Source organism: Crocuta crocuta, unplaced genomic scaffold, assembly GCF_008692635.1.
Source record: "Crocuta crocuta isolate KB4526 unplaced genomic scaffold, BGI_CrCroc_1.0 scaffold466, whole genome shotgun sequence".
Taxonomy (NCBI): domain Eukaryota; kingdom Metazoa; phylum Chordata; class Mammalia; order Carnivora; family Hyaenidae; genus Crocuta; species Crocuta crocuta.
Genome location: NW_027529672.1, coordinates 180,737 through 252,825, shown reverse-complemented (window position 1 = coordinate 252,825; position 72,089 = coordinate 180,737). Strand labels below are relative to the sequence as shown.

The following is a 72,089-nucleotide window of genomic DNA, read 5'->3' as shown; positions in this document are numbered from 1 at the left end:
CCTGAGTTGGATAAAATCATAGACTTCATCTGGTCCATCAGTGAGGCCTATGCCATGCAACCCCACCCATGGGAGAACTCCCCTCCAAAAAAAGATACCATGGCTGGGTATAGCTCTATTTGGAATCTCAATCAGGAAAGGAATATAGTTGCATCACCTGGGGAAGATGGATAATATGATCCTTTTCCATCTTAAAAGTAAAGGTGATCTTCAAAAAAAGAAAAAGTAGAGTATTCATGGTTAATAAGAAACTGAGGCCCAACACAGGTGAGAAGATTGTACAAAGGCTCGAAATCATTCAAATTTGTTCAAGCCTTTAAGTGCAAATACATCCATCAGGACGGAAGAAGAACTTGTGGGTTTATTCTGAGAACAACTATCAGTGTTCACTGGAAAACAGGTTGAGATAGCATTGCCACTTTCAAATAAGTCATAACCTAGAAACTCTGGGTTGATGAATCTGAATGTATACCTTCCTAAAATTTTTACCTGGATTAATAAACAGATGGCTCACCCAAATGGAGGGGGGAATAAAGCATTCACTGTCAGGAGTCAACGTGAATTCACTTAAGAATTCACACCAAACAAAAATGGTTTGTGCGGGGCTGTCAGACAGGTAGATCAGGAAAAAATACTGAAATGGTACTGTCATATCACCAAGGCTACTTCCCTGAACAAGGACATGGCATGTGCCTTCATGATAATAGCTGTACCTGTGATGAGGTGAACCCCAAAGCCACAACCCCGGTACCTGGTCAGTCCCCACCTTGAAAGATTAGTGCTAAATATGAGAAGGCTCAAGCACCTGAGCCCATCCTAGTCATACTGTGTCATCTATAGACACTTGTGTGTCTATCTACCTATCTATCTGAGGCAACTTACTTTAGAAGGTATGTGAAATAGGTTATGAAAAACAGATTCAGAAAATCAAAGCCATGGTAAGGAAGAAGAAATGAATATGCCAACCAGAAAGATTTCTAAGAGTGAAGATTAACTTTGACCCTGAGCTTCTCAGCAGCCAAGGCAAGAAGGGAAGTATGATTGCTTTCATTTGTGCCCACAGAAAGATGATCCATTTTCATCTTGGTACTAAATTTTGAAAAGAATCTAGCAGTTGAAACCTCACAAATATCACAACAATGTCTTCAGTGAGGGTACCAAGCAGTCACTAAGGCAACTCAGTTTGGGACAGTTTGCAGAAAGTTTAATAAAAGACTACTTACAAAGGTATGGGGGAGAGGGGTGCATGGAAGCCATGAAGAGTAGTGAACACTCCAGAGTCTGGTGGCAGTGGGGCTTGACCCCCCTGGGCTGGAAGAGACTACAAAAGAATGCAGCCAGCCCAAAGCAACCCTGCAGAAATGGAGCTCACTCTCCCCCTGGCCTCCAGTCTCCCATCAGGGCTCTCGCTGAGCCCAACCAGAAGCCAGAAGGAGGCCCTCTGAGGCAGTCTGCACAAGCAACCTCCTGGGGGTACAGCAGCTGGGACAAATGGTTTCACAGAAAGTGCAAACAAGATTTGATAGCATTGCTTTTCAAATGAAAAAAGTGAGAAATGGATGTTCAACATAATTCAGAAAGGCCATTCTACATGAGCATCACTTGCTGATGATGAAACATGATCCAGAAAGTAGAATTCAGAATTCCCAGACTATGGACAGACCATGTGTCCTTTGTATTATTTTCTAAAATTGATACTTCCTGTTCATGGGGGGTGGGGGGTGCTGGTCATTGAGGAGCGCCTGGTGTGAAGATGTGTTCAGCTGGTGTCTGAAGAGAGATGTCGTTCCGAAAAAAGAGACTGTCTGGATTCCTCTGTCATTCAAGAGATGGAGCAAGGGCCAATGTTTTCGAGGTAGAAACAGATCAATTGCAGCTCCATAAAGGAAGAATCTTCTAAGGTTCTTTTGGGTTGCCAGACTAAGGAATGGCCTTCTGAAAAATACAGATGGCCCCACAGCCCTCAAGTAGAGACAGGAAGTATGGAGTGAAGACAGTGGCCTGCGCTTGAGCGTTGACTTTTTCCCAAGCTCCTTACTACACACTTGACAGGCATATATTCTTTTAATTTTCTAAGGATGCACTGATCTCCCAATTTCAGAAGAGGACACCAAGGATGATGGCTGGTAAGTGACAGAGTCAAGACCCTGTTCTGCTAATCCAAGTGCAGAACTCACGTGTTCAACCAGGCTACCTGTTCCCTCCTGCCACAGAAGGCAGAAGTGATTCCCACTTTCCATGGAAGGTTAGACTAATCATCCCTCCTTAGTTCCTTCTGACTCCTGAACTGAATATAACTTTTTAAAGTGTATTTATTTATTTTGAGAAAGAGAAAGAGAGAAAGTGTGCACGAGCAGGGGAGGGGCAGAGAGAAAGGGAGAGAGAATCACAAGTAGGATTCTGTGCCGAGCTGTCAGCACAGAGCCTGACACAGAGCTCGATCTCATGAACCGTGAGATCATGACCGAGCTGAGATCAAGAGATGCTCAGCCAACTGAGCCACCCTGGTGTCCCTGAACTGAATATAACTGTGCTACAATTCAGGGATCGTCTTGAGGGCATGCTACAGGTGAGGTCCTGGTGGGAAGAACTGATGAGGGTACAGGTGACAGAGGAAGGGCATTGCAGGTAAGGGACCAGGGGGAGCACAGGCGGAGCCACAACAAGGACCAGAGAGAAGGACTGCAGTGGCAGAAAGACCAATTTTGAGCCAGAGCACAGGAGCAACTTTGGAACAGTTGGCTGGGGCCAGACTATAGAGAGCACTGAATGCCAAGTCAAGATTTTAGATTTTATTCGTTGATAAAAGGAAATCGATGTAAGTTTTAGGGCAGAAGAGCGCCAGATAAAAGCACCATTTTAGAAAGATTAGGCTGGCAGTGGGGTGGAGGACAGGTTACAACAAAGATACTTGGGAAGGAGGAAGGCCATTTAGGAAGTAATGGAACAGTTAACCAATAAGGTGTGAAGGCAAGATATGAAAGGAGTCAACAATAAGTACTCAGAATCACTTTGTGGTTGCATTTCAAGCTAGGGATTTGCCTCAGGGCTAAGGACAAGACTGCAGATCAGTGCTGATCTCTGTGGTGAAATAGGTGAGCGAGCTTGGCTATAGTTAGTACATGTACACCTTCTTGGAGCAGCTAGTCAACTAGATAATGTTGACCTGATCATCTTCTTTAGTAGATGCCCTTGAGATATCCTGATAATACCCGATGAGCCACACCTTCTAGTACCCAAGCCTTAGCCCCTCTCCCTTTAAGTCTGAGCTGAGCCTGCAAGCATGCTAACCTATGAAATGCAGAGGTGACATCATGCCAGTTCTGAGCCTAACCCTACAGAAGACTTGGAAGTGTCTGCTTTTGGCCTCTCAGGAGGCCTGTGTCACCATGTGACGAGTCTGGCTTGGCGATCCTGCTAGAGACACCAGGTGGAGAGGCCACAGGGAGGTGCTGGGGAGAGAGAAGCCCTGAGGCCCCCTGGAGGAGGAGGAAACCCAGATGCCAGAGAGTCCCAGACACAACTCTGGTTGAGCTGGCACAGCACCAAAGCCTGCCTCTTTGGCTGAGCCATCACCTATGAGTAAAGAAGCCATTATGGCCATTCCAGCCCCAGTGGAAATTGAGTAGAAGACAGATAGGCTGACTCTCCTATACTCCGTCCAAATTCTCAATCCACAGAATCATGAAGAGCAATTAAGTGATTGTCTTTTCAAGCTGCTAAGTTTTGGGGTAGCTTCCTGAATAGCAATAGGTTAACTGAAACAAAAATCTCCCAAGTTGTTTCTGTGAGAGCTACTTCTCTCAGCCCAAGAAGGGCCCCAGCAGCCTTGCTGGTAATACGCACCTCCACCTCTATCCATACATAACTGGCCGTGGGATGAAATCTAGAAGTGAAGTCAGGGTAGATCAGTCTTGGTCCCTGAGACCAGCAAGAATTGAGACAGGTCAACTCACAAGAGTTAAGGGATAGCCATCTTCCGCCATGAGGAGAGAGTGAGAGAAAAGTGGAAAAGGTGGTGGCCTCAGCCCATGACAATTTCCAATTCCTGCTTCTCCTCCCTCACAAGGCCCTGCAGTAATTCATCAGACAGAATCACTGGGTCGTGAAACGCAATCCTATTTTTATTTACCCTAGTGTGTAGTGAGCTGCTCTTACTAGCACCCAAGAAAACAAATCTTAAAACTAAGCCGTTCTCCTATCCACTCCTTCCTCACAAAAGAAGCCAGCTGTCCCCCTGAATTGCACCTGTTTGCACCAAATACAGTTAAATTGGGTTTCAAGGGTAGAGAAAGGGATTTATCCATAGCGCCTGGGGCAAAGGAGACCACCCCACCTAGACCACCCTGAGAAGTTCTCCAACCAGAACCAGAATAGGACCACCTCAGTCTGGAAATAGCTGCTTCTTAGTCATGTCAGAGAATTTAGCGGCTCTAAGAAAGCAGAGACTTGGCCCCGTACTTCAAAGATTCTCCAGAAACATGTAAGCAGACAGAGCAGAAGATTGTCATGACAGATGTGATCATAAAGTTCCCACCAAGTGGAACTTCAAGCAAATTGAACTTATCCAACCCATCACAGAGGTGGAAGGTTGAGACCCATTCTTCATGCCAGTCTCATCACTGGCAGGTTAATAGAAGCTACTCATTACTTTCAGCTTTCAGCTGGCAGCTTCATCTCGTGATTTGTTCTCAGGCAGTCAAGCTGTGACCACAGGATCTGGGCAATTTGGTTAAACTGACACCGTGTCTCGCTTGGACATTGCGAAGCATGTCCCGATGTGTGACAAACAGACAGGGAGAGATATATGCATGATAAAAGGTTTCCCGTGTCCAAGGGTGCCTTTCCACTCCGAATGCCTGATCCTTCTGAAGAAATGATGAAAGTTGATTTACTCATGAACTTTTTTTTGGTTTCCATTCAGCCCTTCTCCTCCAGGGATGGATGTTAGTAGCAAAGCAGAAGATATCAACATCTCTTTCTCCCTCTCCTATGCCTTGGTCATCCTGGAAGAGAGAGTTATGTGGCTGTTTCTGAGGCTGGAAACATACATTTGATTGGTTATTAAATGACCTGCACAGGTTAAGGCAGCCCTGAGTCTCTCAATAGAACACCTCCTTCCTACAACTACTGTGTGTATAGAACCCCACAATTCCCAACGCACTTTCACATATAATCACTTTTGATGATGGTGGTGGTGATGGTGACAGATAACACTTATAGAGACACTCTTCAAATGCTTCCATCCGTGAGGGCATTTCAGCCTTACAGCAGCCTTATTAGGTAGGGATATGATTATCCCAATGTATAGATGAAAAAACGGAGGCTCAGAGTAGTTACTTGCCCTCAAGGCCATATGACTAGGAAATGGCAGAGACAGCCTGCAGGTTTCCCCAACTCTAGAACCTCCTTCTTGAGCTGTTCTCTATTTATAGGTGGATACTTCAGTTGATGGCAGGGAGATCCCTGTCCTCTCTGATGATAGGCTGGGAACTTCTCAGACTTTCTCTGCAGCTCAAACCTGCACCACTCACCCCATGGCTGGCCTATATTGGGGGACTGGCAGGAGGAGGAAAAAGGGATTGGAGGCTATGGAGCAGCAAGAAGGAAGGAGGAGCCAGGGACAAAATCTATGTGCCTATCCTGCTCCTCACCCCAGAGCACACTCTGAGCTTGAAACCTCTTCTGTAAGAAGGTGGAAAAGCCAAGAAGAACAACATGAGGTTCTCTCTAATGTACAAATAACTCTAGCCCTGTGTCCCATCTGAGGTCACAAAGGATCCTCCCCTCTGCTTTCCCAGCCCCTATGCCTCAGTAATTGGTCTACACTTGTGGTTTTCCATCAGGGTGACTTTGATCCCAGAGAGGGCATTGGGCAACATTGGACATTTTTAGTTGTCACATCAGAGGAGTGGTGCTACTGGCATCTAGTGGGTAAAGACCAGGGATAATGTTAAACATTCTACAATGCACACAACAGCCCCCACAACGAAGAATTATCCGGTTCAAACTATCAACAGTGCCAAGATTGAAAAAGACTTCCCTACACCAATCTAGATCCCATTGGACCCTCCTCAACAGTTTTCAGGGTGTCTGAAGCTCAAATAAAAGCCCTTCAATAGACTGTCCCAGGGGCACAGATGTGGATTAAGGGAAACACTCCTCATGTCAGGCCCAGGACTAGAATGGGACTATGGATGGAACCATCTAAGACCAAGGGCTGAAAGAGGCAGCTCCAGCCCATTTCCACTGTGAAGAAAAAGAGCATCACTGATATCTTCATGGATAGCAGACACTGTGCTCTGTGTTTCTTGCATCTTTTTTAATCCTCATAAAGAGGATTATCTCTGAGGCAGATTATATTTTCAGTTCCATTTTCCAAATGATCAAACCAGGACCTAGAGATGTGAAGTAACTACATGAGGCCAAAGCACTTGTCCAAGATTATGCAGCTACGTAGGTGACTTCACAGGCATCTTGCCTGTTTCTCCCAGACGGGACAGCTGTCTAAATGTCTGGCTTCCAGTAGGAACAAATGGGAACACTTTAACTTTCCATTACTTAAAAAAAAAAAAAAAAAAAGCATCTCCTAGATCAACTATTGTCACACCTCCTGATGGCAAGGTCAGTCTCTTCTCCTCTCTTTCTCCTACATTCACATCCAGTCCATTCGCAAGTGCAGTCAACTCAGCTTTCAAGATAGAGCGGAGTCTCCCCACTTCCACCATCCTTGCCCCAGCCACCATCTTCTCCCCCAGGATGGCCTGCTTCCCCCCTTTGCCTGACTCATACCCAGTCTTTTTTCCACAAGGTGGTCAGAGCAAGTCTTCTAAAACTGTAGCCAAGTCTTGTCACACCTCTTCTCAAAGCCTTCCAATGGCCCCTCAAGGCCAACTGGGGAGCCTAGACATCCACCCTCACCAAGTTGTAACAAGGCATCCCAATACCCCCTGGACAGTATCAAGAAAGCCAGGTGGGAGTTGGAGCTTTCATCTTTCCCCACACCCAGAAGTAGTAAGGCACCCCCACCACTCCACCTCTGCGTCAGTGAAGAACACACGGGGATTCCAGACTTCACCCCAACCCAAGTGTGAAAAAGCACTCCTTTGACTCCTCACAGAGGTGGTATCAGAGGAAGCAACAAGGCCACCTCCATCCCAACACACACACACACACACACACACACACACACACACACACACACAGAGTCAGTGGAAGTCATGTAGGGAGCAGAAACAAGGCATGAATGCCCATCCCAGCATGTATGATATCAGCAGAGCCCTAGTGGAATAGGGAACTCCCATCCCTGCCCAGCAATAATGAGGTGCCCCCCCCCCATTTTGTCAGTGAAGACTAAGTGAAGAACCTGGCCTTTCACTTCCATCTAGCAGTAGCAAGGCAGGCCCCCTTTCATCCACTGGAGTGGTGTTAGAGGAAGCCTGCCAAAACAAGTTTTAAGTAATACATAGAGTCTATAACATAATACCCAAAATACCTAGGTTTTAATCAAAATCACTCATCATACCCACCACCAGGAAGATCTCAGACAATTGATGCCAACACCAAATGACGCAGATGTTAAAATTATCTGATAAAAACTTTAATGCAATCATAATCAAAATGCTCCAGTGAGCAATCAGAAACACACTGGAAATAAATGAAAAAAGAAGTCTCAGCAAAGAAATAGAAAATATCATCAAAGAAATAAAAGCCATAAACAAGAACCAAAAGGAAATTTTCTATGTTAAAAAATACAATAACCAAAACAAACACTCTGTGGGTGGGCTCAACAGCAGAACAGAGAAGACAGAGAAAGAGCCTGTGAACTTGAAGAGAGACTAACACAAATTATCCAAACTGATCAGAGAGAAAAAAAAGACTAAAATAACGAACAAAATCTCAGAGACCTGTGGAACTATAACAAAAGATCAAAAATGTGTATCACTGGAGTCCCAGGAGGAGAGGAAAAAGTGGCTGGAGCTTAAAAAGTATTTAAAATAATAATGGTTGAAAACTTCCCAAATTTGGCAAGATCTGTAAGCCTAGAGATTCAAAAAGCTGAGTAAACTCCAAACAGGATAAATTCAAAGAAACCTATTGCAAGCTACGTCAGCGTCAAACTTCGAAGAAACAAGACAAAAAGTCTTGAAAATAGCCAGAGAAAAACAACACAACACTTCTAGAGGAAAAAAACAATTCAAATTATCACATATTTCTCATCAGAAACCATGGTAGCCAGAAGGAATTGGCACCTTTTATAATACTGTAAGGAAAGAACTGTCACTCCAGAATTCTATATCCAGTGAAAAATTTCCTTCAGAAGTAAAGTGGAAATCAAGACATTCTCAGATGAGGAAAAACTAAGACAATTTGTCACAATTTAAAGTCCTACTTTAAAAGAAGGACTAAACGGGCGCCTGGGTGGCTCAGTCGGTTAAGCACCTAACTTTGGCTCAGGTCATTATTTCACAGTTGGTGAGTTCTGAGTCCCACATCAGACTCTGTGCTGACAACTCAGAACCTGGAGCCTGCTTCAGATCCTGTGTCTCCCTCTCTCTCTGCCCCTCACCCGCTTGCTCTCTGTCTCTGTCTCTCAAAATAAATTAAAGACATAAAAAAAAAATTTTAATAATAAATAAATAAATGTTAAAAAAAACAAGAATGGAAAAGGGAAAATGGAAAAGAAGATAAGCTCTCTACACTTGAACTAACAAATGTTGACACCGCTAGACTTCTAGACTTCAGAAAGTTCTACAGATATAATGTAACATATAGAACAACCACTTAAAATAAAAGCTATACAAAAAGGTACACTCAAAAGCACTATAGATAAACCAAAATGGAATTCTAAAATATGTTCAAGCAAACCACAAAGTGGCAGATTCAAACTTAGCGTAGCAATAATTACATCAATGTAAATGCTCTAAACACACAAATTAAGAGACAGAGACAGGCAGAGTGCATAGGGAAAAAAAATGACCCAACTATATGCTATCTATAAAAAGTTCATTTTGAATTTAGTACAATATATGAAAATAGAAGGATGGAAAAATATATACCATCCAGGCATTAATCCAAAAAAAAAAAAAAGCAGGAGTGGCTATATTCTGTTATTAATAACAGAAAAATTAGATTTTTCAAGGGAAAAAAATTGCCAGGGACAGAGAGGGAGATTGCATAATGATGAAAGGATCAATCCATCATGAAGACATAGCAATCTTAAAAACTGAACCAACACCATACGACCCTGCAGTTGTATTCCTGAGTATTTATCCCATAGAAATGAAAGCTTAGGGACAGCTGGGTGGCTCAGTTAGTTAAGGGTCTGACTCCTGGTTTTGGCTCAGGTCATGATCTCATGGCTTGTGAATTCGAGCCCTATATCTGTGCTATTAGCACAGAGCCTCCTTGGGAGTCTCTCTCTCCCTCTCTCTCTGCCCTTCCCCTGCTTGTGCACATGCTAGTGCGCTCTCTAAATAAATTAAATAAATAAATAAGTGAAAGCTGATGCCTCACAAAAACCTACACATGATTGCTAATAGCAGCTTTATTTGTAATGGCCAAAAACCGGAAACAATCAAAATGTCACTCAATAGATAAACTGTGACATATTCATACTATGGCATACTACTCAGCAAAACCAGAAAAGAACCATTGATATGCACAGTTGAAAGGGTACTATGCCGAGTGAGGAAAAAAACAATCACAGAAGTCACCAAGAGGATAATTCTGATTATAGAGAATTCATGAAACAAAACTGAAGACAGAGAAATCCGTTTAGTGATTACCAGGGTTAGGAATGGGGGAGGGGAGAGAGTGAGGACAGGGATAAATAGGTGGTACTATAAACGGGGGGATACTTGTGATGGAATAGTTTTGTAACTAGATTGTGGTGGTGGATATACAAGTCTACCCATGTGATAAGATAGCATGGAGCTGTATATATGCACTGGACTAATGGCAATTTCCCAGTTTTGATACTATATTGTACTTAATGTAAGATGTAATCATTGGGATAAACTGGGTGAAAGTATATGGGACCTTTCTGTATGACCTTTACAACTTCGATGAATTTATAATGATTTCAACATAACAAAGTTTACAAACAAGTGACCTCCTCTGTGAAGTGATCCCCACCTCTCCAAAAGCCTGCCCTCCAATCCATAGCCCTGTCTCCCTACCGCCAACCTCCTGTCAGTCTCTGAGAAGGGACTGGGTCTTCGTTTTTGCATCTTCTCAAACAGTCCCTTGCTCACAGACAACTTCAGTAGATGTTTGTTGAGAACCAAAGGAGGGTATGATTTGCAATCTTAGTTCCATTACAGAATGAACTGAGCCCAATGAGAGAAGAATCTCGCTGCATAAGGCAAGAAAAATAGGGTGAATCCCAAGTCAGCCAGATTAACTGGCTTCTTTCCAGCCTGGCTGGATCCACTTTAGCTGCTCCGAGACATATTATTTCACCCAATGCCTGCATCTCTAAAAAATCCAACTGTTGTGTCCCATCCATTATAAAAAACATGTATGTGAGAATCACCCACGGATGCTAAAACTACTGTTATGAGAGTTTGATGGGGAAACAGAATATTTACAAGGCTTAGATTATGTATTAATTACAAAGGAGAAAGGAATTACTTATCAGTTGCCGATATCAACGAAGCAATCCAAGTCAACATCACCTGTAGTAGAACAAATCAGCATTATACACCCCCTGAGAGGATGTTCTGAAAAGACAATATCTGTGGTTTATTGCCAAACACACATTACCTGAGTTTATAAGGAAACGTCAGACAAATCCAAATTGACGGACAGTCTACAAAATGAAACTGGCCTATGTTCTTCAAAAATGTCAAGGTCATAAAAGGTAAAGAAAGGTTAAAGAACCATTCCAGATTGAAGGAGATAAAAAGACAGGACAATGCATGCCACCTATGATCCTTGCTTGGATCACGGATCCAAGGTGGGTGTGGGCTGTGGATACTTGTAACAAGTATTACTGGGAGGGGCACCTGGGTGGCTCAGTTGGTTGAGCATCTGACTCTTGATTTCGGCTCAAGTCATGATCTCTCGGTTCATGGGCTCAAGCCCCATGTTGGCCTCTGTGCTCATATCAAGGAGCCTGCTTGGAAGTCTTTCTCTCTCTCACTCTCTTTCTACTCCTTCCCTGCTCTCTTTCTCTCAAAATAAACAAAACAAACTTTCTTTTTTAAAGAAGGCATTATTGGGAAACCGTAGTAACCTGAATATGGACTGTGGGTTAGCTAATGGCATGTATGTATCAATGTTGCATGTCCCAACATATAAATACAACTATGGCTGTACAAGAGAATGCCCTCGTTCTCAGCGTGCACACACTGAGAAAGCTGAGAAGTGAAGCAAATGTGGCAACGTGTCACTGGCAGGTGAAATTTCTTTTCTAGAAATTTTAAATTATTTCAAAATAAACATTTTGTAAAACACACACATGGACACCTGTAAGCTGAGAGGAAGGACAATTTTAGGACCGGCTTTGAGCTGGAGCATCCTGCATCTGATGAAAAAACCAAAGACAAAGAAGCCTTCCTCAGATTTCTTCACGGTATCCAAATGCATGGCCCTGCCTCCCTCTTTACACATCCCCCCCACCCACCCCAGCATCGGGAAGAGGCCCCTTCTGCTGGAGCCTCAGAGAGAAGAGCGGGGAAGGAGGAGGCCTGGGAAGGCCCGAGGCAGCAAGATAGGCACAGCCGTTGCCTTAGCCATGGCAATTTGATCAAAATGGTCTCAGGATGCTCTCTCTCACTTCTCTTCACAACTCCATGATAGCCCTATTTGGTTCAAGACAACTCATAGATTTTGCTCATTACTTTTCCTGTTGAACTCCGTGGTCTACGGCGGAGATTATTTGCAAATAAAGCCCATGGTTTCAAGAGGGTTTTATGAGGCAATCAGCCAGACAGGAATGCCGTCTCCTATGTCAAATCAGCCCCTGCCTATCATTTTTCATTATTTTTTTAATATCGCTCTTTTTTTCCCCCCTCTGATAAAGTTATTTCAATTCATCTCACTTTAGCATTGCCCAGACAAATCTCCCTAAATTAGCAGAGGCCTGCAGCACCCTTCATGGCGAAGGGAAGGGGAAAAAAAAAACACAAAAAAGACAGACAGACTGTCTGCGGCAAAACTATTTAATTTGAGCTGGTTGCCCCTCTGAGAAATGATGTCCACACCAGATAAGAGCCGGCCAGTTTAAATTGTTCTATCAGAACCAAGCTGCCTGTTTTCGAAGCTCATTCCAGACAATTGGAAACTGTTCTCTTCTCCTTTTTTTTTTTATAAGGCAATTGCCCAACTTGAAGTCTGTTTGTGATTGAACTACAGGCCACAATAATTTATACAGTAAAAGCCTCTATCTAGATCAAATTGTCTATCTGCTAGGTAACTATGCTGGGTAAATATTCCCTCTGTTTTATCTTTAATGCAGTATCTTTATGCATCCTGGCAAGCTACTACTCCCTGGGGGATATTTTACACACGGGTACACAGGCAACTTGCTACTTATTACATTTAATGTGGTTTGTCTTTTCAAAGATGAGAATATTAAGTGTTATATCCTCCTTCCATAGAACAGGTTTGCCCTATGAATGTGCATTTGTTGCCCTAATGGGTCTCTTCCTGTTCTAATTAATATGACAACATAGTATTGTCATCGACCAATATTTATGGAGCAGCCCTCTAAGGCTTAGGGTCTGTGCTGGGGGCTTTAATTAAAAGGTCCTATCTTATTCTAGGGATCAATGAAACTGAGATACTCACGCAGCTGTGCAAGGGCAGCTGTCCAAGGAGATGGGCTGCAGCATCCTTTGCTACAGCAAAACAATCGAACTGACTAAATAGATTATTATACAGCCATTAAAGAAGTAGACTGATGGATATAACTGAAATGATACACTGGGGTGGGGAGCGGTTGAAAGAAGTAAACTGAAAAACATTACCGACAAAATGATCTGATTTTCAGGGGAAAACAATCTCAGTATACGCAGCGTGTGTGCCTGTAGGTGTGCATGAAGCTTATGTTGACATTTTTAAAGTCTGTAGCAATATCCACCAAACTGTTCACAATAATAACCCTTGGGGCGTCTGGGTGGCTCAGTCGGTTAAGCATCCAACTTCAGCTCAGGTCATGACCTTGCAGTTTGTGAGTTCAAGCCCCGCATTGGGCTCTGTGCTGACAGCTTGGAGCGTGGAGCCTGCTTTGGATTCTATGTCTCCCTCTCTCTCTGCACCTTCTCCACTCACACTCTGTCTCTCTCTCTCTCTCTTTCTCTCAAAAATGATTAAAACATTTAAAAATTTTTTTTAAAAAATAACAATAATAACCCTTGAGGAGTGGGACTAGAGCAGGGGACAGGGAGACACTTGCACTTTATTTCGGACACTTCTATATCATTTGAACTTCCTACAAATAATATGTTAACTATTGTAAATAAGACAAATAAAAGGATTTTAAAAGACAGTGTTCATTCAGTAGTCATGGACTACATACCTCCTACATGCTAGGCACTGTGCTATCTTTACAACCACAGAAACAAACAGCACAGAAATGAAAAGAATTAGATAGAAAACTCAGTCTTCACAAAGAAAAACTCTTCAAGTTAGCTGTTTTGCTTTATTTTAAGATGACTCCTATCTGTTGGGATGAGCACTGGGTGTTGTACGGAAACCAATTTGACAATAAATTATATTAAAAAAAATAAGATGACTCCTATCAACATGAACTAACAGAACTCTACAAGCTGAGATATAATGGCGCTTCTCTAAAACAGAGCACACTGTGGGGCCCCTGAGCATTCAGGATGGGGCAACTATCAACACCTAATGATAAAAAACGATGCCACCGTGACACCTCCCTGCATCTAGGGGTCGCTGTTGTTTCCAATTCTTCAATGGACTCGGACAGCTCCCTGCCCAGGGACTCAGGGCTCCCTGAAAGGCTCAGAGAAGCAGAGGATCCTAACGATCGGCAAGTGGAAGAGAAATCTGGAGAAAAAATAGTAATGATGCAATTCTCTCAAAGGACTGAGGACTTCAAACTCTCGGTTATACACCAGATATAGAATCCAGGATACATTATATTCTGAAAACACTGTCCTGTGCAGACCGAAAAATTCATCACATTTCAGGAATCAGGAGCAACTGTGGGTGGGGGTGGGGGGGACAGGAGGCAAAAAACCTGATCACAACCTTGAGTACGCCGTGGACTGTCAGACACAGGTATCTAGTTGGATGGACACAAGCAGTCCCTGATGGGGACAGAGGAGATCCCCAAGTCATTGGAGGGCACCAGACCATCACCCTAAAGAGCAGTGGAAACACAAGGGCCTCTCAGGGTGTTTTTGTTTTTTGTTTTGTTTTGTTTGGAAAGGGGTAAGATAAAAACACAATGATTGAAATCCATACAGTAACAAGTGGCATAAAGTGAATATGGTAGAATCTCATTTACAAATTTAACCTAGGAGCCTAATCTAGAACCTGCCCCTCTGGGCAGATTCAGTTCTCCTGGGCATTCTGACACCAGGGACCAAGGGCTCTGGAGAATTGGCATTTTCTGTCATGGCTCCACTGATCAGCCAACCTGGAAAAGCAAAAGCAAGCAGCCACACAGTCTTCTCTATGACACTTTAAAGAACCACTGCATGTGGAATTAAGCAAGTTTTAGATTCGAAATGAGCATTTATTGAGCACATACTATGCGTTGAGCACTACGCATGATGCTTTCACATTTCTCACCTCCTTGAGCCCTCAAAACTCAGTAACACTTTAATGTGTATTAGAGGTGATGATCAGAGAGGGTGATGTTGAATTAAATTAGCATGAATCCTGCTGACAAGAAGAGCCCTTTAGAACCCCAGTTCCCATTTACTGCCTGAGATTTCAGGGATTTTTGTTTTTCTTTTGTTTTTGTTTTTGTTTTTTGAGAGACAGAGAGAGCATAAGCAGGAGAGGGGCAGAGAAAGCGAGTGAGAATCCTAAACAGGCTCCATGCTCAGTATGGAGCCCGACCAGGGCTTGATCCCACAACCTTGAGATCATGACCTGACCCAACATTGAGAGTCAGGCACTCAACTGACTGAGCCACCCAGATGCCCCTCAGGTTATCTTAAGCGTAGAACTCTGTGAATACTCAAACATCTGTACACACATTCCCTTTGAGTCCTTCCTTTGATCCACTCAGTGTTGTCCATGTGTAGTATGAGCCTTACTATACAGGATTACTTTCAAGGACGCTTCTCTTTTTGGGAAGGTGGGGTGGGTGGGGTGAGCAATGAACTAACATCTAGCCTCCTCCCAGGCTTGGGAAGCAGTATACTCCTTCCCCTACAAAAGATAAGGGAACCAGAGCCTCCCTCTCCCCAACCCCCTGGCTCAGCCAGTCAGACACCTACACCCAGAACTTTGAACCTAGAACGAATAGAGAAATACAAGAGAAAGTCAGAGTCAAGATGTAGTGGTAGCACTGGTGGTATGTGGTGGAAACAGCAGGGTCATGGCCAGATGTTACAACTAAAACATAGTTGCTCTACGCCCCAACTCATTAGATTAGCACAACGCTGATATGAAAACTTGATAGAGACAGTACAATGAAGGAAAAACACATCCCAATCCCTCCTATTCACATTGATGTAGAAGTCCTAAATTGCATATTAACATGCTAAATCCAGCAACACATAAAAAGAATGTTATAATGGAGTAGATTTTTTAACAGGAAATAAAGGTTGGCTTAACTTAAAATCAGTGAATGGATTTTACCACATTCACAAACTAAAAAAGAAAAACTGATTTTTTCCATAGATACAGAAGAAGCACTTGGTAAAATTTACTGTCCTTGGGGTGCCGGGCTGGCTCAGTCGGTGGAACATGTGTGACTCTTGATCTCAGGGTTGTGAATTCAAGGCCCTCACTGGGTGTAGAAATTACTTTTAAAAAATAAAACCTTAAAGAAAAATTATTGGGGCACCTGGGTGGCTCAATCAGGTAAGCATCTGACTCCTGATTTCAGCTCAGGTCATGATCCCAGGGTCTTGGGATTGAGCCCCGAGTTGGGCTCCACTCTGGGTATGGACTCTGCTTAGGATTCTCTCTTCCCCTCCCTCTGCCCCTGTCCTGCTTGTGATCTCTCTCTCTCTCTCTCTCTTACTCTCTCTCTCAAAAAAAAAGTTATTGTTCCTTCTAGATGAAAATTAAAAAAAAAAAAGTAAACAGAAATAGAGGGAGCTTCCTTCAGCTGATAAAGGATATGTACGTTCTCCAAACAGTATACTTAACGATGAAATGATGAAAGTGTTCTCTTTAAGATCACAAATAAGATATTCTTATCACTCTTCTAGTCAACATTTTAATAGAAGTCCTAGCCAGTGCAATAAGGCAAATAAATAAATCGGGTAAGGAGCAGAAAGGAAGATATATAACCATCACTATGTATTATTGATGGTATTATTATTTACATTAAAAAATCTTTTAAAAATCCTTAAAATAAATTATTATGATTTACAAGGGAATTTGGCAAGGTTCCTTGATTTTAAAAAATCAATATATAAAACATAATTGTATTTCTGTATAGAACACAGAAAATAAAAAAGTTTTAAAGATATAATTTTCAATAGGATCAAAAATAGCAAGTACTTATAAACATATCTAGCAAAAGATATTCAAGCCCCAGAGAAAGCTATGTAACTATGAAAGAAATTAAAGAAGACTTAAGTAAATGGAAATATATATCATGCTCATGTATTGGAAGACCCAATCTTGCAAAAGTATCAATTCTCCCCTAAAATAATTGATAAGATTCGAGGTAGTCTAAAATCTCGGGATGCCTCGGTGGCTCAGTCAGCTGAGTGTCCAACTTCGGCTGAGGTCATGATCCCAAGGTTCATGGTTTTGAGCTCCGTGTTTGGGTTCAGCGCTAAGAGATCAGAGCCTGGAGCCTGCTTCAGATTCTGTCTCTTTCTCTCTCTCTCTCTCTCTCTCTCTCTCTCTGCCCTTCCCAATTTGTGCTCACTTACTCCTTCTCTCTCTCTCACAAAAATAAATATTTTTTTTTAAAAAGCAGAATATCAGGGTGCCTGGGTGGCTCAGTAGGTTGAGCATCTGATTTCAGCTCAGGTTGTGATCTCACAGCTTGTGAGTTCAAGCCCCACATTGGGCTCTGTGCTGACAGCTCAGAGCCTAGAGCCTGCTTTGGATTCTGTAACCCCCTCTCTCTCTGCCCCTCCCCCAATCACACTGTGTGTGTGTGTGTGTGTGTGTGTGTGTGTGTGTGTGTCTCAAAAATAAATAAACATTTTTTAAAAAGCAGAATCTCAACACATTTTTTTTTGTAAATTGAAAGATGATTTAAAAATTTGCATATGATAGCAAAGGGTCAACATCAGCCAAGAAACTCTTGACAAGAACCAGTTGGGGCGGGGGGGAACCCCCCCTGCCAGATATTAAAAGCAGAAAATAAAACTTACTAGAAAATTGTCAATGCAGTACTGTTCTGGCTTAAGGAAAAAGAAATAGACCAAGGGAACAGAATATAAAATCAAGAAATAAATCCATACATATATGGACACTTGATTTATTGTACAATACCTGCAAAGCAATGGATAAGGACAATAGATGTAGGTGGGACAATTTAGTATCCATGAAAAAAATTTGTAATGGAACTTCTACTTCACACCACACTTAAAAATCAACTCTAGGCAGACTGTAGAGCTACATGCAAAAGGCAGAATACTTTGTGGGAAAAATTATAAAATAAGACAAAATATTAACCATAAAGGAAAATGTTGGTAACACTGACCACATTGAAAACATCTGTTTATCAGAACATGCTACTAAGAAAACAGGGAAGCCAAAGAACAGGAAAAAATGTGAAACACATAAAACCAAAAAAGGGCTCATATCCAGAATATGTAATGAAGTCTCAGAAATCAGTTTGATAAACTCAAACAATCCAGTGGGTTTTTTTTTAATTTATTTTTCTTTATTTTGAGAGATAGAGAGCAAGTGGGGGAAGGGCAGAGAGAGAGAGAGAGACAGAACCCCAAGCAGGCTCCACACTGCCAGTGCAGAGCCCCATGCAGGGCTCAAATTCACAAACTGTGAGATCATGACCTGGGCCGAAGACAAGGGTCAAGAACACTTAACAGACCGAGACACTCAGGGACCCTTCCAATGGTTTTTAAAGACATAGAATTTGAACAGACATTTTCCAAAGAGGAAATCCAAATGCTCACAAATACACAAAAAGGTAATTAACCACTTTTATAATCAAGAAATTCAAATTAAAGCCAAAATGAACAGTCCCTACATATCTACTACACAGGCCAAGACCCCTAGGAGCTTTTGTTTTACTGGGAAGGAGGGGGCCTGGGTTCCAGGCAGCAGGCCACCCTCACCCCTCGCCGTCAGCTCTGACAAGTCATTGTCTCCGCATGACTTACAAGAGTCATCATTTCAGAGATAAATTCATCCTTATTATGAATGATCCTCCCGGCCGTTTTAAGCTGATTTCCTGCTCAAGTCACAGTCTCAGGAATAGAAGTACCATGCATAAAATTTCTTTTTTTCCCCTAATTCTTGTTTGAAGCAATCCACCCCCAGCACCCTGGCTCCCTCACACCCCTTTCTCCCTACTAATCTCGGATGTTCTTCAGGCTACTGCGAAACTGCGTCTTTCAGACCTTGAGCATAAAGGTCACCTGCTACAAGTATGAAGCCATTTAGTGCTGTGGGCCCATGTACACAGCGTCTCAAAGCACATTTTCCAACAGAGCCTCCACCTGGGCGCCGAGGACCCTGACTTTTCTCTCGCACTTGCTCCAGGGACCCAGGTAGCCCTGTGGCTTCAGGGAAACAGGACCACGGCCTGGCCTCCCCTCCTCACACCAGTGGCTTCATTTTTCTTCTACTCTGGGCACTTGAGTTTCAGATAAAGTACCCATCTCCCACGGCCAGGAAGAGGTCAAATTAAAAATGGTGCTCTCTTTAGCAACTACAAAAAGTTCTCATTTTCTCATCGAGTAAAGTTCCCTAATGGCTGGTATATGAGCCCAATTTCTAACCGGTCCTGAATTGGACCATTTCCCTCTTAGTGACTCGGGCTCCCTGTGGGGCAGATCGCCTCAGCAGCCGCAGGTGTGGGGAGGAAGCAGCAGGAGTCTATCATTTCTCCTTTCTAGCCTTCTTGCCTTTGGTGTTTTAATTCATTCCAAGTCCTAAACCTTAGAAGAGAACCGAAGAATCTCCCGGGTCCTTTCACGGCCCCTATTTGAATCAGATGCAGCAGACCGTATTTACTTAAGGAAAACAAGCTCCTTTCCAGGCTGGCCTAGAGAAGACAAAGGGTAAAACTGGAGGGGGAGGGGTTCATGCTGTATAAACGACCTAAAAATATCACCGTCCAGGAAGCTTTTAAACCAGAGCCTCTGTACTTAGAGCTTTTAAAAGGCTCTGGAAATTTACGCCACTCACGCAACAGCCTTTGTACTGAGATGCATTCTGTCTCTGGGCCGAGTCCCCCAAATGAGGTTTCTGGGTCCCTCACTCTGACCAGTGCGTGCCATGCCGGGCTGTGCCTTTTCCTACCCAGTCTAAAGCCACGAACACATAACTCAAGAGTCTCTGTTCTCCAAGCAACAGCTCCAAGTCAACCAAGAAGCATCTGGAACGCATAAGAAGCCTTAATCATAGGATTTTAATTTAGGGCATTAAGGCAGCTGTATGTGACCTTGTACGACTGGCTCTTAAATCCAAGTCCGGTGATTCTTGGCTGCAGCCAATGCTGTCACCACTGGCCTGGCACCTCCTAACATCCCCTCACTGGGTCAACACCACCCTGCTTCACGCATTCCGTAATATCTGATGCCCACTCTGCACAGGCAGTGGGTGAAGCAGACGTCCTGGGGCCCTCAACGTTTAGAGCTGCTGCCACTCACATCCTGGGGGGCAGGCACTAGGCTCCCTTCAGTCAAGGAGAGCTGTATCCCGTCCCCGAATCCTGGAGAAATCTGAAGTGACAGACTCTGATGTCGGCGAACGGCACTGGGGTAGACTCACTTGTGTGTCATTTTTAACTAGGAACGGCAGGCATCACGTTTTGAAGACCTATGGGCAGCAAGCACTTGCAATGTGCTTCCTGAGAGTGATTTTCTCTCTTCCTCATGTGAAAAGTGAGAAACCCAAGACTCAGAGGAGTGAAGTCACTGTGCACGCCCTTCGGGAGTGGCAGTGGGTATTCTCTGAGGTCGTTCCACTCTGCCCATCAGGACCCCCTTGCGGCCACAGCACAAGTCTCAACCCCACAGGGGGACAGAGGCGTCATCTGAGTTTCCCCAGCACATTGCGGCTCAGCAGCCTCTGACCTGACTCTGACCTACTTAGCGCCTTCCTGTGGCTCCCTATCTCCCCCACTACATACCATCCAAGCCCCTCAGCCTGGCACCTCCTGGACCCTACACCTTGCTCCTGGAGCCTCACGGTCCAGGATAAGCAGCATAAGCCTCCACGGGCTGTGCTCTTGTTCACCTCCACGCCTGCGCTTGTGCCACCCCGTCCCCCAGACTCCTCTTCCCGGAAGCCCTCTCAGATCCCCCCCTTAGCCACTTACCTCCCACACCCCACCAAAGTCCTTATCCCCTATTGAGTAGCAGTCTGGCTGTGTGTGTCCCACCCAGCAGCCCTGGAGTATGGGGACTGCATCTGGTCACACCTATGACCCCAGCACCACCCTCAGGTGTTAGAGGCTGGGCCAGGCCTGCTTTGGGATTGCCCGGCTTCCCAGCCTGGAGACGTCACTGGCCCAAAAAAAGCCACAGACATCAGCTCTACTGAGGTCCCAAGTCTCTGCCCCTGCGCTGCACACGGACACCACACCCACAGAAGGCACAGGATGGTCGCCCCTCCTAGAGCCAGGAACAAAGGAACAACACGTGGGCATCACCCTCAGCAGAGATGGCCACTCGGAGCCCAGCTACCCGTACCAAGCTGGTTGCCATGGCGTGTTTTAATTAAGTGTAAGGATTTTCTGTCTTGATAACAGAAAACATATCTCCGTTTCGTCTCCAGTCCCGCTGGGAACAGAGCTAGGGCATGGAGCTCAGAGCTGGTTCTTAGGGGGGAGGTAGGGGAGGGGAGGTCCCCTGGGGAGGGAGCCCTGGGTACACGGGCTATCCCTCTGACACGCCCTGGGACCAGTCTCGCCTGTCAAGAGACGCCTCCTCCAAGCTGTCTCCACGATGGGCTAAAGGGGCTCAGTGCCGCACAAGCTGATCCACTCTCACGCTGGTCAGTAGCCTCTGCTTCCATCAGGGACTGAGACAAGCCCACAGTAGGGCACAGAAACAGAACATGAAAATCAGAAATCAGAAGCCACTTCTGTCAACAGCCAGCATGTGGCTGGGGGTGCAGGGTGCAAGCCTGCACACAGGTCAGTCCACTCCTTAGCTGTCTGGCCATAAGCCCCAAGGTGCTTTCAGCCTGAGGCTGACAAGCATTTATACTAAAGCACCTGCATAATGAACCTTCCCATCAGGGCAGAGTCACACCTTATTTGCATTTTCATCTGACCCAGCAGAGGGAGGTAAGCAGACTGGCTGGCCCATTTCACAGATGTGGGATCTCTGGTCCTAGAGGTTAGGGACCCTGGGAGTTGTATCAGGATTTCAATCTGGGTTTTTTGACTCAAAGACCCACATATTCCCTCTCCCCTAAGCTGCCGAGCCAACATTCCTTGGATGCCAGCCAGGCGTGTTCCAAGCACTCACCCAGACATATATGGACACCAACCATGCACTGGGCCTTCAGCAGTTAGGGGCGGAAATGGAGGAGGACACCAGCCCCAGGCTCATGGCCTAGGCCGGTGCTGTCCGACGCAATAAAATGCCAACCACATATGTAATTTAAAAATTTCTAGTAGCCACATTAACAAATGAAAAGAAACAGGTGAAATTAATTTTAATAAGAAATGTCTTTATGCACACTATCCAAAATATCATTTCAACATTTAAGGAAATCATTTACATTCTCTTTTTCATATTAAGTCTTCGAACCCTGGAGTGTGTTTTGCACTTACAGCACATCTTAATTCAGACGTCTCGTGCCCCAAGCCCGAGCTTCGCACCCTTCCAACCCCAACATTTCCCATGCTCCCATTTCTCCTAGCTCTTTCCCACACAGGGTCTACTTCTATGCTCACAGTAAGGCAGCTGGGGAGACACAGTTGCTCTCTGAAGCCAGGTGGAATTGCCAGTCACCAGGATGGTCTCCAGTCATCTTTACCTCTGGGCATTTGCATCCTTATGCGGTCCCCTCTATCTGGAAGAGGGCTGTCCCGTGAAACCAACAGTATAGGTTTTAAAATGTAGAGCGTGACCTCTGCCGCTGGTCCTGGAAGTCAGGGCTTTCCCTCTGCTCTCTCTTAGATAGCTCACCCTCAGAGAAGCTGGCCGCCATATTGTGAGGACACCCAGGTGGCCCCATGGAGACGTCCACGTAGTAAGGAGCTGAAGCCTCCTGCCAAATAGCCAGCACTATCTTGCCAAGCAGGCAAGCAAGTCACCTTGGAGGTAAATTCTCCAGTCCCAGTCCTGCCTTGAGACGACTGGACAACCCACCAACAGCTTGGCTGTGGCCTCCTTAGGGACCTTCATCCTGAACCATCCAACTAAACCACTCCTAGATCCCTGATCCACAGGCTGTTTGAAATCATGGTTTTATGTTTGAAGCCACTAAGTTCTGGGGTGATTTGTTATTTGGCAATAGATAATTAATATACTAGGACATCAAGGATACCTACACAAGCTGAGCTTCCTCAGAAATCCCGAGACTGAGCAAACCCAACTCAGTATTGGGAAACCCCAGCTGTGATCTAGGCCCCAAGGACCCCAGACAGGTGGCCTTCATGCACCATATGGACCTTCCCCAACTTCTCTGCCTCTAGCTGACACTCCTTCACACACTGGGCATCACATTGCTTTGGAACAGATTCATTCTCTCTCTCACCCTCAGGGAATCATGATTTGACCCATCTTAAGGCCCAGTGAAGGCCAGGAGGAGTGCCAGAGGCTGACGCTGAGCAGGCAGGACAGGTGCATCTCACCACTGAGGCCTCCATGTGATAAAAGAGTAACCTTCACCCTGGCAAACTTCTGCTCCCTACAATCCCTCTCCTGCTGATGACATCCCCCAGATTGCTACCAGTAAAGCCAAGGCTCCCTCTTAAACTCACTCAGCTGGTCCACCTCAGAACTGCATCACTCAGTTCTGCTGCAGCAGGTGTTAAGAAGTAGCTCCTCTAGAGCACGCCATGGAAACTCCAGGGAGATGGGGCACGTGCGTGTGACATGGGAGGGAGCCCGCCCTCACCCACCACACCCACCCTCCTATTTCCTCTACTTTAGAGGGAGCCCAAGTCTTTACTGGCACAGGCCCCACATTCGTTCCCCATTCCCATAGCATGACCCTAACCTTTGTCCCCCACTATGTATCTATCATAACCCCCTCACTTCCTGCTTTCAGCCCCAATGCCATGGTCCCTTGTACCTGACCCAGGGCCTTTGCTCAGGCTTCCCCTCCCCATTAGTCTCCTTTCTAGTCCTTCATTACTTCCTCAGGGAAGCTCCCCCTTTTCTAGACCCTCCTTCTATCGCGCATCTGTTATTTACCTTATAAACCATAGCAGAGCTCAGCTACACATCTCCTTTGCGCAGTTACTCTTCTTCCGCCTCCTCCCTAGCCCAAGAGCTTCAGGAAGCCTGGGACTGTATCTGGTTTTGCTCACCAACGCACCCAGACCAGTCCCTGGTACACAACAGTTGCTCAATAAACATTTCTTAAATAAATGAATGAATTATGGATTCTAGTCCCTACCATCTGAAAGCAAATATCCTCAACTCTTCTGCCAGCATGATTTCTAGATGTATCAGGCCCTCCATCTCAGCCTCAGTCTCCCTATCTTTGAAAGGAGCTATTAATCCCCTCCTGGCCTGCTGAACAGTGTGACTTTGAGACTTGTGTAAGCTAGTGGGGGTGCTGCAGTGTGGTGCTTAAAGACATGGACTTTCATCTCTGAAGGACAAGGGTTCGAATCCCTACTACTAGCTGTGGTGATTCTGCAGGTATTGCTTATAATACATGCAGCTCCTTTAATATTTGCACTCAAACATGTAAGGATTTCCAAGCTTTCCTTATTCATTGGTGCATCTCTTAATGTCTTCACGAGTTCTTTTGGCAACACAGCTTTGTGATACAGTAACTTTGTGCCCTATATAGCATTAACAATTACAACATGGCTTTTTTTTTCCTTTACAGAGTGCTTTCACATTTAACCCAGTGAAGATCATTACCCCCACTTCTCAGATGAAGAAACTGAGGCTCAGAGAGGTAAACTGACTTGCCCAAGGTCACTCAACTAGGAAATGTCACAATCACAATTCAAGTCACACTGCAAATTGAAGACAGTAATCCCCACCATAGAGTGGGTGGTAAAGGGGTCTGTCAAGGGCATGGCATAGTGCCTTACATACAGAAAGCACTCAATAAATGACAGACACCACCCCTGCCCAAGGAAGAGCCCAGGAAGGCAAGGTGGTAGCTCTATGCCCACCACCCCTCCCCCACAATGAGTCCAGGATGTTCAGAAGATATTGGTCATTGACACATCCTTTGTCTCTGTGTCTCTCCATTTACCTTCACTTATGGGCCCAGCCCCTGTACCTGCATGTCAATCCTCTGCCACAGAGAAGCATGCCACAGGCCCATTCACCAGCCACCTGTGGCTGTCCTGACCTACAGATAGACTTGGCAGCACTGTGAGGCTCCTGCCACCCTCAGCCCACCAAGGGAAGACAGCGGGCTCCACCAATGAAGATGAGTCCCCTCTCTGTGCCTTGGTCACTGCCTTGGGACTACCCAGTCTTTAGCAGATCCAGAGGGGCTCTCAGCACTGGGGAACTAGAACCCTCAGGTTCCCTCCAGGCCATTCACCTGTTGAGGCACCCTGCTGCAGAGAGAGGGCCTTGTGGGCTGGGACACTGTGTCTTCTGGAACCCCAGGCCACCATTTCTACTCAGGGGCCCCCAACTGGCATCCACCAGGGCCCCATTTGAAGGGCTGGAGGCGTTGGATGGCTTGGTGTCCTCATGAGTTTCATGGATGGCTAAAGTAATTCACTGCAAATCCGAACTGCCTGGTCCTGACACAGCACTTGGTATATTCATCCTGCCAGTCGGGGACCCCCATCCTGCACCGTGCCCACACCTCTGCCCAGAGAATAGCTCATTTCTTTTCACAGCGGCTCATATGGAGACAAACTTATATTCCATTCTTTGGTCAGAATTAACCAAGAAGGGCATCAGAAGGCCACCACCTTCACCTATGTTATGCCCTCCATTTCCCTAATGCTCTGGTCACTGGAACGCAAGCACTCAGCTTCAGCCAGATTTCCCCACTAGTTACTAAAGAGCAGGACCATGGTCAGCACCATTATGGCACAAAATAACTAGGCCCTTTCCTTTCCTTCTTCCGGGCTTAGAATGAGAGTCTACTTTAAGCCAAGGTGCCTGTGTATTTATGGGAAGAATGTCTGTCATTTATTGAGTGCTTTGCCTAGTGGTTAAAAGCACTATCTAAAAATGGGGTGCCTGGGTGGCTCAGCTGGTTGAGTGTCCAACTCTTGATTTCGGCTCAGGTCAAGATCTTCCGGTTGGTGGGCTCAAGCCCTGTGACAGGCTCTGTGCTGACAGCTCAGAGCCTGAGGCTGCTGCAGATTCTGGGTGCCCCCCCTCTCTCTGTCCCTCCCATGCTTGCACTCTGTCTCTCTCTCAAAAATTTAAAAAAAAATTTTTTTTTTTTTCAAAAAATGGTTAAAATGAGGGCACCAGGGTGGCTCAATAAGTTAAGTGTCTGACTTTGGCTCAGGTCTTGATCTCACGGCTCATGAGTTCGAGCCCTGCATTGGCTTTCTGCTGTCATGGCGGATCCTGCTTTGGATCCTCTGTTTCCCTCATTCTGTGTCCCTCCCCAACTATCTCTCTCTCTCGCTCTCTCAAAAATAAACACTTATTTAAAAAAATGGTTAAAATGGTGAAAACAGTGCTGTCTATAATTAGATCCTTTCCTTTCAAGGTTCAGTTTCATCGCTTATTCACCAGCTGCTCATCGCAGATCAGCCTCAGGGCGACCCCCGGCCCCCACTCTGCTGAGCCAGGCACAGCTCAGGTGTGCAGAATGCAGCATGCAATAATGTGTTCTATCGCCTTAACGAGCTCATCTTCACGCAGATTCTGGGCACAGACGCTTAAGTCACCCCACTAGTGCAGCGAGATCACGAAGTGCTTCCGAGGGTCCGAGTCAAGGTTCAGGGAAGAAGGAAGCTGTGGTGTGTCATGCAGCTCGCGCCCCACAAGCCCTCCCAAGCCCGAGGGGCTGGAGGCAGCAGAGGGGACAAGTCTCCCAGCCACTTACGGAGGATAAATGGAGGGAGAAAATGGGGCAGGTGGGCCGGCCGGAGGGGCTCGGCAGGCCCAGAGTAGCTCCCCTGCCGTCAGCTTAACCCTCCAGCTACCCTGTCAAGAGAGCAACTCCTAGCCACACACGTTTTGCTAATGAATAATAATTAGAAGATCAAGAAAAGTTCATTCTTCCTTTGGGCTTCTACGGGCCACACGCTGCTCTAGGGGTTCCATGTGCATTTTCTTGTCTGATACCCCGATGGCCCTGGAGGGATCCGCAATTATTATGAGTAGTGTACAAATGAGAAAAGAGGAGTTCAGAGAGGAAAATGTGTCCTAGGTCACAGCTCGAGAAATGATTTGTGAGTTGGAGACTTGGTGCGGAAAGCATTTTTCTTTTCTTCTCAAATGAGTAGGGCGTGTGCCTGAAAGGTAGAAACACATGGATCACAGGGGTGGCTTCTGGAACCCTAAACCTTCCCATGTCAATCTGGCTCTAGAGCTGAGCTCTGAGGCCACCTGGCCAAGAATGTGGGGGAAACTTCTCATCCTCAGTGATCTGTGGCCTTAGGTTGTTGTTGAGTTTTTAATAGCCCGACATCTCTAACCTGGGACACAGGCTCAGAGGGACTCAAAAAGAACCCTGGACTGAAGTCTGTCCCTCTGCTGCCTATTTCTGGAGAACCTCCAGCTCTGGCTCACTCCAATGAAATCTGCAAGATGCAGATGCTGGAGAAGACAGTCTCTAATACAAATCCCTGGCATTGGCCTTGGAGCTTTAGAATTCATAAGGCATTTGTGGGCATGCCCTCATTAAATCCCCTCAAGAATCTTGTGAAGTAAAATATCTTATCCCCATTTCACAGATGAAGAGTTGAGGCTCGGAGAGGCAAAATAATTGCCTCAGGTTTCCTGAGGGGCATGCCTTCAGGTTTTCGGGGCCAGGGCAAAGTGAAACTGCACAGTCCCTTGTTCAAAAGTTATTAAGAGGGGGGTGCTTGGGTGGCTCAGTCGATTGAGCGTCCAACTTCGGCTCAGGTCATGATCTCACAGTTCATGTGTTCGAGCCCCGCATTGGGCTTTGTGCTGACAGCCAGCTCAGAGCCTGGATCCTGCTTCAGATTCTGTGTCTTCCTCTCTCTTTGACCCTACCCTGCTCAGCTGTTTCTCTCTCTCAGAAATATATAAAACATTTAAAAAAAAAGTTATTAAGAGGGCACCTGGGTGGCTCAGTTAATTAAGCGTCCAACTCTTGATTTCAGCTTGGGTCACGATCTCACAGTTTGTGAGTTCGAGTCCCACATCGAGGCTCCATGCTGACTGTGCAGGGCCTGCTTAGGATTCTCTCTCTCCCTCTCTGTTTGCCCCTCCCCTCCTAGTGCTCTGTCTCTCTCTCTCACTAAATAGATAGATAGATAGATAGATAGATAACTTAAAAAAGAAATGGGATTAAGAAAATTATTAAGAATTTCTAGATGGTGAGAACAGAACAGTAAACTAAACTTGGGCCCTTTGTCAGTGTGGGAGCAGGTCACATGCCCATGATGTCAGCCTGGGACTTCGGGACTGAGCCACGGCCGCTGGAGGGGGCATGTTCCGGCACCCACAGCTGCCTCTCCTGCCCCCTGAACACAGCTGCCCTCTGGCCTGCCGCCTGCAGCCTCCAGAACGGGGAGGGATCCTCTGAAGCGAGACAGTGACTGAAGGCCTCAACAGAGCCGGGTCACAGACTCCAGCCCCTTGTCGCTGATCACATTAGCTCAATTCAATTGTGATTCTCTCCAATTACAATCCTTTTCTAGGAACAAGAGGCCCAAACTGAATTAGGAGGGGGAAACAGTCCATACTTTCATTCAGGGGAAAAAAAAAAACAAAAAACTGGAATAAACGCAAAATGAGATTTGACTCAGTGGGTCCTGGATTTGGGAGCCAGAGGACCCAGGGTTGAGTCTTGCCTCTGCTGCTTCCAACTCGCATGCAACTTAGAGCCAAGATTCCTCTCTTAGCCTTGGTTTCCTTATCTGTGAAGTGGGAAAAAATAACCTTTTTAATAAAAAAAAAAAACAAAATAAAAAACCTCAACGAAGACTGAGATGATGCAGTGGGAATCTCCTGGAGGACCCTCACCAAAACTGCATCCTCCTGTTTAATTTCAGGGAATTTCACAGTCCCCTGAAGTACAGGCTCCGTGTTCCCGGAAGCACCTGGAAGTCGAGCAAAGAACTGCTAAAAAAACGTGAAAGCACAATGCAATTATGATGTTTTTTGTTGTTGCTGTTATTTTGTGAGATTTCCAAACACTATAATATGAATGCACTGAGTTAGAAAAGCTTTGTTGAAATATTCAGACTTTTGAACAAATAAGCCAGAGAACCTATGCCTTATTTTATTCTGCTCTAGCATAAATATTTCATAAATTACATGCAATTATTAACAACATCAACACTAGCAAATTAATTACTGTCAATTCATATTAATAAAATTGCATTTTGTAATAAATAAAGTTAGTTTACTGGGCCTCATCAGTCTCAGAGGTATTTACATTTGTCAATTGTCCTCTACTTCAGGCTAAAACAAAAGTAATCAAATAACTAATTATTGTACTAAATGTAGCTCCGCTTACACATCAATGAAAACTCACATTATTTATAACCCTTAGGACTGAATATTCAAATCTGTGTTGATTCCTATGCTAAGAAGAACTTTCCAGCCCTCTCCGTTGTCACCTGCTCCATCTGCCTCCACCTTAGGCCATCTGAGGAGCAACCAGAACCTTGTCAAAGATGTTTCAGGGAACAGAGAGTCCATGGAGGCCACAGTGAACAAAAGAACTCAGGCAAAGCTTACAGAATCTTCCAGAGTGTCCCCATCACCAGAGCCCAGTCACTCTATTTCTTGAATTCAGTGCCACATAGGCTTCCTCTACCATTTTTCATTCTCACAAAAAGAAAACTTCTTTCTCCTTTAATAATGGCTCCTAGGTTATAGATTGAGATTGCAACACCAATTGTCTCCGCATATATTTCAAAACTAGGTGAAGAGTCAGCTCACCAAAGTAGAATAAAAATAACAGCAGTGAAAACCGACTACACAGCCCAGCACAGCAGAATTAAACCACAGAGTCTTGATTTCATTTGATGCTCACTCACAATTTAGTGTGTAAGCAGTTCCATTTCAGAGGTGGAAAAACTGAGGCGACAGGAGGTCAGGAACCTGCCTTACTGACCTCACCTCCCCTGAGATGTCTGTCGAACATCCCCTGGGGTCCTTCAAGGTATCAACAAACAACTGGAAGGCTGTGTCCAGCCAGACCAGATGCTGGCTTCTTCCCTAGGGACACTCAGACCTGCCTGGGCAGACACAGGACCTGAGATCTGGCCAGTCCCACATGGCCAGAGGCATCTTGTACCCTCAATATTGAACCCTAAGTTCTAAAAATATGTCAGTACAAATGCCAACAGATACATAAAAAGGGGCTCAACATCGCTATTGATGACGGAAATGCAAATCGAAACCACAATGATATATACCACCTCATAGCTGCTAGAACGGCTATCAGCAAAAAGAGATGACAAGTGGTGGTGAGGACACGGAGAAAAGGGAACTCTCATGCACTGTTGGTGGGAATGAAAACTGGTGCAGCCACTATGGGAGGCAATCTGGAGGTTCCTCTAAACATGAAAAAGAGAACTATATGATCCCACAATCCCACTTCTGACCATATATGCAAAGGAAATGAAATCAGGATCCCGAAGAGACATCTGCGGTCCCAGGCTCACTGCAGCACTATTCCTAACAGCCAAGACATGGATTCCAACAACCTAAATGTCCATCAGCTGATGAATGGATAAAGATGTGGTACAAGTACACATTGGAACAGTATCCAGCCATGAGAACGAAGGAAATCCTGCCATTTGCCACAACATGGAAGGAGCTTGAGGGCAGTATACTAAGGAAAATAAGCCACAGAAAGACAAATACTGCACGATCTCACTAAATCTAAACATGACACTGGGTGGCTCTTGATTTTGGCTCAGGTCATGATCCCAGGGCCATGTCAGGCTCTGTGCTGAGTGTGCTTGAAATGCTCTTTCTCTCTCCCCCTCTGCCCCTCTCCCTCACTTGTGCTCTCTCTCAAATAAAAAAATAAATAAAAATTAAAACGTCAAACTCCTAGAAACAGCGAGTAGAACGGTGGTTACCAGGGTTCGAGTGTGGGGAAAACGGAGTGATATTGGTCAAAGGGTAGACACTTCGAGTTTAAGATGAGTAAGTTTGGGGGATCGAGTGTACCACATAGTGATTATAGTTAATACTGTGCTCTTTACTTGAAAGTTGCTGAAAGAGTAGATCTTAAATGTTTTCACCACAAAAAAAGAAATGCTAATTATGTGAGATGATGGAGGTGTTAGCTAATGCTAAGGTGGGTATTGTTTCATAATTTATAAGTGAATCAAATTAACACATTGTGTAACTTAAACTTATACAGGTTGTATGTCAATTATATCTCAATAAAGCTGAAACAGACAAAAAATAAAATTAAAAAAATTTTTAATGTGACAAGACCATTTTCCTCTAAAGGGGAAATTCTTTTCTAAGATTTATATGGATGTTAATAAATGCCAGAAATACGTCAAACTATTCACAAAATCAGCTTCATCAGCAGTTTCTGCCCAAATGCAGGATTATCAAAATATGACTCAGAGCCTGTATCAGTTTCCTATTGCTGCCATAACAAATTACCATGAACCTGGTGGCTTCAAACACAAGAAATTTATTTCAGACAGTTCTGGAGGCCAGAAGTTTAAGGCCACAGTGAAGGTGCTGGTAGGGCTATGCCTCCTCCACAGCCTCTGGGGGAAGATCCTTGCTTCGTCCAGCTTCCTTCCGGTGACCTCAGGCGTTCCTTGGCTGCGTCACTCCAACCTCTGCCTCCGCCTTCCCTCTGTGTGTGTCTCCGTGTCCAAATTCCCCTCTTCTTATAAGAACACCACTTACACTGGATTTTAGAGCCCACCTTAACCCAACACGGCCACATCTTAAGTGACTCCATCGGCAAAGACCTATTTCCAAACACAGTCACATTCATGGGTTTCGGTTGGGCATAAATTTTGTGGGGACATATCCAACCCGGGATAGAAGGCACTTCATAATGTAACACAAGGGCATTTGTCCCCACGGAACACAGGCACGTGCCAGCACCAGAAACATGCCCCTTGCAATTCCCAGGCTGGGCACCCCCTCAGCCAACGAGCACAAGGCACACACAGGCCCAGGGCCCATTTTGGCAGTTCTGACTCGGGAGGTGAAGGAAGGACCCAGAAGTCTATGTTTAAGAGCTCTCCACGAGACGGGCAGCAGCCAGGCTTGAGAACCTCTCTTGTAGAAAAACGAGTAATGGTAATTGTAGTAATAACACTCAGGGAGCCTTTCCCGTGTGCCGTTCTAGGCCGCATGCCTCACCCGCCGCCCCGCTCCATCCCCCACCAGAGCTCCAGGAGACACGCGGTCAGGTCAACTGTGCAAAACTGTGACTCGCCCGACACCACACGCTGCCACCTGGGAAGCGTGGGCGGGAAGCCTGTGGCTGGTTGTTTCACGACGCACCCAGCCATGGGGCAGGCATGAGGACCAACAACCACCACAGGGGTCCCGGCCCCAAGGGAGTTCAGGACAGGGAGCCCCTCGGGCAAGACCACACACGCCCCAGACAGGCTGGGGGCGGGGGTGGGGCTCCCAAAGGAATTCCATTCACTTGAGTCCTTCCTCACATCGCCTCCAACGGGGCCACCCTGCGAGCACTGAGTCAGGGAAGATGAGGAGAGGAGTGAGAGGGGGCCCCTCCTACCAGGCTGCTCCGAAAAGGCATGTCTGAGATTGGCCACCGCAGGCAAGGGGGCCCGGCACACGCCGGGTGCTCCATAAATACCTGCTGAACACGTGAATGAGGGTATGGGTTAATGGCACAGGAGCAAGAGAGAAAAGGATTCTGGGCAGAGGAACCCATAGAAACAGAGGCGCAGGGACTGGTGAGCCTGGGGTGAGTCAGAGGAACAGTGGCTGGAATAGAGCCCTCAAACATCCAAGCATCTAAACATCTAAGCCAACAGTACAAGGTGAGGTCGTAATATTAACACAATGATAATAGCAGTTAAAGCCCAGGCTTTACTTAGTACTTCACATGTGTGATCTCATTTTATCCTGTTAGGTATTACTAGGATACCCATTTTACAGATGAGTACACCGAGGCTCAGAGAAGTTCTGCCACTTGCCCAAGATCACAGAGCTTGTAAATGTTAGATCGAGGACTCAGCCCCTCATCCACCTAACTCTAAAGCCCACCCTCTGGTCTGTGCTGGGGTGTGGAGTTTACACTGCTGTGGGGTCAACAGGGAGCTATCGCGGGTTCCAAGCTGCAGAAGGACGTGCCTGAGGACGGTCCATCAGGAGGCAGCACGCAGGCCTCCTCGGTGATCCCAAGGGGAAGAGCAAGGTAAGCAACACAAATATCCTAATGCAGAGTTACCCCAAACAGCAGTTTCTTAAAATAAAAACTCCAGATGGGAGGCTTTTCTTGAGGGCAGACTGCACAAGCAAGCAAGACTCACTGCTTTGGTGCACAGCCCCATCCCCCAATCATGCATAAGGTGGCCCACATCCCACGGGCTCCTTCTATTTCTCTGACAAAGATAATGCCGTTTTCGGTGCCTGCTGTTGATGTCAGACGTGCAAACAGAGTCTTCGGTCACCCTCACGAAGAGGAAAATACTGGGACACTGGTCAAAAGCCACAGGGACGCATTCCTGTCGAAGGTAAACAATGCTGAAGGAGCCTGGGTTCACTGGCTCCTGAACCTGTCCTGTGTGGACTCTCATGGGGATGCATCCCTCCGCTGTCCGGGACCACAGTTTAACACGCTCCAGACAGGCGCTTCCGGGACACTGGAAGCCAGGCTCCTAGTCAAGGCCCGGTGACAGAGCAGAGGGGAGCCACAACACACGCACGCACACACCCTCCAATCTAGGCTGCTTTGTAAGGATCCCAGCACATGATCCTTTCACTAATTGATTTGAAGACCTTTTGAGTTTCTAAACATTCGGAGATGATCTGCTGGAACCCGGGCACCTTCCAGGGGAGGGAACTGAGGTTCAAATAGGTCGTCTTGCCCAAACCACACAGCTAGGGAGGGGTGGGCGGGGTCTGCCCTAAAACCTGCACCCCCTGACTCCCAATCCCAGCTTTTTCTTTCCAGCCCATTCTACTGCTGTGTCCTAAGAAATGTTTCTTCTTCAGAAACAAAAACAAAAAAGCAGAACACATACACACACACACACACACACACACACACTTTTCTTAAAATTTAGTAGAAAATCATTGAATCCAGGAAACCAAAGTTCAACATGACTTGTACTTAATTAACGATGCTCTCTTCATATGTTTCTCTCTTCAAACTTGCCTTTTAACAACAAGAAGAGTTAAGTCGAGTGACTGTATTAACTCTGAATTTCTGCCTTTCAATAGTTGGTGTCACCACCTTTATGTGATTCAAATTTAGTTGCTTTGCATCTAATTGAAGCATTGCACAAAAAAAAGGTAATTTGACATCCAAAGAAGGAGTGAGGGGAGAGCAGGGAAAAAGAGGGGACATATTACTTAACTTTGTGATGATAATTACCTGAACACAAAGACGCTTACAAGAACATTCTACGTTGGATATCAGCCAGAAAAATTAAATCTATGTTGCTGCTTCCATCCATCTGAATACTAGGAATTGGCAGAAAAACATCTATTTTATGAATAATAGCCTCTACAGTCCCAGAGGACAGCAGTACATGAATTATATAAAAAAAAAAAAAGGAAGAAAGAAAGAAAAGAAAAGCAAAAGAAAAATAGTCTAGAGCTTTTTCCAAAATGGTGCTAATGCGCCACTGAAACTTAATTTTATAATTTACTGGCAGTCAAGATGGCAGGAAATAAAATAATTTGCTATATTCTGCACAACAAACCCTGCTTTTCCTGGGAAGGGGTAATTATCCCCATGGAAAAAAAAAAAGAGAAAAACTACGCCATCTCATATTAGGCTAAAGTCTCATCAAGAAGAGAAAAAGTGCCTCATTACACGTAATTACCAGGGAATTAGAAACATCATTTAACTAAATGAGCGAATAATGCTCAGGATATTGAAGAAACTTGCCTGCACTTCTGCAAAGCACTCTAAGTCCCATTACAAAAATTGCCCCTCTTTAATGGAATAATTTTAGGCCTTGTCTGCCTTGCTTTAAAAATAAAGAGGCTCCGAGAGGCAGAAAGAGGCCAAAGCTGCCATAAACAACTGTTGAAAGGGACTGAAGAGAAGGCGCTGTCTCTCCTGCAGACTGAGACTCAGAATGACTCATAATCTACCGTAATCATGAAAATTAAACCAGAGGGCTCAAAAAAAGGATTACCCCCTTTTTAATTGTGCTTCCTCAAGACTGCGACGTACTTGTGAGTATGTATTAAGGGACAGCAGATGAAAGATCTTGGGGTTTGGGTACGGCTTCCCTGCTCAATACAAAAGCAGTTACAGCCATTCCGTGTTCTCTTAAAAAACAGAAAATTATAACATACCTGCAGATTGATGTTATTGTGGCTTAATACAGTGATTTTTCTAGCCACTCAAAAGCCTTCAGGCTTCGGTTGGGATCCCCTCCCCCTTCGCTGTTCACTTTANCCCGACCCCCAACAACATCCTTTATTCACACAGGAACCAGCAGAGGAGGGGGCACCGATCCCACCTGCTTTGTCAGTTTCTTGACTTTAGAGCAAGTACCGTCAGAAAGGAATCGGTACTGGTCAGATTCTTAGCAAATGGCCAGAAGAACTGGAAGAAGGCACTTTAAAGAAACAGGAGTCAGGGCGGACTGCGGGGTCATCCTGAGTGCCCTGCCCCACGACCCATCAGGGAGCCATCCCCAACCTTGAGCGAGAACAAGTCCCCTTCCCTGGGACGGGCACAGCCAGAGCAACAAAAGCTACCATTCCCTTTGCCATGGACTTTCAGCCATTGGCAACTGCAACCTCCCATCTCAGGGGTCAGGAAGCTCAAACCAGCCCAAGGCTACAGGGCTCCCTGTTCTGGCCCCTTGTGTCCAAGTCCAGGTTCTTACATATAAACCAGTTGCCTCTCAGAAGGGCAGGAATGATGTTCCTGCTTACACACCATGTCTGAATTCCCTGTTGCCTCAGAGATCCTGTGCATCCCTTTCTGGTGCAGCCCTTGTGAACCACCACAGAAGAGAACGCAACAAAGCCGCGGCACTGTGGGTGTGCTCATCACACGCACCTGCCTTGGGAAGCTTGCAGGTGGGGCCAAGGGAGGCAGGGGTGCGAGGGTGGGAAAGACCCGAGGCTGATCTCTTCCTCTACCCCCAGAGCCCTTGGACGTGGCCCTCTGGACCACTTTCAAGTTCTAGGTCCTGTACCCAAGAAATCAAAACATAATGAAAGGCAATTGGTTGCTCTCCTCAGAGATGAGAAGAGTTTTGTATAGATAAAGCTCTGGAAAGAGAAGCCACTTTGGGGGATGATAAAGGGCAAAGTGCCCTGGGCTTCTTTAGTCCCCTCATTTCACTCCAACATGGAGCTTGGCACTACTGAACTTTCCAGATGAGAAGAAACAAAAGAGAAGTTGTCCTCCCATCCCAAGCTAACGGAGCAAAGTCGGGGGCACTGTGGTGACAGCTACTCCTTCTCTCATTTAAGGAACAAGAGTCTGGTTAATCGATTTACCCACTGGGATCACAGAGCTAATAAGGGTGGACCCAGAATCAGAACACAGATCCACCTGCTCCCAAAATCCTTCCCCTTGGGCCATGCCACACCATCTTCTCCAATGAGAATTGCCAAGAGTATTCATAATAATAATACCACTCACTGTGGCAGAGGGTTTCCAAATGTTTTCAAAGTGCTTTCAAGCCTACAACCTCCAGTGAAGCAGATCAGGACGGCACAGCATCCACTGCACACCAGCCACGGAATGTTCTGGAGAAAGTCAACCTGCCAGCAGGAGCCAAGACAAGTGACACTTCTTCCTGACCCGGTGGTAAAACCAGTTCCAAGAGGAGATACAACTCCTTGGTTTCTTTCATCAACAGAATTAATTCTCTCAATGTAGGCAAGACCAGGAGACGGTAAATATATGAACTACCACTTTTCTTTTTCTAATTGTTTCTAATTGTTTGCTTTGACTGTGGTGCAGTCAAAGCAAAATGTTTAAAGCACATGAGCTAGCTTGTCAAGAGGACACACTCTGATCACCCTCTGCTCTCAGCAAGGATGGTTAAACCATACGAGAAAACAAAAGAGGCACATTTTGACTCTAAAACAAGAAACCAACATTTCTGTGGAGGTGGACACTGATCTCTGGGGCTGGAAGCAGAAGGTAGTGGCAGGGAAGTCAGCATCTGCCAGGTGAGAAGGGACTGCTGGACAGCAAGAAGCAAGTAGAAAGAGAGAAAACCCAACGGTAACAACAAAGGACCAAAATTAAAGACCTGTACTCACAACTTTGCTGGGGGAAATCCTGTCACAATGTTTACATGTATCAAATCAATCATCTCATCATACACTTTAAATATCATACAGTTTTATTTGCCAATTATACCACAGTAGAGCTGGGGGAAAACAAGAAGCCTAAAGAACAAAATTTTAAGTCAGCCATCAAAATCAAATTGAAACATATATTTACGCCAGATGACATTATTTTACAGCTCCATCAACCAAAGACTTTATTTATGTCTAAAACGTTCAAGGAGGTAAAGGAAGGCATGACTTCATTAAAAACGATTCAAGAGGGGTGCCTGGGTGGCTCAGCTGGTTAAGTGTCCAACTCTTGGTTTCAGCTCAGGTCATAGTCTCACCACTGGGGAGTTCGAGCCCTGCATCCGACTCTGTGCTGACAGCGTGGAGCCTGCTTGGGATTCTGTCTCCCTCTTTCTCTGCCCCTCTCCCCGCCTCAAAAGTACACATTTTTTAAAAAAAACAATTCAAGAAATTAATGTATCAAAAATAGGCAACATATAAAACAAGACGAGACAGATATTTAAAAAAAATAGAAACCCTAGAAATAAAAAACACTGGCAGGAATAAATTCTACACTAAATACAAAGAGAAAATGAGGATATTGGAAGAAGTTCTGAGGAGTCACTCAGAAAATAGCGTGGAGAGAAAATACAACACCCATCATGCAGAAGTGCCAGAACAAGGGCAACTTTGGGGCAAGCAATATTCACAAACACAAATGCTAAAAATCTTCAAGAATTTAAAATGTGTACACTTTGAGTACCAAGCAGGGATATATAAAAATAAATCACAGTGAAACCACAGAATATAAAGAGATGATCATAATAGATCATCTAGAGTGTTAACAGTTAGTTTTATGTGTCAAATTGGCTGGGCCACGATAGCCAGATACTTGGCCAAACATTATTCTGGATGTTTCTGTGAGGGTATTTTTGGATGAGATCTATATTTAAATTGGTCGACTCTGAGTAAAGCAGATTACCCTCCATAAAGTGGGAGGGCCTCATCCAATCAGTGGAAGGGCTGACTAGAACAAAAGATTGACTCCCCCAAGCAAGACAGGATCCTACCAGCAGACTTCCTGTGGAGTTCATGTGCAACATCAGCACTTTGTGGCTCACCAGAAGACTGCCGTTGGATTTGAAGTGCACTTCCTGAACGCACCTGCCAGCCTCCACTTATCAGATTTTAGGCTCACAAGCCTCCATGAGCACATAAGCCAATTCCTTAAAATAAAGCTCTCTACATACATATACATCTACTGACTCTGTTTTTCCTGGAGAGCCCCGACCAACATACAGAAGAAAAGAAGACAGATATTCTATAAAGAAACAGTACTTAGACTCATAGCAAACCTCTCAACAGGAAAGTATATATACTTACAAAAAGCAGGCTGAGGGAAAAGTAACTGCCAACTAAGAATTTTACAGACAGCTAAACTACCCTTCACGAGCGAGAACAAAACCTAGACATTATCTAGAATACAAAGATATGCTCACTCTCACCATGGGCAAGGACTTTTTAAAAAGTTAATACACTCAATTACCTGCTGATGTACAAAAACAAAATTACTAACTCTGATATTTTAAAACTGAATGAAACTAAAACTTAAACATCAATTATAAGATAGTGGAAAGGAGTCTTCAGTGAACAAGTAATATGTGTGAGACCACTGTTTGGGAGGCAGCAGCGTAACTACAGAGTTTTAAAGAAAGTTTTATCCTTAATTATAAGTGTTTAAACTTTCAGAGTACCTATCAATCCATAGCTTTCAAACCGGAAGTGAGGTGGGAGAGGGAAGAGGAATATAAAAAACTTTATCAATCCAACAGAAGGCAGAGAAAGAGGAAAGAGAAAACAAACATGGTAAAGAGACTGATCATGGATTAAGCTCGTCAATTGAAAGACTGAAATGGTAAGATTGCATTTTCATTTTTTATAAACATCTTTTAAGTTTTTGTAATGTTTTATTTATTTTTGAGAGAGAAAGAGAGACAAAGTGCAAGTGGGGAAGGGGCAGATAAAGAGGGAGACACAGAATCTGAAACAGGCTCCAGGCTCCGAGCTGTCAGCACAGAGCCCAACGCGGGGCTCGAACTCACAAACCGTGAGATCATGACCTGAGCCGAGGTCCGATGCTTCACCGACTGAGCCACCCAGGCACCCCTGCATTTGCATTTTTAATCCAGCTATATGATGCTTAAAATAGACATACATAAATCCCACAAGAAAGGCTGAAAATACTGGAATGTAATTATATATCACATGCCAATGCTAACCAAAATAAGCCCACAGAGTAATACTACATCCGATAATGCTTAAAGGAAAAAAAATGTATTCATAGGGGTGAAGAGCCATGCTTTACAAAAATCAAAGGAAAAAAATCCACTTAGAAAATATAAGAATCATAAACTTGTACATACGTAATAACTTAGCCTCAAAATAATGTAATTCATAAAATATATAAAGCAAAAAAAGTACACAAAAGCAAAAACAGAATTACAAGCAGAAACTGACAAATCAACTTAGTGGGAGAGCCTAACACATCAGAAAGTTGATAGCTAAAGTGTTTCAAAATTTAATTAAAAACAAGGGCGCCTGGGTGGCTTAGTCGGTTAGGCGTCCGACTTTCGCTTAGGTCATAATCTCGCGGTTCATGGGTTCGAGCCCTGTGTCGGGCCCTGTGCTGACTGCCAGCTCAGAGCCTGAAGCCTGTTACAGTCTGCGACTCCCTCTCTCTCTGACCCTCCCCTGCTCATGCTGTCTCTCTCTCTCTCTCCTAGAAGTAAATAAAAAAAACATTAAAAATAAAAAAAATTTAATTAAAAACATAACAAATCTGAACAACAAAATTAACAATCTAATAAATATAAAAACTGAACTCTGCACCTGACAAACAGAACATTCTTTGCAGACGCACATGAGTCCTTTACAGAAACAATATGTGTCACAATGGAAAACGTAACAAATCACAAAAATTGGTATCATTCAGACCACTCTCCTTGACTACGCTGTCACTAACTGATAAATCAACAAATAGCCCACATGTTTGGAATGTAAAACATACATCTAAATAGTTCACGACCAGAAGAGGAAGTCTCAGTGGAAATTATAAAGTATGTAGAACAAAAAACTATGAAATAACTCCTATCAAAACTGGTGCGATCTAGCCAAGAATGTACCTAACAGTGAATAGAATACAGCTTTATAGTGATCTATTTTACAATGAGAAAGATTGCATCTTATTGAGCTCTGTGTTCAACTCAAAGTAAGAAAGAGGACCAAGGAGAAAACCTACAGAAGGTGGAAGGAAGGAGAAATTAATGGGATAGAAGAGCAGCAACGGGCAGCGGCAACGAAACCAAAAGTGTTCTTTGGTGAGAGGATGAAACAGACAATCTTCAATCAGGACCAGTCAGTAAAAGTCACAACCAACATGAAGAATAATAAAATAGGCAGTAGAGATTTTTTTCAAATCCGAAGTGAACGGCAAATGTGGAAATGTACATGAAACAAAGTATGTGCGTATACACGCATAACCAAAATTGACACAAGAAAACAGAAAACTGAATGAATCAAACTGAATTGCTAATCAAGGCTCCCCACCATCCCTAACACTTAAAACCAACAAAGTCCAGAGGATTTTCTATGCAGCTTTTACCAAATCTTTAGGACTGTGTGATCCCTATTTTAAATTGTTTCAGAGACTAGAAAAGCAGGGAAAGCTAGCCAATTGTGTCTTGCAGGATGAACAATAAGTTAGATAGCACAACTGGACCAGATCCATGCAGGAAAGGAATCCCGGAGCACACAGGAACAGCACTAGAATGGAGAGAAAGTGCTGCCACCCAGCAGCACTGGAGCACCCCAACTCCAGGCCAGAGAGGCTGCACCCTCCAAGCGTTGAGAAAACTTCAAGCAGAAACCCAGCAAGAATGGGGAACCTGGGTGGCTCAGTCGGTTAAGCGTCTTGACTTTGGTTCAGGTCATGATCTCATGGTTCATGGGTTTGAGCCCTGCATCAGGCTCTGTGCTGACAGCTCAGAGCCTGGAGTCTGCTTTGGATTCTGTGTCTCCCTCTCTCTCTCTCTGTCCTTCCCTGGCTCGCACTCTGTCTCTCTCTTAAAAAAAAAAAAAAAAAATTAAAAAAAAAAGAAATCCAGCAAGAATGAAAATTCTTTTTTTTCCCCATGTGTACAATCTAGAAGCCATGTTTTCTTGCTCTTCAGTACAACTGGGTGAATTCAGGTGGTTGTGAAATCAGCCAAACTTTGACACAGAGACACCCTACCTTTGATCTCATGCACACGCAAAGGGACTTTTTCATTTTCTAACAGCCAGTGTTTATTCCGACTGTGCACTGGGCACTCTGTAAAGACCTGTGGGGTGTGTGGAGTGACTGTGCTAAAACACACATAAAATTTACTATTTTAGCCATCTTTAAGCATACGGGTCAATGGCAGGAAGTACACTTTCCCGTAGTTGTGCATCATCACCAGCATCTCCAGAACTTTTTTCACCTTCCCAAATTCAGCTCCCATTTAACAACAAATTCCCAATTCCCCCTCCACCCGTGCTCTGGCAACTGCCATTCTATTTTCTGTCTCTGTGTATTTGACCAATTGAGGTGCCTCATATTAAGTGGAGTCATACAGTAGTTATCCTTCTGTGCCTGGTATATTCCACTTAAGTCTTCAAGGTTAAGGTTCATCCATGTTGGGCAGCGTCAGAATTTCCTTCCTTTTCAAGACTGAATAGTGTTCCATCGTGTGAACTGACCACATTTTGTTTATCCGTTCATCCACCAATGGACTGTTAGTTGCTTCCACCTTCTGGCTGCTGTGAACATTAAGTGTACAAAGGTCTCTTCAAGTCTCTCCTCCCCATTCTTTTGGGTGTACACCCAGAGGTCAGCTTGCTGGATCATGTGATAATTCTAGATTTCATTTTTTGAGGAACAAACCAGACTGCTTTCCGTAAAGGCCACACATGTTCTGTTCTACTAGCAGGTGCACAAGGGCTACGATTTCTCCACAGCCTCATCAACACCTGTTATTTTCTGCGGTTTTTATAACTTCCATTCTAAGGGGTGTGCAGCGGCCTCTCACTGCGGTCAGAGAGATTTTCATGACACTAGACAGCATGGCAGGCATCTGTGGAAGAGGGCTCCTGCGTCCCCAATAACAGCTCAGACTTTAGAGCTCAATTTATGTTTTAAAAGAGACTCGGGAATAGGGCAGGGGTGGGGGGTGGGGGAGAGTTTAGTTATAAAATGCACTGCCTGAAATAAGTCCTTGTGGACTAGAAAGACAACACTAGATTATTGAGTCCTACGAGAGCCTAACACTACAGAACAACACTCCTATGGACCCAAAAAAGATAAATAAACAAATAAATAAAAGGAAAATAAACAGGAATTTATTTTTGGCTTTCTTGGTCAAAGATCACCTCAAAATGCATATATTCAATCTAATAGCCAGTGCGATGTAATATTATCATCATCATCATATAATATATCGTGTAACTAATTAGCATGCACGGAGTTCTCACTATATATCAGGCACTGTGCTAGGCAATTTTCCTACATTTTCTTTTCATTCTCCTACCAACCACCTTTGCAGATGCGGCGGCTGAACCCTGGGACCTAGGAAACTTATCCAGGATCACACAGCTGCTAGTCACTCACAAAGCCAGGATTTGAGTCACAGGCAGTCTGGTTTAGAATGTTCCAGTCCGTAAGACTTCAAGATTTCTTTTTTTCTACTGTTCCAATTTTCTCTCTTGTAAAATTTAAGTTTAAGCTCTGCTTTGCTCACCAGGCTAGCTCCCAAGCACTTCAGAAAATGGGAGCTCCTCGGAAGAGGAAGGATTTCGATCAGCCACACTGCAGCTCTCACACGACCTTGAGGCTTCCCAGTTACTGACAACGCCCTTTTCTCAATGGAGAGCATGGATAGCATGTACCAAACTGCTTCCCTGTGGATTGTGGCACATGTTCAATGCTGAAGGCTCAGGACTGGACTACCTTACAAACTCACAGGACAGCAGGGTAGGGTTTGAACCTCCAAAAATAAAGCTCCAAATTTTTAAATGTAATAGCATACATCTGGCAATCAATAGTCAACCGATTCATGACTACACTGAGGAACGGGGAAAAAAAGCCTAGATATGGCCAATAGAACTCCATCCCAGAGACCCCAACAAAGTATCCATGAAATGCAACAGAAGACACAGCCTAGATGCCACTGCAACCAAATTATAATAATAGTAATAATAATACACCTAGACCAAATGTGTCAACAGAAGCCAGATCTCCATTTCTCAGGGGCTCCATGGTTCCACTCCTCAATGCACATCTCTGCACCTTTCTCCCCAACCTACCTATCTGCTTGCACATGGACCAGAAGGGGCTTTCCCAGCCACCCAATGAACAAGAGCCTCCATCCAGCTGCAGAGCTCACCAATTGGCTCAGTCTCTTTAGTGCCCTAGGAATGAATTCCAGTTGATCCAACTCATCTTTCTTGAGCAGGATAATGGAAGTCTAAGGTCACCACCCTATTTCCAATGAGAAAATCAGATGCCCTTAGGTCAAGTATCCTTCCCAAGTGCCAGGAAGGAGGGGGAGGTGGTGTATATATTTCTGTGGCTTTAGAAACCATCCTAAGGAAGGGGACTTTGTCTAGGACTGAAAGAGCAATGGTGCAGAAGATATGTTGCAGAGGTGATAATTCGGGAGACTTTTCTTTTTAACAGTGATTAATGACTATATATTTAAATTTATTTGTACGTATCTCCATAATGCTTATCTATCTACACTTTCAATATCTCTAGGCTTAAGAAAAAAAATACCTAATTTATGTCTCTTTCCTCTTAGCCTCAGGCCACTCTGCTGGCTCATGCTGCCCCACCCCAGTAAACTGTAAACTTCTTGAAGACAAAGATTATATGTGATTCATATAATTGACTAGTAATAGGAACAGTTATATATCAATAAAGCTGGAAAAAATAATAACAGCAGTGGACACCGTGTACTACCAATATGCCATATACAGGTGCGAATCACTTTCCACCCATTAGCTCAACTAATCCTTAGGACTACTCTATAAAATAGGCACTGTTATTATCACCACATAGACTAGGGACATAAAGCTCAGAAGTTATTTTGGCAATCCCTGAATTCCATAGTTAGTGAGTTATAGCACCTGCATTCAAACCCAACAGGTCTACTGCACAGCCTATCCTTCTAAACCCAATATGACATCTGAGACAGGTGATTGAGAAGTGTTAAGATCAGGGATGGATGGATGGATGGATGGATGGATGGATGGATGGATGGATGGATGAATGGATGGATGGATAGATGGATGGATGGATGGATAAGCAGGAGGGTGGGTGGATGAAAATGTTAGGGAAAAAAAACAGTGACCCCCAAAGGGAATACTTTGGTGGCCAGTGGGCTTAGCAGCATCAAAGCATGTTCCTGAGGGGGGTTAAGGCCATGGACTTGCTGTCTTCCTAGTCTAGCTAAAACTTTAAATCCCCACCACTGGTCCTGAGAGCCTAAGAGGTCCCATGAGAAGGAAAGGAGGAAAGGATGAAGGACAGAAATACACATGTGAGTGTCTGTTCTCCTTTACGAGCTTTCACAAATCCAGATGTGTGTGGAACAGCATGAACCCACCTTCACAGATGGTAGAGCCAGCAGGCTGATCTTCACAGAAAGAAGGACATGTCATCATTATGTCCCAGAGACCGCGGAAGCAAGGCAGAGGTTTTAGCACTTCTGTCCACCACTAAACACTTGCCCTTAACGACTTTAAAAGCAAAAGGCTTTGAAAGAATGAGGGCCCTTTTGAAAAAAGATTTCACACTTGCTTCTAATTCTCTTACTTCCTGTGTTAGTCAGGGTTCAGTCAGAGAACAGAGACACCACAAGAAAATGGGATGGGATTTTCTTTTTTTTTTTTAATTTTTTTATTTATTTCTAGGAGAGAGAGAGAGACAGCGTGAGCAGGGGAGGGTCAGAGAGAGAGGGAGTCACAGACTGAAACAGGCTGCAGGCTCTGAGCTGGCAGTCAGCACAGAGCCCGATGCGGGGCTCGAACCCACGAACCACGAGATCATGACCTAAGCGAAAGTCGGACGCTCAACCGACTAAGCCACCCAGGCGCCCCGGGATGGGATTTTCTTATAGGAATCTGACTGTATGCATATAGTTAGGAGAGGAGCTGGGAGAGGGGTGTGAAGATCCAAAAGGGTGCTGGCAGATCAGCAGTCACCCAACAGGCCATCAGAGAGAGCAGGCATGTGCAGCCTCAAAAGGGACTAGAGAGGAGAGCTGGACAGTGACCTCTGCGTAGCAGCTGTCCCGTGGGTCCGCAGCCACACAACTGGCGGTGGGTCTTAGGCTCCAGTTGGACATCAGGGCATCGGGGCCGAGAGTCAAGGAGAGATGCTGGATGCAGATGAGAAGAGAGCAAGGATAAGCAGGGCACCCAGGAGACACCTCTGCAGCCATCCATCTCTGCACCTGACAGCCAACAAACCGCGAAGAAATGGCCACGTTTGTGGTCTGTGTATATTCCTCTTTGGGCCAACTTTAACCCGGAACCATACAGGCAAGGGGATGCTGGGAAACGTAGTTCTCAGCTTAAGCAAGGCAACCCAGCCTTGTCCACCAGACTCCTTTAATTAAATATAGAATACTTAACGGTATTATTCATATCTTTGGGGAGACTGTACATTTTAATCATAATTACATGATAAATATTTCATGGTATATATCTTTGTCATATAATTAGGAATAAAAAATGTAATCTCAAAAAGATTCTAAATAATTCAAATGGCTGAGGATGTGATTAAAGCCATGATTGAAATATGGTCAGAAGGTAACTCAAGGTCTTCAAGCATGATCTCCCAAGAAACATGTTTTAAAACAAGTAGGTGTTTTTAAAAAAGTGCACTGACATGGAAATGCCTCAAAAGGAAAAAAAGCCGGATGGCTGTACTTGCAGAAGTATGGGGTAAAAACCTAAAGAACATATCCAGGCCATGTTACAATGTAGCAAGAAATAATTTAGTCAGTTTTATGAAATCAATATCCATTCTTCTCTGGCCATTGCTGAGGCAGGAGCATTTGTTTTACTCATTCATTTTGAAGATTATCTTCTTTTTTTCCAAATCCCTTGAGGTCAGGGGCTGCGCTGTCACATCTAAAGGCCCTGATAGCACCTAGTATCAGAACGACTGGCATTTAGAAAACCTCTCCTGACAAATCTCAATCTAACTCCGTATTTACTGTGTCCTACTTCACACAGAGCACTGCGTTTGGTGCGGGGGAGCCGGGAACTGGTGCGGTTCCTGACCTCAAGGGGTTCATCAGCCAGTACAAGAGACAAGTGACTACTGTGCACAAAATTTATTCTGAAACAGAAATAAATTGGACTTTGAAAGGTACAAGGAAACATGCTTTGGGGAACATGGGAAGAGGTGAGATCAATGTGATGTGAGAAATCTGGGAAGGCTTCTTATAGGAGGTGGTGGGAGCAGGCCTTGAAGATTACAACTTCAAAAGAAGGTTATACATGTGTATGAGAGACAGATTGGCAGAGAGACAGAGAGAAAGAGGAGATAAGGTGGGAGGAGGGAGAGTATAGCTGAAGATAAACTGAAGAACCTGTTTGGGGGCAATTTGGGGCCTGACTTATCAGTGGATCACCTAAAACATTCTCCATGTGTCTCCCTTAACCTACAGCAAAGTGAGTGCCCATGGCTTCCCCCAGTAAATCTCAAACACAGGAACAAACACTTCTATCAAGGGTTACACCCTGGGCTTACAGAACTCACGCCCTATGGAGGAAACTGGAGACTCTTTGATGGGTCAAGCAAACTCTTGTACCATCCAACTATATCCACCCTTTTGGGCACTCACGTAGCATACATGTATTTACTGAGCACCTACTCTAGAAAAGGCACTGTAGAAAAATGAAAATCAAGACACAGTCCTCGTCCTGAATGAACTCACTACCTAGCAGTCTGGGTCTTAGTTTGGGTCAATAAATATTTATATAGAAAATGAATGAATGAGTGACTGAATGAATGACAGGGAAATAATTCATGTCATCAACTATTTAGATACAGAGAAACAAAATGGTGTAATGGGTTAAGTGCTCAGGCTCCAGAGTGAGGCCAGGTACGAATCCTGGTCCTACAGATACTCACTGTATGACCCGGAAGATGTTAATTTCATATTGCCTTAGGTTCCTTGTCTGTAAAATGGGTTAATAATATCATCCTTGGGGCACCTGGGTCAGTTGAGTGTCCAACTTCATCTCAGGTCATGATCTCACAGTTCGTGAGTTCAAGCCCCAAGTCAGGCTCTCTGCTGTCAGTGCAGAGCCCGCTTTGGATCCTCTGTTCCCCTCTCAAAAAGAAACATTTAAAAATAATAGTTGTTTTGTCTGTATCTCCCTCTCTCTCTGACCCTTCCCTGCTCACGCTCTCTCTCCTAGAAATAAATTTTTAAAAAGAAATTAAAAAAAAATAGTTGTTTTAAAAAATAGTAATAATATCATCCTCCTTGATTTGAGAGGTAACATTATGCACGGAAAAAAAAAAGATCCACTGTTTTGTAGTAAAGATGGATAAAATCATTTAAGGGCTCTGAGCAGGTAGAGGTAAAGCACTTTGGCTTTTCTTAACATTCAGCTACTCAAATATCTAAGAAACATTACAAGTCCGTATTTGTAGAAGCTGAGAACCCCTGCCTTTCCAAGGCAAAGGGACAGCCATTTAGGCCATGTCAGCATGGGGAGGAGCCTGAGAGAGCCTTTGAGAAAAGCTCCAGCCTCAGGCCCCCCCCCGCACCCCAGGGCATCCAGCTAAGTAGGCCAGAGGCATGTTCTGTTAAACACGAACCATGCCGAGAAGCAGGGATGAGAGTATCTCTTAAGCTATTGCCTGGAAGAATCCTTCCACGTTGCATGATGTTTTTGTGTTTTAATGTACGGAAGGCAAAATGTGCTATTTCACTGTTCCCTCAAATGGCCCAATTATTTCCTGGCATCACATATGCCAGATGGAATCCAACACTTGGTCTCACGGGCATACGCTGGGCTGATTATCCGTTGCCACCCACCAGCGCCTGGACCAAATGGCACAATGGAGTCTTGAGCGTCTATTGCAGAAACCCACCAAGAATCCACCAATGACCTTATTTTCTCAAGTCAACTTTTACACAACTGCCGGGTTTATTTGTTTTTTTTTAAGTTTATTTATTTATTTTGAGAGAAGGCATGAGCAGGAGAGGAGCAGACAGAGAGGGAGAGAGAGTCCCAAGCAGGCCACACTGTCAGTGCAGAGCAAGACATGAGGCTCAATCCATCAACTGTGAGATCATGACCTGAGCTGAAATCAAGTGTCACTTAACTGACTGAGCCACTTAGGTGCCCCCACAAATGCCTTTTATCATCTGCCTATGGATTGAAGGGAAAAGAAAAAGAGAAGTGAGAGAGGAACAGAGGGAAAAAAAAGAAAAGTGAAGGACTGTGTCCCCTGAAATACAGACCTGCAAGGTTAGCCCTCAGCAGTAGCCAAGGGACCCTGAATCATGTGCCACTGTAACATTTAGCCTGGCACAGGCTTCTGATCTCTGAGGATGAGGAGGCTATTGTGAAAGACCCGTTATTTTTTCCAGCAAGCCCTCGGCAGTAATGGATGGTTCCATTAGAAAAATGGCCTCGACTTCGTGCTTTCTATAAGGCCCTCAACATTCAGTAAGAGGCCAGGCCTTAAGCTTTTCAGATCGCTGTTCTCCAGATGTCCAAGTCTTGGGATACCCCTCGCTCAGCAAGTTCTGACAGAGGTTGAAGGCGGCTTGTTTCAAACTGATTTCTTCAGTTTCAAGTTCCTGACCTTTGTATTTCTGGAAGGCCAGGAAAAACAAAGATGAATCCCCTTCTGCCAAAAGTAATGACAATTCTACCCACAAATACTACAGGCATAGGCTCTGGTACACGGCCCTCCCTTCCAACGTGTCCACCTCTCTCTCTTGCCAGGTTCTTCTCCTGAGCTGCCAAAACAGGAGAGCCTTTTACAGGCATTTTTTTCTCTTTACCGCCAAATCCACGATTAGATGCTCAAGGCAACAAGAATTAAAAATAACTTTCCCTAATTTTTTTCTTCTCCACGAAGAAGCTCTAGTCAAGGGAAAACCATAAAAAGATGAAGTCAATCAAGAAATCTGCTGAGAGAGCTCTAAACACTGTCCAAAAAGGAAACAGAAATAATCTTCCCTTCTGGTTTTCACCTTTTCTAAAATAGTCACCGGTGGCCAAATTAAAATTTTGCCTTCACAGCCCAATTTAAATTTCAGGTTATTCCCACTATTTCTCAATTAATCCCAAGAAGTTAGTCTCTGCAGGTTTCCAAAGGTTTGTCCCCGCTCACCAGCTTAGAGGTCTGGGGTGAATCAAACTGTTTCACTGTTTTCACCCAAAAAGTGTTTCTTTGGCAATATTAAACATGCCCAGCCTCAGTAGTGGAGATGGCTACCCAAGTGTTTCCAAGCAGAAGCCCTGTTTGATGCACAGATCGAATATTACTATTATTATCAACGATGTGTTACTTGCCATGAAGAATTCACCTTTCAAGGGTTAAGTATATTTCCTCTGATCTCCTTTGCTTTTCCTCCTGTCAATTTATCACAAATTCTGTTAGTGAAGTCCAATGAAATAAGGTTTTTCTTCCTCTTCAATAGCTTCAGATTCGAGTCAAAAATAAACCTCTGAGGACGCCAGGGTGGCCCAGCTGGTTAAGCGTCCAACTCTTGATCTCAGCTTAGGTCATTTTCCAGTTTGCGAGTTTGAGTCCCACATCCAGCTCTGCATTGGGAGCACAGAGCCTGCTTGGGATTCTTTCTCCCTCTCTCTGCCCCTCCCTCGCTTGCATGCACTTGAGTGTGTACTCGAAGTAAATACACTTTTTTTTTTTAATAAAAATAAATAGGAGCGCCTGGGTGGCTCAGTCAGTGGGCAGCTGACTTTGGCTCAGGTCATGATCTCAAGATTCAGGAGTTCAAGCCCCACATCCGGCCGGCTGCTGTTAGCCTGTCAGCGCCAAGCCTGCTTCAGATCCTCTGTCCCCATCTCTCTGCCCCTCCCCCACTTGCAAGCGCGCTCTCTCTCTCTCTCTCTCGCTCTCTCTCTCTCTGACCCTCCCCTGCTCACGCTGTCTCTCTCTCTCCTAGAAATAAATAAAACATTAAAAAGAAATAAATAAAATAAATAAATAAACCTCTGGGGCACCTGAGCCTCAGTGGTCCTGGAGCCTGCTTCCAATTCTGTGTCTCCCTCTCTCTCTCTCTCTCTCTCTCAAATATATAAAAAACATTAAAGAAATTATTTTTAATAAGAAATTTTTTTCTTAAATAAAAAACCTTTAAAACATGAAATAAAAATAAAACAAACCCTGGATAACGATGGGCAGCATAAGCACAGGCTGTTTTGAACAGTACATATTATTGCAAAGCAGGGGTGAAGTCCAGCACCGTACAGGACGCACGCTAATAACAAAGGCAGACAGCCGAGCCACCGAGGAAGGACCGAGCTCTCCATGAACAATGCCCCACTGTAGGCTTCCGCCAGTAGCTGACGCCAACGTCCACCTGACAGACAAGAGCAGCAGAGGGCACCGTGCCGACAGCCTACGTGTGAGCACACGTGTCCTGCAGCTCTGGGACCGCTGCGAGGTCAGTCACACGTGGAAGGCTGCACCGCTCCAGAGTATCGCCAGCAATCCCGATGAACTACCCGTGAACCCGCCGCAGAGCCGCTTCGGCACCCGACGCTCGGAGGTGCGCTCTGCCATTATTCCCACCAAGGGTATTTCTGGAAATGGAGAATGCTAATAACTGACTGCCATGTTAAGCTGTGAAGTAATGAAAGAACTGAGGGATTTTTGTCAGGCGATTCAGTAAGAATGTTAGGCCTTACCGGCGGAGGAGCGATGGCTAATGTAACACCGAAGACAAATCGTCTGGGCTCTTTAAGAATACATGGCTGGTACTGAGAAAATCTTCGAGAGCCAAGTATTTTGAGAATTATAAAGTGATGTTATAACAAGGTCAGGAGTCTAGGTACATGGGTTTTAAATTACCGCAATAGCCTATAACGGAGTCCTATAAAGGGGATGAAAGGTACTTCGTTACAACTTGGAAAAGCAAACTTCGGTGCTTCGGAGACCAGCAAGTTTAATCTGTGCGCCTTCTCCAGGTTTGTAGGCCAAGATGGTCACAGGTGAAAGAATACTTCTTGGGAAATTAACTAATGAAATAAACCACTGGAAAGGAGCCTTCAAGTACTTGGGCACTTCCAGTAAAGCTAAGGAAAGCAAAACATTCCTTCTTCCATCTGTCTATTCAAGTCAGGGGATTCGGAAAGCCATACAGCAGCAGCATATTCAAAGAAAGCAAAACAAAATAAAACCAATTGCTTTTCATTCAAAATAAGTTCTGAGAGCTGGCTGCCAAATCCTGAGTTATACTAAATGGACAGGCTAACTTGTGTTGTATTCTGTGTTCGGTGACCGCTCTCTGCTAAGTAAGTCACAGTACAGTCTAGTTTCTACCTGTGGACTTTCCAGCAGAATACAAAATACTTCCCAGCCAAGAAGCCAACGCCCCACAACCCCACAAGTTCTGCAGGTATACAGGCACCTTATCAGGGGGAAAGTGCCTTTGTCCTCACTGTCCGGTGGGTGTTTTAGGTCCCGGGCTAAGCAGCTTCCCTTCCTCCTTGCGCGAGTTTGAAAGCAGTGCGGCCAGCCAGGTGCCATTGTTTTTGATGAAACTGCTAGAAGTAGGCCCAACAGCTTAAATAAGTTCCTTCCCAAGTGAAAGATGGTGGCTGATCTCACTTGTAGGAGAAAGGGGCACTCTGCTCAGGCACTGGACTGTATAACCTCGCTCAGCTGTTTCCCTACAAATGATCCTGTCTTTGACCCTCTCTTCCTCCATCTTAGTCACCGCACTTGATGTAGTATAGGGGTAGGCCCATTCCAGGAGAGAAACAGTCTACCATCTCTGCACCTTTTAAAAACATGAGCATACCTGATGCATAGGGGCACATGTACCCCAGTGTTCATCGCAGCACTCTCAACAATAGCCAAGTCATGGAAAGAGCCGGTGTCCATCAATGGACAAATGGATCAAGAAGACGTGGTTTATCTATACGATGGAATACTACATGGCAATGAGAAAGAATGAAATCTGGCCATGTGTAGCAACATGGATGGACCTTAAGGGTGTTATGCTGAGCGAAGTAAGTCAGGCAGAGGACAGATACCATATGTTTGCACATATAGGAGGATTAGGAGGAACTTAACGGAGGACCGTGGGGAAGAAGAAGGGGGAAAATAGTTGTGGGGAGGGAGGCAAACCATGAGAGACTCTTGAATGCTGAGAACAAACTGAGGACTGATGGGGGTGGGGGGAGGGGGGTGATGGGCATGGAGGAGGGCACTTGAGGGGATGAGCACTGGGTGTTATATGGAAACCAACTTGACAATAAACTATTTAAAATTTTAATTAAAAAAATAAAAACATGAGCATACCACATGAGCATGAAGGCACAAATGAGTACAACACTTCAGGAGAACGGAAAATGGGAACGGGGTGAGAGAGGGCTACAGACAAGGCCTCAAGTGCAAAGCTTTATTTTAAAAATCAGCAATTAAGTAAACATGGCAAAATTAACACGGCAAAATCTGGATGATAGACTTATAAGTGTGATTCTGAGTTTTTCTGAATGCTTGAAAAATCTTATCAGTGTTTTTAAAAAGATACACATACTGGCAAATTTAAGAACTAGGACTCTTGGGGCGCCTGGGTGGCTTAGTCGGTTAAGCGTCCGACTTTCGCTTAGGTCATGATCTCACGGTTCGTGGGTTTGAGCCCCGCGTCGGGCTCTGTGCTGACTGCCAGCTCAGAGCCTGGAGCCTGTTTCAGAGTCTGTGACTCCCTCTCTCTCTGACCCTCCCCTGCTCATGCTGTCTCTCTCCTAGAAATAAATAAAACATTAAAAAAAAAAAATTAAAAAAAAAAAAAAGAACTAGGACTCTTGCTCTACATCACTCATCATGAAAATACAAATCAAAACCACAGGGATACCACCCTCAGAGTGGCTAAAATGAACAACTCAGGAAACTCCAGATGCTGGCGAGGATGTGGAGGAACAGGATCCCTCTTGCACTGCTGGTGGGAATGCAAACTGGTGCAGCCACTCTGGAAAACAGTCTGGAGGTTCCCCAAAAAATTAAAATTAGAATTACCCTACAACCCAGCAACAGCACTACCGGGAATTTATCCACAGGATACAAGAATGCTGATGCATAAGGGCACAGGCACCCCAATGTTTACAGCAGTGCTATCAACAATAACCAAGTTATGGAAAGAGCCTAAATGTCCATCAACTGATGAATGGATAAAGAAGATGTGGTTCATATATACAACGGAATACTACTTGGCAATGAGAAAGAATGAAATCATGCCATTTGCAGCAACATGGATGGAACTAGAAGGTATTACGTTAAGTGAAATCAGTCAGTCAGAGAAAGACAAATATCATGTTTTCACTCATATGTGGAACTTGAGAAAGTTAACAGAAGACCATGGTGGAAGGGAAGGGGAAAAAATAGTTACAAACAGAGAGAGGGAGGCAAACCATAAGAGACTCAAATACAGAGAACTGAGGGGGGTGGGGGTTGGGGGAGAGNTAGTGGAAGGGAAGGGTAAAAATAGTTACAGAGAGGGATGGAGGCAAACCATAAGAGACTCGTAAATACAGAGAACAAACTGAAAGTGGGTGGGGGTGTGGGGGAGAGGGGAAAATGGGTGATGGGCACTGAGGAGGGCACTTGTTGGGGTGAGCACTGGGTGTTGTCTGGAAGCGATGAACCACAGGAATCTACCCCAAAACCAAGAGCGCACTGTACACACTGTATGTGAGCCAATTTGACAATAAATTATATTTTAAAAGATAAAAAACTAAAAACTAAAAAAACAAAACCAATATAAAACCCTTACTACACACATACACACACAAAGAACTAGGAATCTTACAGATAACATGAGAACTACATTAATCTATTAAAATGAAAAAAGCCTAAGATAAAGTCAGCTATTAAGAAGTGAAAGCCATGAATTGAGGATTTTTTACCCATGGAGAGCAAGGATTTGCTACTCATAGACACTGTCAGGCAAACTCTCTGTTAGATGCTCACTTGTAACTCCATGAATTACATATTTTCTCCATTTTACAGATGCTGAAGCTGGCTCAGAAACTAACCTGACCAGTGACACAATGGGTCAAGCAGAAAAGTTAGGATTCAGAGTCTGGTCCAAAGGCTGGACTCAAGACTCAAGCTGTCTCATCACGCTGCCGACCCAAAAAAACAAGCAGATGCAATTCTGGAGGAGTAATTGGGCCGAACAGGTAAGAGGGCTCTAAAACTACAGTATCTCACAGCATTCTTTCCTCTTTATAGTACTAACCAGAAAGTTCTTCAACAGGGGCTTTCTGTCCACACCGCTCTTCCTGGTGGCCAGGTTGCTATAGTATCTGCATTATCAACGAGTTCAGGTTTAAGAGCAATCACTAAACTTAACTGCCCCCTTCACTAACAGGATAGCAGATGTGAGGACCAAAGGTGCTTGAAGGCAAAACTTGGTCACACCATGCCATCCTAGCACCTGTCAGCTGGAACTGCCTGCACACTCGTCACTACCTGCCACAATCCCTGCCCCAGACTGGGAACCCAGCGAGAGCAGGTGCTTTATCCTACTTCCCACCGGAGCCTCGGCACGTAGCAGTGCCTGGCATACAGCAGCCCTTAAGTATTTGTTCAATGCTCCTACTAGGTGGCAATTAAAAATAAGGCAAGAAACAAATTAGGAGAGAACTTCCCACATTTAAGTGTGTAAAGCAGGATTCTTCTCTATGACTCAAGTCTTATCAAATTATATACACTAAAGCCCAGCCCACCCCACCCCGCTGTATCGCGCAGGAGCATCTTAGATGTAGGTAAGTAGGTAACTGCAGCCTCTCTGGAAAAGCCATGTGAGAAGCAGCTCGCTTACAAACTGTCACCAGCCATTTGGAGTCCCTGCCCAACAGGTCACTTGGGGGTGCCAATCTGGAATCCAGGTCAGGAGTTCGCCAGGGCCAGACTCCTTTCAGCCACCACCGTAAGATTGCTTGCATCCAGGCTTCGAATGCTCTAGGGGCCAACCAGCCTCCCAGGACGTCGAAGCACACCCAGGACACCCCCTCAAAGTAAATGTCACAAAGACGCATGGCACGTACCATAAATCAAACCATCTCAAGTAAAATCTCCCAGCATGTCCACCAATGCGTTTTCATTTGATGTAGTCAACAAAAACGCTTATTTACAGAAAAATATGCACAGAAAATTCTGAAGGATGGACATTCTGAATAACCTAAATGTCCTCTCCTAATGCAGGATTGTATGATCGTGCAATTCATTCTTTGCATGCTGCAGAAGTTTTTCTACAGGGAACATTAATTCTGTAACAGCTGTCAAACACTTACTGGATTAACAAAGCTAAAGATCACCTATCCAGGGCACTGGACACCGAAGGGCTACTCCAAAATTATACTGAAAATTATTCTGAAAAAGAGATCACCTCTGTCATTCAACAAAACCGAAGTGGCCCAGTGCTCATGTGCCACAATACACAAAAACACGTGGTCCCTGCTTTTGATGGAAAGTGATAGGCGAGGCAAGGTGTATACGTACAAAACTGTTACAACGCCAGGCAGTATACGCTAAAGGCATATAAACAGGAGGGCTTCCCACAAGTTCTGAGGAAGCATGTACTCTTGTGAGCTGGATGGAGGGCTTCATGGAAAAGGGAATCTTAAACAGGACCTTTCAGAAGGATTCAAATGCAAACTCAAAAGAGTAATTCAGAAAAGGAAAAGTCTGAGCACACTGATATCTGGCAGTCAGCATGTGCATCTGATTGTAACGGAGTACAGAATCCGAATCTTTTTTCTAGGGAATGGTAAAATGTACAGTGTTGGGGGGCTGGGGCGGCGGTGCGGGAACAAGGGAATAGGGGAAAGAACAGAGGCTCAGGGGCAAAGAAATTTGGGAAATTTGGGAAAACCGGGTTTAACAAAGTTAACGGGCATGTCTTTATTGCTGGAGTTCTCTAAGCTCTTAGAAGGATAAAGTGCATTGACCCTCCTCCCCTGAGGAAGAAATCTAGTCTTTTTGACCACACAATCCTTTTTCACTGAAGAGATCAATGGATAGCAAAACACCTTCGGAAACACGTTTAACAAATAACAAAAGCAAAACAATAAAGGGGTTGAATGTCAAAGGCAAAGTGTGGAGTCTGGCCTTGGGCCTTCCAATAGGGCCTGGATTTTCCCCAGAACAAAGGAGGCACTGATGTACCGTGAGTGTCCGCACAGAACTCAGAACCAGGTATTGCTGCTGCCACATCTCCATCCACTTGTCAGAATCCCCAGCGGGCAGCCCCTCCCCTGTTCTTCTGAGAGCACCTTGTCAGTCAGCAGTGACATCCAGGTGACCTGCAGGCCTCGGACACACACCTTCTCATAAAGTGATGCAGGGACTTCCAGGAGCAACGGGGGGCACGTGACGATCCCAAGCACAGCATGAGAAAAAGGGCAAGTGTCTTTAAAGTCTTGAGTGGTATAGAACAGCTCTTTCAAACTAGAGGTGGCAAGGCATTTGTTATAAACTCCGTTCAGGGGGTTATAACCAGCATTTCTTTATTAAAAAAAGAAAAGAAAAAGAAAAAAAGACAAATAGATGCGTCGCATGTACAAAGAGCAAACAATACTTGATGAAACTTGTCTGTTACACATACTGTATTTTTTTTAATGTTTTATTTATTTCTGAGATAGAGAGAGAGGCAGCGTTGAGCAGGGGAGGGTCAGAGAGAGGGAGACACAGAAGCTGAAGCAGGCTCCAGGCTCTGAGCTAGCTGTCAGCAGAGCCCGACACGGGGCTCGAACCCACGAACCATGAGCATGAGCCGAAGTCGGATGCTTAGCTGATTGAGCCACCCAGGCGCCCCGAGTTACATACTGTATTGAACTCTGTGTTCCGGACTGCAGTTCACATAGATTTCCTACTCAGATCATAGCTAAAAGGTCTGAAAGTCACTGCTCCAGTACACGGGAGAACTTAGGACAGGGGCCGGAGGCTGCTGCCCTCCCCCAGAGGAGTGGAAGACCCTTTAAGTCAGTGGGAACGTAGCAGCAGAAAGAATAATCCAAAGAGGGGGCGCCTGGGTGGCTCAGGCAGTTGAGCGCCTGACGCTTGATTGCAGCTCAGGTCATGATCTCCTGGTTCATGGGATCAAGCCCAGTGTCAAGCTCTGTGCGGAGCCTGCTTGGGATTCTCTCGCTCCCTCTCTCTCTGCACCTCCCCAGCTCGTGCCCACACACTCTCGCACTCTCCCTCTTTCAAGATAAATAAATAAACTTAAAAAAGAAATCAGAAGAGAAATTTAAAAACCACGAAGGGACTGGGGAGAAGGGAAATCACTGAGAGCACTAAGGTATTACGCTGGGTCCTCTGCGGCCATCATCACAAGCAGGCAGGCTGTGAGGGAGAGCGGGCTCACGGTCCCCAGGGGAGGGAAGGCCACATGCAGGGCGAGACGAGTTTCGGGAGAGGGGAGAGGACAGCCATGCAGAAGTACCAAAAAAGCTCTCCCACAGCACGAACTCGAAACAGGTCCCAAACATCGCTTTAACTTCAGTCACCTCTTACAACACCATATTAATTCTCTTTCAGCTAAACAATGGTTTAAATTTAAGCTTTGTCCTCAACCAAGTGGTTGTGACTCCAAAAAGCACATAATCACACGAAAGAACCGATACCATCAGTTAAGTCTCCGGCTATTACATTATTTACCATCCCAAGGGCTTCACTTCGATTTAGCATTTGATGGATAAGTACAGCCGGATCCGTCATCCGGCTGCGCGCGTGCGTACGGTGACCGCGCCAGCCCGGGGACGTGGGAGCCACAGGAGCCCTACCGCACCAGCACCAGGAGAGCGCCACGTGGCCCGTGCTCACCCCGTGAGGCGGCACGGTTGGCTCAAGGGCCCCGCTGATCCAGCAAGGGGGCATGAGGGAAATGGCAGAGCTCCAACAGATCACTTTAGCCAGGACTGCATCCCCAACGTGCACCAGAATAGGCATAATTACACGAGGCAGTGTGGACTTAAAGGTAAAATGTCATCCCCACCAGGCCCTTGATGAAGGGAGTTTTGCTTTACAGAAGCCTTTTTATGAAGTAAATTACATTAATTACCAACATTTAAAAACATCCAACATTTAAGGGTTCTGAATCTCTGATTTATTAGACAGCACAGAAATAACAGGTTTAGATTATTTTANGGGGGACAACTCTTCAGACCACCACACGAGGACACAAAGACTCCCCGTCCTACACAAAGTCGGCATGAGAAGGCACACAGACAAGTTGTTTCGAGACAGAAAACAAAGAAATCCACATACTAAATAAGGTGTCCACAATGACTATCACGCATCCCTTAGGGGACAAGTACGCATTTGTAGGAAGCAAAACAAAGCTTTCCATAGAGAAACCACTTTCACGAGATGATTAGGTGGACCTGCAATGAAGAAAATACATTTCAAAAGACGGGTTCAGACTTGCACCAAGTTTTCACTGAAACACTTAAAAATGAGACCTTTCTCTGTACCAAAAGCATTTTTTAAAAACACGTCATGGATAAATTTCAGCAAATGTCCAAGTCCCGTTCAAAAATGCACGTTTGCAAATAATACACATGAAACACCGAAAGTTTGACAACACAAATACTATCTGGAAGCAGCTAGAACAGGCCAAGCTGAGTTCGTGTTCTGCTTCAGGGCATTACATTAAAGTGAATCTCATTCTCACTATAATTTTTTTCTTTTTAACCTTAATCACCAGTGGCTGGGCAACTGAAATGGACAGGAGAACTATATAAATGTCAGAGAAATATGTAAACCTCATTAATGTTTCCAAAAATTCATTTAGAGATAGAAACAGGTCCAAATAGATGCCTGTCTAAATGTACTGCAATTACGTTACAATTATTTTTCCAAATACACAGATATGCTCTGTCTTTTCTCAGCTCATTACTGACTCAAACAATTTGCCCTTCTGGGATCAATTGTTTGCTAATAAATAATTGTTTACAGTCACAAAATGAAGTTAGGAGGTTTTCTTATTAGTTTTCCTTCTGCACCCTAATAAGATTGAAAACTAGCTGATTCCCAGGAGTCTAACCTTAACCTCGCTTTGTTGAACAGCCCAGGAAACGATGAACCATCTGCTTCGGAAAATAATGGACGGCCAAGAGGAAATACTGTTTAATTGTAGATTAACCTCCTCATGAGGCAGTCTGAAGCAGCTTTAGAATTAGCAACTACAAGCAGCAAAAGAAACAAATGGCTTAAGAGCCTTTTCCTCCACCATTTAAGGTCCAGAAAGAATGCAAAGGGATTTTTGTTACCTATGTTTATTTACAAACACATTATTTCCACAGTGGAAACAAAAATCGTCAAGGTCAAAACTGATTCTCAAAAGTGCAATCACTGCCCTCCAGTTCTGTTTGCCCGAATACCTTTAATGCAGCAAACCATCAACCGTCTCATGCACTTAAGAGTGTTCGGTTTAAAAAAAAAAAAATCAATCAAAACCACTTTTCCGTTATTTTCAGGTTCTTATAATATTAAAATTAATATATTTCCCTGGCTTCTTTGTTATTAGTAATAAATCCACCATTAGGGAGTACGAATTGTTTTATTATCATCAACATGGCACTTAAGTAAATGAAATCTTGTCAAGTACATGGTGACCTACAAGTTCAAAAGAAAAAAAGAACAGCATGAGATCAAAATGGCCAGCCAGGACAAGAAACACAAAAGTGAGAGATTAAATGCAAACACAGCCCTTTATCCAACAGGCTTCACATGCTATGTCTGTTCTAAAGTCAAACCTGCGAAAGTATGCATGATAATTCAAAACTGAATACTCTGCCCCCTCTCAGGGACTCAACCAATTTAGCAAGGGTGTTAACTAAATCATTTTAACTCAGAAAAGTGCAAGAATCCTGAAAACATTCAGTTATTCCATATTTATTGAGGCCTGGGTAGAGAGGAACAGGGACAAAGACCCATAGGGTAGGTATTTTATGGTTTAACAAGAGCCTAACTATCAGTTTTCCCTTAGGCCTGGTGCAGGTAACGAAGCTTTGCCCTACTGGTACCAAAAAAAAAAAATGTAAATTGTTCCGTTCCTCTGTCAACAGTTACGACCAAGAGCCAAAGACAGCTATGAAAATTTCAAAACTACGGAAATTTGCTTTTCCAGGCAAGGCCATATTATTCTGGGTTCCCAGTAAGACCTGAAGGTCATTCACTTTGTGTAAATGTTAAAGAAACAACCTCGGTGGAGAGGAAAGATTTTTGGCAGTTCAAATTCTTAAATATCTTAAACAGAATTTGCTACAATAAATTATTCTTGAATTCCTCAACTTAATTTTGAAGCAATGAGCTAGTAATAACTCCAGAGATTCAAATAATAGTGCCTATTCAAGAAGAATGAGAGTTTGACATTCTTCTCTACCAAACAACTGGGCACAATTTTATCCATCAGACGTCTATCAACCTACGGATATTGAAAGCTTGGGAGAACAAGATAAAATCAACTCCAACCCTACAGTCAGCTGTAATATCGAGCAGGCATCAACAATGCTATTCATGAATTTAGAAAAATTAATAAATCCTGGGTTGAATGCAAGAAAAGGCTCAAATACAGGTGAAGCATACTCACTTGGGTTTTGTTTCTGCATCTGTCACTTGGCGAATGAAGATACCATCTTCAGGATGTTCAGTGTCATCCATTTCATACATATACGATGATGCTATTGCAAGCGTGGTCCCATCATTACTGAAGGCAAGTGATGCGATGCTGGTGGGGTACCGATGGAACTGGCATAGCCGCTTTTTGTTAAACGGATCCCAGATGTTTACAAATCCATCAGAGCCGCCTAGAAGTCATTTCAAAAGAGGGAAAAGGGTTCTTAAAGCAGATACAGAAAAATACCATTATTAACTTAACGGTTAATTTTTAAGGTCACCGAAGTTACATTTTCCCCACAGAGGATAGTATAAAAATGTTTGCTCCCTAAATATCAGAAAGAGCAAGCACAATTTTTTTAAAACTCTGCCTAAGTATAAATGTCTCATGTTCAATGAAGGCAAAACGTGTCACCTTAGTGACGTGATGCAGGTTCACCCACCATACTGTACCTGTAGCAAACGTATTATGGATGTTGTGAAAGGAAATGGCATTGACCGGGTAAATCTGCTCAATGTTATTCTCCTTTAGTCTGTGACACTTGAAGGCATACTTCTTCTTCTGCACCTCGGGACTCGGGTCCAAGTACTCAACTGCAACTCGGCCTTCAATGGAACTTAATACATAACCCTGCCAAGAGGGAAGCAAATAAAGACAAAAATGGTGACTCCAGCATCCCAAAACAAGGCGCGGATTCCCAAATTTCCTAAAGAGGACTGTTTCAGAAATGAAAAGTAAGTACCGCCAGGTTTTAACCAGGTCCGGGTTGTAAGCTGTACTAAGAAAGCTATGACCATTCCAGAAGTTACAGAACACAAATATTTATTCTATGAAAAAAAGAAAAATAAGGTTATCGTGTCTAGTAATTCTGTCAAATACAGACAAGAATCCTCATTTATTTGTCCTGTCCAGAGGAGGCTCAAATGTGCTTTGCTCTGGGACCCCCACCTCCAACAACTGTGAGAACGGTGATTCCTCCAGTGGGGGGATCAACGATCCAAACCAGCTAGAACGCCACCCTTCCGTCTCAGTCATCCTGCCCCTTGCATTTAACTACAGCAAGCTGAGCTCACACACAAATTTGCAACGCTCTTCAAAAACAGTTTACCATTTCAAACCTTTTCTCACCTTTCCTTGAAATGACAAGATGTCAAAAAAAATAAGATGTAAGATAAAGATGAAGCCTGTATTTGATTTTTTTTAATTTTTCAAAGTACAAAAAAGAATTATTCCTGAAGGTGACATAGGCAGAAGAAAAAAAAAAAGCAGTGAAATCTTAAACTTCCATTCTCAACTAGAGATAGTCTAACAAAGTTTCAGATGTGACCTAAAAAGGAGATTAATAAATGCATGGATATTTTAATCACGTGGTTAAATCTAGAAACCAATTCCTTATCTTCAATGGAAATTTACAATTTCCTGAGAAAAAGAACTGTAATAGCCAGTTGAGGCACTAGCCTTTTGAGATAAAGGGCCAAGAGAATAACTAGCATAACTGCATCCAGCTCCTCAACCACAAAAGGACAGTGGAAGATTCCAAAGACAACTGCCGCTTTTAAGGACTTTTCCTCTGGTAAAATTCTTACAGCAGCGGACCATACCACCAACTCTCCTTCGAACTTTAAAGCTCTGAGGGGAGAGGGGACTCACTAATAAACAGGGCAGTCTTGTTTCGCAGTGATGACGAGGGAGGGGAACCTGGATATCAAGAGTAAGTCATTAGTAAGGAGCATGGCCTCTAGAACTTCAGTGGCTTTTTTTTTTTTTTAATCCAAGTGCTGCTTGCTGTCAGACCTGCTAAAGAACTCTATTAGTGTTAGGGTTACAAAGGGGCAAAAGAAAAAAAAAAACCACACCAGCAAATCCCTAATCCTAAATTTCCAGATTTAAGTCTGAATTCATGGGTCTGGTGACTGGAAATGTCTGCAAAGTCCTCCTGGATTACCGTGTACCTGTGAAGCATCCGGGACCAAGGAGTCAGAAGACCTCTGTGCAAACCACAGTAGATGATGTCACTTCTCTGAATGTCAAGGTCTTCTCTGAATCCGGGTTAACACACTAGTCTGTAACACAAGGCTGCTGAAAATGGATCTGACAGCAAATTCTAAACCGCTACTCATTAAAAACAAAAGAGAAGCGAAGCTTTAAAAGGAGTGACCAATGAGATCCCCTTATTTTAAAGAAGGAGAAGGGGGTGGGGGGGCGGGCACAGGTACGCACCTGCTTGTTGGGAAAAGCCCGTATGCAGCGGGTCTGGTACTTCAGGCTGGACTCCCGGCGCTGCTGCACGTAGCCCATGTTCCGCAAGTCCCACACCAACACCCTGCGGCCCGCAGTGCCCACAATCAGCCGGTCCCCGGACACCGAGAGCGTGTACACCTTTCAAGAAAAACCAAAACTCACTCAAATCCACCTATTTGCCAGAAAATGGTATTTGGTCCCCCAAAAAAGTCCACTAACGCTAAAACCATAAAGAAGTTAGCTGATCAGGTTCTCAAACAAAGGTATTAAATTCTAAATATTAACGCTTTACAAACCAAGTAATCTACACAAAATAATCAACCCAATATATTCTTAACACTTAGCCAAGTCCTGCATTACACACATTCTAATTCTGCAAAAACACTTTGGAAGACTTAATTCTCTTGGTGACTAAAACAAACTAAATTACTTACCAGTTTTTCCAGGCCTGTTTCATTTAGTGACAGTATGAAAGTGTAAAATCTACTCAAAAAGGACACAATAAAGCCATAGAACAATTCATGATACCTCTCCACGGGCATCTAACTTTTCATAAAATCATCATTTTCAAAAGTTATTTTTCTACGACCACCTTTTGAAAAAAGATTTCATGTTGTGACTCTAAGAATCCTGATTTTTCTCAGCTGTCACACTGAACAAATCGGGCTCTCTCAGAAGAACGAAGAAACCAACATTAGTTAGCTGCTTAGCTGCTTTTTGTGCCACATGAACTCAAAAGACGAGGAGAGTGGACTGGCATGTGACCAAGCACATTCTTGTGCCCTGATGTCATACTAAACACTCAAGACAAAATTCATCGTTAGTGAAAAATAAAAAAGCATCCCGCCCCCCGCCAAGAAGCCTCTATTCCTCCCCATCATGTCCTTTTCAATATTAAAACAACTTTCACAAAAGATTCCTTTATAATAAATCAGAGAATTTCCTGCAAGCAAGCACTGCAAGGGGTTTATTTTCAAATGTTATTTGGGGACCAATCAGACAGCAAATTGATGAAAATGGTGGCAAAACATATTTTCCCGATCATGTTAAAAAATTTTTTTAAATCAAGACTTTAGATATATAATTGTACTCTGGTTATTACTTTCAACTAATAAACGACTCTAATTGAATGTGATTATTTAATATTTTAAAACTGAAAGAATCACTCTTAAAAAAATGAAGAAGACCTTTGAGAGGGTAAGGCATTTCTGTAACATTCAAGTAGTTAAAACACAAGAATAGTAATCACCAGTGTGTTAACTACATACACCAACTTAAAATACCAAGTTAGGTTTAACACTTAAGAACCCAATCATCTCCACAATCTGGCCTTAAAATTCAACAACTAATTTGACTAAGGGAAAGATTAGTAATTAGAAAGATTCAAAACAGGAGATTTAATTAATCTCATTTAAATAAGAAAGATGTAAATCTTTACCAGTGTCTTCAAAAAACACGTTTGCAGAAAAATAGAAATTAACCTAAGACATGTGAAACGCCAAACTTAAAAAACACAGAATCCAAAAAGAGATCGATTTATACTAGTACGATCAGACTGGGAATTTTATCTTAAATCTTTACTATACAGGTGACACACAAGCTTCTAATAGTGCTTTCTATCCCCACTGATCGTAAATCAAGTGAAACCATGGTCAGGCTACTGACTAGGTCTATACATTTATCAAAGAAAGTATTAAAAAAAGTGACATAATGAACCTTGCTGAACCAATAAGCAGCTTGATTCAGTGTGGCTGTCCATTATACGATATTCTGTCTGCAATTTATCACCGCTCTTAACATGTTACATACAACCATAAATCAAAACTAGAAACAATGCAATTATTTTATTCTGAACAAAGGTCTTTCCAGGAGTAGATTCGACTGTGATGTGACAAAAATAATGGCTCTTTGGATGCGCTACAGTATATAATGATGGCTAACAGGAACTGAATAGTATATTTACACTAAGGAAATAGACTCAAGTGAAGGATACCTTTAAACTGCTAAAACAATCAATCTTTAAAATTAACTACCACCTGATAAAGCCTGATGAGGCTACAGCCAAGAATGCTCAATTACTTTCATTGTCCAGATGAAAAGGTTAGAATAATACACAAAGTTCTGGTTTTAAAAAAGCTTCCCTCACTAGAGCCTTCAAACTACATCTACTGACAGAGGGGCNAAAATAAATAAATAAATAAATAAATAAAATAAATAAATACATCATTGTCAAGAGCCAAGGAATACAGGACACCTTTCCCACCTCAAGTGATAACCCATTTCACCCTCTTAACAATCCACTCAAATGAAACCTCAGGTCGTAAGTGAAAATGAGTGATGTTCCGTCCCACTTCCTGGTTTGGGCAGGTCAAACCCAATTTAAGGCAATCCAACAGTCTTTGCTAAATGACTTCTCTGAAAAGGCACTGAGTTGCCTCTCAGTCCTGGGATTTAAAGCATTAATAATATATAGCCATGGGTTTATTAACTGGTGCTATCCAGCACAAATAGGACAAGAGAAAAAAAGTTGACCCACAACACCAAAATTCATTTCCTTCTGCTTCAAAATATCTATGTTGTAAAACAGACTCATCAGGTTTTTTTTAAGTATTCCATTCGCCCAACATGGGGCCTGAACTCACGACCCTGAGATCAAGAGCTGCATGCTCTACTTACTGAGCCTGCCTGGTGCTCCTCATCAACTCGTAATTAACCTTCAAACTCAACACCATCTTCATCAAACGTGTACCAAGTCAAATCCCCCGTAAGCCTAAAATTCCTGTTATGAATGGAAAGAGCCTACCTTTTCAGGCTGAGAGAAGGTCCCTGCATTACAAGGAGTTCTGGGATCCCACAATTTAACTGTCTGATCCCAGCTCCCTGTAACCATCACATTCACTTCTGGACAGTATTCAACACATCTGATAGGGGCGTCATGGGTTCCAACAAGATTTTCTACAGAGGGGAAAAAAAAAAGAATAAATCACCCACCTTTACTACCTCTCCCACACAAAGATTCCTCAAGTGAATAGAAGGAAACATTCATTAAACTGTAATGAATCCGCTTCCACCAACTCGATGAAAATGTCTGCATACAGAAAAATTTCTCCATGACTACAAATAGTCATCCATTCCTCTCTGATCATCTTACAATGCATAGTTTGATTCACTGACATGACACATACCAAAGGCTGACTTGGATTTCACATTGCATTAAATTGGTGGCATAGCTGTTATTTTCCTCACTTGATTCTAGATTCCTTAAAATCAGAAACCCTGTCAAACTCTACAGTTCTGACTTTATCTACTGCAGGTCCTGGTACATGGTAGGTACTGAAATATCTGCTGAATGAATAAATGAGCAGAGAACTCTCATCTTTTGGAACTGGATAAAACTTCCTGCCTTAAATCAATATTTATAAGAAACTTATTTATGTACCAGTTATTATCTGAAAGCTAGGGAATGAGGAAAGCAGGGAGTCTCAGGGTGAGTCCAGTTAGCTTTCAAATGGTGGGTCAAATTTCCAATACACAATTTCCTTCCTTTCAATGTCAACTCTTCACACAATCTCATTCATTCATTCAACTAACATCTACTAAATGTCTAGGATGTGCCAAAATCTATACCACGTGCTAAGGACACAACAAAGAATAAGTGGTCCTGATCCACAAACAGAAAAGCTACCTATGTAAAAAACATATCACTGAAACAAGGAAAAAAAAAACCTTCATGAAGTTCAGCAACAATCTCCTGAGAATAAACAGCTAATTCCCCTAACTATAGTGTCCGTATCAAAAATCTTTGTATTTCAGTGGTTTTTTTCCTCCTAAATTTCCCAACAAAGAGGACTCAAACCTGCAAGCTAACTTCCTATGCAGAATAAGCTGCTAACAAACAAAACCAAACATCTGCAGTTCTAAGTTACGTGACAAGGGGACTTTCATGAAATAGCCTTTCCTAAGTTTGGGTTTTTTTGACTCAATATTGTGCCCACCCTCTTTCCAGCCTTCCATTGTCCAACTCACCTTCATCTAGCCATATCTTTGTACCTTGCCAACTGCTTCAAGTACATCTCTACCTAATATATGCATATACAAAAAAGACATTTTTTTTAATGTTCCAAGAGCTCTGTGCATTGAAGTTCCATTCCACTTCAGCTCTGCTCCAAAGTCACCATAGAAAATTGAGTAAGTCATTTCCTATCACCACCTTAATTAATTTCTTAATTTATTTAGTTAATTTCTTAAATTAAAAGAAAATGTGTCATCTTATTATTCATTCAATAAATGTAACTCAGGCATATTCTAGTCTTAACTAATCACAGAAGTGGAATCAATATAGAAGCTGGATACGACTGGCTATTTATTTTATAACAGGTTTTTAGAAATCTCTCTTCCTTCAGTCTGAACCAAACTATCTCCTGAAAAATGAACACTCAAACATCACCACAGTCCTGGAAATTCCTAACGTACAAAGGAGACTACTACGAGATCCGCTCCCTTCTGAGGACAAGTAGAAGTCACATACCGAAGGGCAACTTCATATAAATACTTAGAATGGAGATCCTAATGGAACTGCATTTACTGAGAAAATACATGCACAGTATTTTGTGATCAGTAACTTACACGTCACTTAAACAAAAAAGTCCTACATTTAAGCCACTTTTCCTTGCACCTAAACACCTTGGGAACGAAGCAATTCAGGAACCACTCTTCCTAAATAAATATTTACACTTTGGTACCTGAACTGAGAAAACAATAAACTGGTAGAAATGTGGTCATATTACCTTGATCAGTGTTCAAATCATGCATTTTCAACTGATGGTCTAACCCCCCACTCCATGCATGTGTTGGATCCTACAAAATAAAAGTTTCAAGTCATTTAAAAGTTACAGACATTTACAAAGTATTTCAAAATTCCGGTTTCTACGCCATCTGTTCACTTTATGCTCAGGATAATGTACACTGGGTTCTCGTTTTCTCTCTCTCTCTCTCTCTCAGGATGATATACACTGGGTTCTCGTTCTCTGTCTCACACACACACACAACCACAAGCACACAAAATAAAGCAAAAACTACATCAGCAAATTAAGGAGAAATGTTTCAGCACACGGGCTGAGAGGAAAACAGGCATTTCTATTTCCTAGTAAAAAAAAAAGTTAAAAAAAAAAAACCTTCCTTTTTATAAGGCAACCAAATTCTACTGTCTTGTTGCAAATTTCAAAAACATGTCACATATCCAAAAAGTTTGCAGGGTTACTCGATTTCGATTTGAAAGGGGACCGAGTTTCACCTATTTCTGCATAACCCCAATGCCCAAAAAAAAAGAAAGAAAGAAAGAAAAAGGTGTTTGGTGGCTCAAGACAAGTGTTGAGGAAAATCTTAAGAGCGCCCTCAATAACGACGGACAGAAACGTCTACCGACGCCGTCAGAAGGCCGCTACGAACACAGGACCCCCTAAAACGAAGGGGGCAGGTGCGCGAACGGAGGACACCCACGTAGAAGGCGCAGTCCAGCACGGCGCCCGTGTGCTGGTACTTGAGCCGCATGGAGTTGGCCGGCACATCGTAGAGGCGCACCGACGTGTCCCAGGAGGAGACCAGCAGGAACTGCGACGTGTTGGGGCTGAACTTGACCGAGGAGATGCCGTCCTCGGGTGGCTGGTTCAGTTTGAACTCGTTAGAACCGGTCATCTACGGAACAAGCGACCAGTCAGTCCCCAGAGGTCCGGGACGGGGTGCTGGGCTGGTCGAGCAGGGAGGCGCGGCGGGGGCTGGGGGGTCGCGGTGAGGGGGTGCCTCGTNCCCTCCCCCGCCGCCCCAGCCCAGCGCCCCAACAGGCCCGACCCCCACCAGCGCACCCCTAACTCCAGCCCCCGGCATTGCCCGCCGCGGGCTCCCGCACCCCGGCGCTTCCGCCGGGCCTACCGCCCCGGTTGCTCCGAAAATAAAGAGCGACGGAAGCGAACGGACTCCCTGCGGACGGCTCTGCCAGCTCCGGACCTGGGGAGTCCCCGAAGGGCCCGGCCCTGCGCCCGGCCGCCTCGCCCCGCTACCTTGGGCTCCCCTCTGAAGCAACTTGGTCGCCGCTCGCGGACGCGCCACCTCCTCGCTTCCCTCCGAGCACTCGCGGGCTGGGCGAAAGAGGCGGAGAGGAAGCTCCAGCCTCTTGCTGCAATTGGCTCATTTCAAACGCCAACGACTCATTCGAGGCCGCCAATTGGTCCGCTCCGAGGCCCCGCGCCGGTCAACCCAGTCATCTTGTTCCGGCTCAAAGGCAAACCACGGTTTTTCCGATCACGTGGTCTCCCTTTCTCCCGAGGCCGAGCACCCCTGCCCGTGAGGAACGAGTGGAAACTACAATTCCCGAAGAGCATCGCGCCGAGGCTGCGCTCACGCTCTCTCCCGACCGTGTGCGGCGCGCTGGGAAATGTAGTTTCCCTGGGGCCAACGCCCTGCCGGTTTTCTGAACAGTAGGTGGAAAAGATGCTTTTCCAACTTTCCAGTTGGACCCTTGGGGCCCTCCCCAACTCAGCCTCTCAGATTTAAAAAATCCCATTTTGGTCAATACTTCTATAGAAATACATTATTCTTTCTTTCACTAGACATGCATACGCCCATAAAGTTAACCAATTATTGGAGTGGAGAAGGAAAGATTTGCACTAACCATTTGCATTATTTTGCCCTGATTTGTTCTCATTTTCCTGGGGTTTCCACCTGTGAACCAGGGTCTCACATTTCCCATTGTCTTAAGATCTATTGATACCACAGAAACTCACCCTTATTTATTCTATGCTTTATCCCTCCATTCCATCTTTTTGCAAACAATTCCTGAGCAGGCCTGGTGATAGAGAGTCTGGGAAGATGTATCAATCAGATACTCCTTGCTCTTGGGGGGACTCTGTCCAGAAGGGTGGATAGTCTGGAAAACAAACAATTACTCCGCAGTGTGTTAAAGCCCAAAAGCTTAGCTTAGCTCTAAGGAGCGCATTAGCTCCTTAGACATATGTTTAAGGAGGGTCCTAAAATGACAGCTTCTCCCCATCCATTTCCACCCCCAAAACTCCCTAGAGTTTCTGGTTCTAGACTCCTTCAGAAATAGGAGAATCAAGAAGGTTGCTCTGTCACTGACATAATCCCCATGAAAGAAAAGTAATTCTTAATTTATAACTAGAATGCTGTGACTCAGTTTCTCTTGAATATCAAAAACTCACTGACAATTTTACTTTAATCCATACTGCGACCACTTTTTCACTGCCTTTTATGAAAAAAAATCTTATTTTATTATGTGAGTTTGTATGAAGCGGGAGGACATTGTTGGAGTGAAAATGTTTAACTTCTAAGGTACACTAACAGAGAAAAAATGTTGCTGGCCTTTACACATTCACACACCCTATTCGGGTGCATTTCTTTTTATGATTCTCAGCACAATAAACACACACACAGAAACCACCTTTCTGCCCACTGTGCTGATATGACTCCTAAAAGTACAAAGTCTTGCCCTCCCTCTTCACCAGTCCTCATACTTGGTTCTCTGTCTTTTCTCTTTCAACAAGTTAATGGTGAGGTTGAGAATTTTAAAATGCAGTGCCTTGCCCCCATTCTAACTTCGGCTAAATAATTTTATCTCCAAATAATTCTATTTGGTTCCCTCTCCCAGTTGTTTATTTAATTCTATTAGAGTTTCTAGATTCTGAGCATGAATTATCTGCTAATAAAATCTAAGTGTATTTCATTATACAGTGTGTGTATGATTCAGGTCCCTCTGGGCAGGCAGTTGCAGCTGGACTCTATTTGAGTTTTAAGAACCGTCAATCTTTTAAATTCAGTTTACAGCCTGAAAGGAGGCTGATGATTTTGCTGATTATTCAAATGAATTGATAGTCTTGAGATAGGAGATCTGGCCACAATGGAGTCTTGAGAACATTTTAAATCCAAAGTTTTGTGTGTGTGTGTGTGTGTGTGTGTGTGTGTGTGTTAACAGTTACCTGTAAGATAGAAGAATTCCTAGAAACTAATTACACTGTTGGGTCACCTTTGACTGCTAATTTCTGGATTAGTGAAGAGATTGAAATATCCAGTATATGACAAACTGGAAAAGCTTCATCCTTGAAATCTTAAGGGCAAAATCACTCTGCCATTAAGAGCCTAGACTGGCTAGAGAAAACCACTTCCTATAAGAGTAACAGTATAAGGAGGATATAGTGACCCATCGCTGTTAAAGCCATCATCTCTTGACAAACATAATCTACTGAAATGCAGGCAATAATGATATGGATGGGATATTCCTATACAGGTAGTTCCTTGAGCAAATGGGCTATTTCTCCAAAATATACAAATAACACTTTAAAGGAAAAGAATTTAAAGTGGGTCATCGGAAAAGAAAAACTTCATAGAAATAAAATACATGGACCAAATAAATCAGAAGAAAACGGATCCAGTGTCATTTTTGTTTTCACTCTCTGACTATACAATATTTAGAGTTCTCAGCAAGTTCTAGGGCTCGGTAAATATTTCCTGAATTTAACTTAGCTGAAATGAAATAAGTAGGCTAGAACAAACTTAGCATTGGAGGATGCGTTCTCGGATAACAGCCTTCTGACGTCATCTTGAAAGAGACTGTAATTTCCATGAAATCTTAGGTGAGAGGAAAACAATGACCTCAAAATGGACAAGAGACGCAGCACTTCCGACAGAATACTGCGGGTCACACAGGCGGTTTACAGATATCCTATATTTTCATAAAATGCTGATAATTTCGATGCCTCTCGGCTCAGAGACAAGTCGATCACGCAAATTTTTTCCCTTCTAGAGGATGAGGTCCGACTTCCGCGTTGCGCACTCCCAGCTCCCTTGCACCGACTAAGGGGGCCTC

The 72,089-nt window shown here is 44.1% G+C and overlaps 1 protein-coding gene across 2 annotated transcripts; it reads right to left on the bottom strand.

Moving 5' to 3' along the window:
• Positions 1-58,436: 58,436 nt before the first annotated feature.
• Positions 58,437-69,378, bottom strand: BUB3 (BUB3 mitotic checkpoint protein). 2 transcript variants are annotated; one of them, XM_077762937.1, is made up of 8 exons: positions 69,271-69,377; positions 68,714-68,908; positions 68,002-68,071; positions 66,018-66,169; positions 63,194-63,352; positions 61,426-61,603; positions 60,947-61,163; positions 58,437-58,736 (listed from the first exon to the last, which is right to left on the bottom strand). In XM_077762937.1, exons 2-8 carry the CDS (start codon positions 68,906-68,908, stop codon positions 58,727-58,729), a joined length of 981 nt encoding a protein of 326 aa, XP_077619063.1. In that variant the 5' UTR covers positions 69,271-69,377; the 3' UTR covers positions 58,437-58,726. The 2 variants fall into 2 exon arrangements, with proteins under 2 accessions (XP_077619063.1, XP_077619062.1); XM_077762936.1 differs by lacking the exon at positions 58,437-58,736 and adding an exon at positions 59,896-59,970 and having other exon boundaries at positions 69,271-69,378.
• Between the last annotated feature and the right edge of the window lie 2,711 nt (positions 69,379-72,089).

Coding starts and splice junctions, on each gene's coding strand:
- BUB3 (XM_077762936.1), bottom strand. CDS start 68,908: ATGACCGGTTCTAACGAGTTCAAACTGAACCAGCCACCCGAGGACGGC. Junction 68,072..68,713: donor TGCTGGACTGCGCCTTCTAC/GTGGGTGTCCTC, acceptor TTTATTTTGTAG/GATCCAACACATGCATGGAG. Junction 61,164..61,425: donor CCATAATACGTTTGCTACAG/GTACAGTATGGT, acceptor AATGACTTCTAG/GCGGCTCTGATGGATTTGTA.